Here is a 61,545-nt window from a genome sequence, read left to right as displayed (position 1 = left end):
ACGATTTGCCAAAGGCATGCTTTTGTTATTGTGCCTGAAAATCCTCTGGTTCATCATCTGGTATTAAATGATCTAATGGGTTGAGACACCTTTTTACTTGTATGCCAATAATTGTACTGTTGGACTGGATTTTACAATGCACAACTGTTTGTTCAGTGATTCAACCTCAAATTCACACCATCAAAGGGTCAGAATCAATAATTAGGCTACTGTCAGTCCATCATTGCCTCAACACACGTTCGATTATCTATAGATGTTTCATAATATAGGCTACTAATGTAACAAAGCAGTTGGGAGCTCATAGGCCTAATGTCTCGAGCACACTGACCGTGTCATTGCATTTTGTTAAACCAGTTACGTTTGACTGCAGCGGCTTTTATAGTGCGTTCTGTGTGGTCCATACATTGGATTTCTCGAACTTACGCCTTGATCACACCGACGGTGTTATGCGCAAAATGGTGAGCAGCAGCACCTGGATAAGTGTGCAATAAAAGTTCAACATTCCCCTTCTTACTACCATTTCTGTCAAGCGGTCTACAGTTTGACGCATACTTTCGATAAATCCAATGTAAGCACCACAGAGAACGCACTGCAACTGCGTTCAATTAGATCGCGTGCAGTGTTCAATTAGAAATGAATGTACTTTTGGTGCACCAAAATGCAAAAAGCTGTCTGTGATCGAGGCGTTATTCGTTACACTGTATGTGTAGATGGCTTGACAGAAATGGTAGCAGAAGGTGAATGTTGAACTTTTGTTGCACACTATCCAGATGATGCTGCGTGACCATTTTGCGCAATACACTGTAGGTGTGATCGAGGCTTGCTATTTCTTTTACATAGCACACCCACCTGTGCCAAACGCCTTGATCACACCGACAGTGTTGTTTCGCAAAATGGCACGCAGCATCATCTAGATATGTGTATAACAAAAGTTCATCAGTCACCTGCTACCAATTCTGTCAAGCCGTCTGCGCATACAGTGAGATACATCCAAAGTTTGCACTATATAGAGCGCACTGCAACTGCCTCTGCAACTCAATGCTGTAAGGCAAACGCAGCGTTCCATTGAAAATGAATGTACCTCTGGTGTACCAAAAATCAATAACCCTATCCGTGTGAACGAGGCGAAACTGGTCCAGACTTCTTGGCGGAAAATGTACTGTAGTTCGCTATAGGCTCACAGTGCATTGAAAATCAAATGTAGGAAAAATGTCCTATCGATTGCAACTGAATTTGTCCATCGCTGCTCTATTATAGCCTAGGGCACATAAATGATAAGAGAAGAACGCACATCCATATACTAGAGTAGACTGGGATAAATGGGGCAAGCCCAATGTAGACTACATCCCCGCGTTAGTCAAAGTGCCCGCAGATGACAGTTCGAGGCGGTGCTTTGCTTCTTTTTTTTAAATAGCTAGGGAGGGGGAAATCGCTGAGTCGGGCGTGGCAGTCAGCCAATCTTTCTTGTTATCTCTGGGTAAATGAAAGCTGACAGCTAGACTACCTTTCTTGCAGCGTCCACAGACAATTTCCGTCGATTTGCTGGGTGTAAAAAACGTTGAATTGCGCCTCGATCCTCGCTGAGGAAATATCTTTCCGGACGAACGGCACGACACTCCGTTTAAGGACGACAGACAGACAACGCTCATCATCGCGAAATATAGGTAGGCTAATTGATGCTCAAAACAGCCTCATTTAGTACTACTGGATGAAGTTCAACGAATCGTGTATGCTTGTTCACAACTTTGCATACAGATATTGCCTGTGAATTTCGTTGCGCCGCTGCCAAGTTTGGGTAAGATCCATATTTCATGGGAGAGACGGTGTCCCTCGCCTCGCCCAACTGATCTCAGTTGGTTCCCTGGTTGGGCAAAACAGGCTACTTTTGAGTGGGATCCTACTGATACATCCAATGATGGGTTTCTATATACATTGGCTACATCTGCAGCTTCTGTTCCCATGTTTCTCCCCTTTGAAACCTATAAGCCTAACCTTTAGACATGCTCCTCTTTAGACTATAGTTAACATAGGGCATGTTTTATAGCCTAGAAGGAGAGATAAGCTACTAAGAATACAAGTTGAATATACTGTTTAAGGTTTTACATAGTGTTAAACTGTCACCCTTATGGCTCAATATTGTAGACCAGACAGGTTGGAGACACGTTTTACAACTGCCTGCAGACAATGTTGTACCTATGGTCCTTGATACAAGGAGCTCTGTCTGGATGGAAAATGCAATTTTGGTTTATATGATTTTCATTAGCAATGTGACATCCTTGCAAATAACTTTTGACTTTGAATAATACAGTTACTTGCCATCTAACTGATTAAAACAACTGACAAAGCAACACATTGCTCAACACACAACCATAGTTGCACCATTTAAGACATGATGTTTGTCCCTTCTGATATATTTACTTCACTGTGTGCTTATTTCCCTTGGTATGTGTCTCCTTAATTAAGTTACCTATGGGTAAACTAGATCTTCTGGCCATGCATTTAGAACATGTTGGCAAGTAGCAATCAGAGTTGAACTACATTTTGGGCTTTTATCAGGTTTCCTTTAACATTTTACATTTTTCTGGGTCATGCAACCGCAAACAGTCACAGGGATGGTTCTGAAACTTTTAATTTAGTCTTTTGAGTGTATTTCTGGCTGGACATATTGCCAGCATGATGTGGCCTAAAGGAAGGGTGCCTTGATAACCTTGCAAATAACTATTCCATTATTTGAACAACAGATTACCCAGAACATTTTAGGGATTTGAAACGACATGGTCATTTTTCATTGCTAGTGTAGTTTTTGCATTTCCATTCAAGTCAAGTGAAGGTCATCAGTTCCTTTTTAAATCTATACCATTCCCTGGTTTCCCTCCCCACTGGAAAATTGGTTGCCAAAAAACAGAAATGTTATCCTCGTTCTGGGAAAGACCGTCTCTTAATGAAAAAGTCATACTTAACCTGCACAGCTAAGTAATTACAGGGAAACACCGAGAGAGGCATTCCTGGTCAGGTCAACCTGTCGGTAAGGAAACAGACTATCTCTACAGACGGATCAGGAAGCGGGTCACACTATTGCTGCAGAGAAATTAAATGTAAAATGAAATTAATCTAATAGGGATCTATAGAGCTTCTAGAGGGATTGTGTGTGTGTTTACGATCATGCAATCACACAATCTAAACATTTGATCATTTACTCCCTTTGCCCTATACACAGATTGTACATTTCAATGGTTTTACAATGACAGTACAGTAAGAGTAAACAGTTCCTCCAAACATGTGCCAACACTCAGCGTGAAAGTGGCGTGGTTACTGGAGGGAAGGGTGCACCCTCACAAGTCCAGGCGGGTTTGTGTTTTTTTCTGTATTGTACGCACCACAGTGTTCCACGGGACAAACTCAACACAGTCTGCTGAATAGTTTTTTTTTAAACATCATACACATTGTTTGGTTAATAAAAAAGGCAACAAGCTGTGCCTCGCCCACATTTGCCAGAAATGTGTGATTCATGCATAGGAGCCAAAGTCTCTCCACTCATACAAACCCTGCCTAACATCTGGTGTTTGTTGTTTACGTCTCAAATGTCATTAACCAAGTAATGGGTGAACTTCCAGTGATCCAAACTGTGTTATCAAGGAGTTGCACTCTAGCTCTGTGGTCAACTGCGGTCAACACTCCAAAAAAGTTTAAAAAAAGATTTAGCAAAACTCATGTCATAGGCTTTGTTTTATTTTGGATGAACCTTGAGAAGTGACGTTCTGAGCAAAGGGTCCATTTTAGAGCAAGGATATCAAACTCATTTAGCCCCAGGGGGCGCATTCACTCTTCAATGAGGTCTGGAGGGCCGCACTGAAAATTGGTTATATTTCCTGTGCAAATAATAGTCCTCTAACCATAGATTTTGGAATGTTCAATGCTCCCTGTCTAGCTTTCATTTGAGTGATTATTACCCAGCTGGACACAGTATGTTTGTAGGTCCATTATCATTTCTACAGTTTATTTGGTTTTAGTCATTTTGTCCCTTTAGTCTTTTTTTTCTTCTTCTCAAACCACCTGTGGGCCGGATTAGACCCTGTATGTTTAACACCCCTGATTTAGAGAGAGGGAGTATTCCCCCATTCACAGGATGAGTCACAGTGGCGTGGGAGGAGAGATGGTGGTAGTGCCGGGGAACACTCATAGCTGCTGGCTGGCTGGCTTGGCTGAGGGCTCCCCTGCCCTCCCTCCCGTTAGTCACTCGTGGCAATGCTCTGATGAAGCATAGCTGATGTAGGGAAACACTTTCCATAGCAACCAAGCATGTCCTTCCTTCTGTCTGCTAACCTACCTGATGTCATTTAGCTGGGTGCTTATATTTGTCCTATTTAAACACATGCACAAGTGTATTATAACCATGTGTGAATTGGAAATGTTTTTTTTGCATATCCCAACTCCCCCTGAGACACCCTCAGAGTGGGGTCACTCATGGTCACGGCCAGGGTCTGCCAATATCAACAGCGACGCTGGAGCAAGTAGGGTTAAGTGTCTTGATCAAGGGCACATCAGCAGATTTTTTTTCACCACCTCAGCTCTGGGATTCAAACTAGCTTCCTTTCAGTTTCTGGCCCAATGGTCTAACCGCTAGGCTACCTGCCACCCAGTATACAAGGGAGTATTAAGAATGCAGAGGCATTCCACAGGCAGATAAGAACCTGCTGAGGTTTCTGATGTGTCTGGATGGATGGTTGCCTGGATCTCCCCCTTTCAGCTATACCAATCTACTCACCGGTATAATCCTGACGTGTGTGTGTGTGTGTGTGTGTGTGTGTGTGGTTGGGATGGGGATATGAGGGGGGGGGGGGGTCATGAGGGGGGCCAGTTTGGTGCCCTTTTTTGACTTCACGTGCCTTTTTATATATAGTACACATTGTTCTGTCTGGTAGTAATTTCCAGTCTGCATGTAAAAATCCTGCATGCAAATGTCATATCTGATCAGGAAGTAGAGAATCAGATTTTACCCAGGTTGCTCGGTCTTAAATCATGGCAGAGAAGGATGGTATACCGTCTGTCCGACATGAGGGAATGAAACATGCATATGTCAGCGTGTTTCTTTGAAGGGCATGAAGAATGGCCATCTGCCATATTGCCACAGGCAAGGGTACACATCTAGAAGTAGCCTAAAACTAGATTTTACGTCTTGTTTAGAAGCACATCTTTATTATGCTCTTAGAAATGTATTTTTTATTGTTACATTAGCAGAAATGAGCAGTTCTGATTTGATTAATTATTTGAACTGTATGGTTAAGGCCCTAACAGGAATCCCAAAATGTTGCATTATGTGCAGTATAAAACTAGTCATTGGAGTTGGTAGTTATCAAGATTCTTATTTAAAAGGCACTTGCCTGCGTCCTTCTGTAGCTCAGTTGGTAGAGCATGGCGCTTGTAACGCCAGGGTAGTGGGTTCGATCCCCGGGACCACACATACGTAGAATGTATGCACACATGACTGTAAGTCGCTTTGGATAAAAGCGTCCGCTAAATGGCATATATTTATATTATATTCCACTCTTTCCATCAACAAGTGCAGGTTGACATTTGTCATGAGTTTTGTCCTAGAGACAGAACTGAGTGATTTCCCCCTTAGATAGGCCAGCTGCAAAGTAAAAATTGTCTATTAGGCAGGGTAGCCTAGTGGTTAGAGAGTTGGGCAAGTTACCGAAAGGTTGCAAGTTCAAATCCCCGAGCTGACAAGGTATAAATCTGTCGTTCTGCCCCTGAACAGGCAGTTAACCCACTGTTCCTAGGCCATCATTGAAAATAAGAATTTGTTCCTAACGGACTTAGTTAAATAAAGGTCAAATAAATTGTAAAAATGTAATGAAAACACATGCTTTTGGTCTTAATTTACAATTAGGGTTAGCAGTGTGTTTAGGGTTAGGTTTAAAATCTGATTGGACTTTGTGGCTGTGCTAGCTAGTGACCTCTGCAGAGCTGCCTCCCAGATTCATGACAAAAACAATAACCTGCTCAACAAGTGGCACTTTCCTGTAAAGTCTCTACTCCCTCAGCTGATTGGCTGCCTGAACAAAATTGCTAGGCAACGCTGTTAACCTTTTGAGGAGAATTGAGTTGGGACAGCGTGACCCTTTTGTTGGCACAGAGAGAGAGTGGTTCCGCGTCACATGTAAAGGAGTGGGCGTTTAGGAGTTTAATTAGGTTTCAGTACTAGCACTACTAGTACTACTCCATGACTGACTGTTGACTTCTGACTGCTGTAGATATATACTGACTGGTCAACCTATACTCCTGCGGTATTATTAGGGACTGGAACTATTTTTAAATGGAGATTATGGTAATAAAATTGTATAATTTGGAAAACTGGGTCAGACATTTAAAGAACAAGGCTTTGGGGAGACATACTCTTGAGTCCTATAATGTCTCTGGTGTGTCTGGCCTGATACTGCTTATTTAGAGCTTACTTTGAAGTAGAGTGGTCAGAGGTGTGAAGTGTTGCTTGAAACCGTTTGTGCTTAGAAGTTATGCTACATCGTTTTGCTCATTGTTATTTTGGAGTGGGAAGAGGGGATTCTGACACATTTTCTCACAACCCTTATCATGACTAGAGATGACTAAAGGGCATTGAGGGGTATTTGCAAGCCAGATCTGGCGTTGAACTGTGGTTCTTGCCAATTTGCAGATGTAAATCTTGTGGGTATAAACAGGCAGTTTCTAACTGGTTTGCATGGGGTTATGATCTGAAGCGTCTTGTGACATTATTTCTAAACAAAGCCTCGCGAGTTACTACCTAGGACTGTTCAGCTTACAATTCTGGTTTGATGTCTGAGCCGCCTCCATTTCACATTCACACAGAAGACTGCTGATGACTTGTTCCTCCTCTCGCCCTCTGGTGGTTTGTGCAGACGCAGGCAGCATGTCCACCCCCACTGTCACAGAGTTGAAAGAGCTGAACCCAGTTGACTTCATCCAGCTACAGCAGTACATTGACTGTGAGTACAGGCTGGCAGTTTCCTTGCACCCCTTTCCATTTACACCCACACGCTGTCATATCTGTATATTTCTTAGTATCTGCAAAACGTTGCACCCACATGATCTTTCTTGGTAGATCTCTGGATTTAGACATTTTGTGAACATCAATGTTAAGGAACATTTTAACAGAATTTCAATGCCGTAGTACACCGGCCATGTATGAATGTTGCTATGTAGAATATATGCAGTTTTCCGTCTATAGTTTGATCATTTGTGATTACGCATTCGCTGTTAGAATCATTACTTCGACAGATGTTTAGTGCATTTCTTCTCCTCCTAGACTGCAGGCTGAGGGTTAAAGATGTGCTGAGGGAATTTGATGCAGATGGCAGGCTGGCCCAGCACAGACATGGAGAGGTGAGAGGAAACAATGGCCAGGTTGATACTGACCCCACCACAACTCATGTCTGCTTCAGTCTATCTTAAATGTTCGGGGTACATATTATAGTTTGTGCTCATGTGATACCCCTGCAAACAAATCATTGGTTTCCTAATAGTAAATCCACTAACTAAAACATTTATCGTGTTTATAGATCTGACATCTATATGAAGCCAATCAAGTCTAAGAGACATGGCTTCAGGGATTGATTCATTTACAAGCAGCTGAAGTTGCTAAAAGATATGACCTCTTCAGTTGTGCCAATTCTGTAAGGTCTGTGTGATGTGTTGGCCTCATGCAGAGTAAGCCATAAGGCGATTTTAACTGGACAGTTACCAAAATTGCCGATATCGGCAGTTGGATTAGGGTAATTCCTGTCTTCTAAGAGGAATAAAAGTGGTAGACTAGCAATAATTTAAGGGCAACCATGGGTTACAGAAAAATACATTTTCCAACAAGGATAATGACAAAGCCACACCCTCAAATTACTGTAATTATCAAGGAAGTGGAAAATCTGACAAACGGCACAGAACAGTTTTGGCGTGGTTGTCTCCTTAACATTGAGGTTGGGCTGAATAGTGGTGCCATACTTTATTACTGTGGCAGTTATGTAGTGTATCACCCAGGGAAAAGCAACCGCAACCAGAAATGGGTTTGTGGTTCAGTATTCCAGAGGGAATTCTGATTTGAAGCCCTTAAGCAAATTAGTCCCCCTACATATTTCCAGAAAAAAAAGTCAGCTGGCACAATTTATTGAAATGGGGTCTTTATTGGGTATCTGACAACTTCAGGAAGTTATGCACCAAACCCCTTACTGTACAATCTAGAACATGGTTTGCCAACTGGCAGCCTTTGGCTATATTTGATTTGTCTCCACATTATAAATACGTTCTCAGTCCCTGCTGCCTTCAGAAAGGATTCACACCCCTTGAATTTTCCACATTGTTACAGCCTTAATTTAAAAATGGATCCAAGTTGTTTTGTCCCCAGCCTACACACAATACCCATAAGGTCAAAGTGGTGAAAACTGACAATCTGAAATTTCTTGAATCAATAACTATTCACCCCCTTTCATGGCAAACCTGAATAAGTTCAGGAGTAAAATGTAGCTTAACAAGTCAGACTGGACTCGGTGTGCAACAAGTGTTCAACATGATTTTACAATGACTACCTTATCTGTACTCCTCACACTATCTGTAAGGTCCCTGAATCAAACGGATTCAACAACAAAGACCAGGAAGGTTTTCCAATGCCTCAAAGGGCACCTATTGGTAGATGGGTAAAAAAAAGAGAACACTATTTACACTTTGGATGGTGCATCAATACACCCAGTAGCTACAAAGATACAGGCATCCTTCCTGAATCAATACTGGAGAGAAAGGACACTGCGCAGGGATTTCAGCATGAGGCCAATGGGGACTTTAGTTTAATGGCTGTGATAGAAAACTGAAGATGGATCAACATAGTTACTCCACAATACTAAACTATTGACAGTGAGAACAAGGCTATAGAATAAGATCCTAGAGGAAAACCTGGTTCAGTCTTTCCACCAGACACTGGGAGATTAATTAACTTTTCAGCAGGACAATAGCCTAAAACATGGCTACATCTACACAAGTTGCATACCAAGAAGATAGTGAATATTCCTCAGTGGCAGTGGCAGTTCTGATTGTCAAGCTATGATCATCCAATTTGACAGAGCTTGAAGAATTTTGAAAATGGACAAATGTTGTACAATCCAAGTGTGCAAAACTCAAACTTACCCAGAAAGCCTCAGCCGTAGTCACTGCCAAAGGGGATTCTAACGCTGTCTTGTGGGAACATGAAACTCAAAATGTCACTAAGGGAACAAAGAAAATCACTGACAACCAAACAAAAAGGGGTTCTGAAACACACATGGGTGCCCACTGAAAGTTGCCAAAGCCAATCATAAGGGGTTCTGAAACACACATGGGTGCCCACTGAAAGTTGCCAAAGCCAATCATAAGGGGTTCTGAACGACACCCACCATGGATTCCCACTAGGTTTGCCTCCAAAAAGACAAAGAAAACCCCACAAAGACTTAGGATGGCAAGTAAACAGAATATGGAGCAAACAAACAAGGGAAACCAAAAATAAGCTTCTTTCAAACTTATATAGGTTGAGCTTGGCTCACACATCAGCTGTCATAAAGTTTAGCTCACACATCAGCTGTCATAAAGTTTAGCTCTCCCAACATCTTTCAAGCTCAACTAGAGCACTGGGCCAGCTACTCCTAAAATAGCACCTGGGCCAACACAGGTGAAACACCTTCCCACTAACGAGATGGAAACCAGCACAGGTGTAACACATAACGACTGACGAGGTGACACCAATCTGTGCACCCTTTGTCTTTTGCGCTATAATGCTATACGTGCTAAAAGTCCAACCTCAAAACATAAATGGAAAAACTAAAACCTGTAACAACATGTATTGACTCAGGGGTGTGAATACTTTTCCAAAAATGTTCAATACATGTTTTCACTTTGTCATTATGAGGTATTATGTGTAAATGGGTCAGGGGGAACAATTCATTTAATCAATTTATAATTCAGGTTGTAACACAACAAACATGTGGAATAAGTCAAGGGGTATGAATACTTTCTGAAGGCACTCTATATATTTCTTATGGTTGGATATGAAAGACTGTAAAACCGCCAGCAAATTAACTCCAGGTGATTTTAATTTTGGAAATCTGTTCCAAAGTATTCCCACATATAATAAAGATACAGTGTCTTCAGAAAGTATTCATACCACTTGACTTAGTCCACATTTTGTTTTTATGGCCTGAATTCAAATGGATTAAATTGATTTTGTTCTTACCCATCTACACACCATACCCCATAATGAAAAAGTAAAAACATACATTTTTTGCAAATTTATTGAAAATTAAATACAGAAATATCTTATTTACATAAGTATTCACACCCCTGAGTCAATACATTTTAGAATCACCTTTGGCAGCGATTACAGCTGTTAGTCTTTCTGGGGAAGTCTAAGAGCTTTTCACACCTGGATTATACAATATTTGCACATTATTCTTTTTTAAATTCTTCAAGCTCTGTTAAGTTGGTTGTTGATCATTGCTAGACATCCATTTTCAAGTCTTGCCATAGATTCTGCCATATATTTTACTGCCATACAGTAAAAACTGTAACTAGGCCGCTCAGGAACATTCAATGTCGTCTTGGTAAGCAACTCCAGTGTACAGTATATTTGACCTTTTAGGTTATTGTCCTGACCTTACAGAAAATTGTACGTGTGGGTAAAGAGAGGAGGTAGTAATTCAAAAATCATGTTAAACACTATTATTGCACACAGAGTGAGTCTGTAACACAGCAACATTTTGAAAAAGTCCAGGGGTGTGAATACTTTTTGAAGGCACTATATATATGATCGAGTACAAATTTAAGCAATTCAATTATTGTTTTTGTCAAATATTATATCTGTTTGGGCATCTTGCGGTGCATTAGCAGTCTACAAATTACAGTGCCTTTTGGAAACTATTCAGACCACTAGACTTTTTCCTCATTTTGTTACCTTACAGCCTGTTTCTAAAATATATATATATTTTTAAACATGTATTCTCATTAATCTACACACAATACCTCATAATGACAAAGCAAAAACAGGTTTGTAGACATTTTTGCAAATGTATTTTAAAAAATTAAAAAACACTTTTACATGCTTATTCAGACCCTTTACTCAGTACTTTGAAGCAGTTTTGGCAGCGATTACAGCCTTGACTCTTCTTGAGTATGACGCTCCAAGCTTGGCACGCCTGTATTTGGGGAGTTTCTCCCAGTCTTCTCAAGCTCTGTCAGGTTGGATGGGGAGCATAGCTCAGCACAGCTATTTTCAGGTCTTTCCAGTTCGATCTGGTCCGCACTCTGGCTGGGCCACTCATGGACATTCAGAAACTTGTCCTGAAGCCACTCCTGTGTTGTCTTGGCTGTGTGTTTAGGGTCGTTGTCCTGTTAGAAGGTGAACCTTCGCCCCAGTCTGAGGTCCTGATCGCTCTGGAGCAGGTTTTCATCAAGGATCTCTGTGTACTTTGCTCTGTTCATCTTTCCCTCGATCCTGACCAGTCTCCCAGTCCCCGCTGCTGAAAAACATCCCCACAGCATGATGCTGCCACCACCATGCTTCACCGTAGCGATGGTGTCAGGTTTCATCCAGACGTGACGCTTGGCATTTAGTCCAAAGAGTTCAATCTTGGTTTAATCAGAACAGAGAATCTTGTTTCTCATGGTCTGAGTCCTTTTGGTGCCTTTTGGCAAACTCCAAGCGGGCTGTCATGTGCCTTCTACTGAGGAATGGCTTCCGTCTGGCCACTCTACCATGAAGGCCTGATTTGGTGGAGTTCTGCAGAGATAGTTAACCTTCTGGTCTGTTCTCCCATCTCCACAGAGGAAGAGGGACTCTGGAGCCATGTAAGTGTGACCATCAGGTTCTTGGTCCCCTCCCTGACCAAGGCCTTTCTCCCTCGATTGCTCAAATCTGTGCCTCGACACAATCCTGTCTCGGAGCTCTACGTACAATTCCTTCAACCTCATGGCTTGGTTTTTGCTCTGACATGCGCTGTCAACTGTGGGACCTTATATAGACAGGTGTCCTCCTTTTAAAATGAATGTCCAATAAATTGAATTTACCACAGGTGGACTACAATCAAGTTGTAGAAACATCTCAAGGAAGATCAATGGAAACATGATGCACCTGAGCTCCATTTCAAGTCTCATAGCAGTGGGTCTGAATACTTATGTAAATAATTCTCATAGCAGAGGGTCTGAATACTTATGTAAATAAGGTATTTCTGTTTTTTATTTGTAATAAATGTGCAAAAATGTCTAAACCTGTTTTTGCCTTGTCATTGTGGGCTATTGTGTGTAGATTGATGAGGGAAAAAATTTATTTAATCAGTTTTAGAATAAGGCTGTAACGTAACAAAATGTGGAAAAAGTCAAGGGGTCTGAATACTTTCCGAATGCACTGTATATGTAATTATGTTCCGGCCCACTGACCATCCGCTTAAGGAAATATGTAGTTGATGATCCCTGCTCTAGGAATTAGTCTTCTCACCTAAATCACTCTGCTCTGAATCAGACTGTTTTGATTACTATTTTAGAAACCATCCATCTCCCATCAATTTACTGATTGATTGATATCCCATCTTTTGTTCCAGTGTATCAATGAGGAAGGCTTCCGTCTCTTCCTGAAGACCTATTTGGAGGTTGAGGACTTCCCTAAGGATCTCTGCCAGCGCCTGTTCCGATCCTTCCAGAGCGGAACCGAACTGGACGGGCAGAACAACGCCAGTATGTTTATTTGCCCATGTGTAGAATACCTCTTGAATACCATGTGTTGGCTTATTTTGTTGTCTATAGTTTAGTCATCAGTTTCACTATCGCTATGTGTTGTTTTTTTAAATCAAAGTGCACAGACTGAACCTGAATATGTAGCTATACTGTGTATATCCACTTCACCATCCTCCTCCCCCTCCTTGTCCTCCTCCTCTCCTTTAGAAGAGGTCTTTCTGAAGGACGTTTCGTGTTACTTCTCTCTGTTGGAGGATGGCCAGCCCAGAGACAAGCTGGAGTGTGAGTCTTTATCATATTTTTTCCACTGAGTAGCAGCTTCTTGTTGCAGTCTATTTGTATAGATATTTGTTTGAGTGCCTTTTCAAGATTTTTATATGCACATTTTTCCCTCAGTTGCTTTCAAACTGTATGACAGAGATGGCAATGGAGTCCTTGACAGCTCTGTAAGTCAATTTGTAATATTTTTTGTGAACTACAAAGAATAAATACACCCCCCTAGGTATTATCCCAGTTTCCCCATTACCCATTTCAAAATAATAACAATGTAATAGCATGTAATGACTGTCTGTTGTTGCAGGAGACATCACCTCATACCCTTTCATTTTTACAGTACCAGTCAAAAGTTGATACACTTACTCATTCAAGGGTTTTTATGTATTTTTACTATTTTCTACATTGTAGAATAATCGTGACAACATCAAAGCTATGAAATAACATATGGAATCATGTAGTAACAAAAAAGTGTTAAACAAATCAAAATATATTTTATATTTGAGATTCTTCAAAGTAGGCGCCCTTTGTCTTGAAGACAGCTTTGCACATGCTTGGCATTCTCTCAACCAGCTTCACCTGGATCTCTTTTCCAACAGTCTTGAAGGAATTCCCATATATGCTGAGCACTTGTTGGCTGCTTTTCCTTCACTTTGTAGTCCAACTCATCCCAAACCATGTCAATTGGGTTGAGGTTGGGTGATTGTAGAGGCCAGGTCATCTGATGCAGCACTCCATCACTCTCCTTTTTGGTCAAATAGCCCTTATACGGCCTGGAGGTGTGTTGGGTCATTGTCTTGTTGAAAAATCAATTTTAGTCCCACTAAGCGCAAACCAGATGGGATGGCATATCGCTGTCATGTTTGTCATTTATTATCATGTCTTGTCCCTGTGCTCCCCATTCTATTCGTTTCCCTCTGCTGGTCTTATTTGGTTCTTTCCCTCCTTCTATCCCTCTCTCTCCCCCTCCCTCTCTCACTCTCTCGCTCTCTCTTCTCTCTATCGTTCCGTTCCTGCTCCCAGCTGTTCCTATTCCCCTAATCATCATTTAGTCTTCCCACACCTGTTCCCGATCCTTTCCCCTGATTAGAGTCCCTATTTATTCCTTTGTGTTCCGTTCCTGTCCCGTCGGTTCCTTGTTTAGTATTCACCATGCTGTGATTGCGTTTCGCCCTGTCCTGTCGTGTTTTTGCTGTGATTGTGTATCGCCCTGTCCTGTCGTGTTTTTGCCTTCATCAGATGCTGCGTGTGAGAAGGTGTCTCTGTCAACTACGGCCTGCGCCTACCCGAAGCGACCTGCAGTCTGTGGCCGCTTCTCCAGTTATTTCCCCTCTACAGACTAGAGGATTTCTGTTATTCCCTGTTTGGACTTAAATAAACTCTGTTTCTGTTAAGTCGCTTTTGGGTCCTCTTTCACCTGCATGACAGAAGGAACCGACCAAGGAATGGACCCAGCGACTTCAGACGCTCGTTACACTGCCGTCGAGATCCAAGGAGCCATGCTCGGCAGACACGAGCAGGAATTGTCTGCTGCTCGCCATGCCGTGGAGAACCTGGCCGCTCAGGTTTCCGACCTCTCTGGACAGTTCCAGAGTCTACGTCTCGTGCCACCTGTTACTTCCTGGCCTGCCGAGCCTCCAGAACCTAGGGTTAATAACCCACCTTGCTACTCCGGGCAGCCCACTGAGTGCCGCTCCTTTCTCACGCAGTGTGAGATTGTGTTCTCTCTCCAACCCAACACATACTCTAGAGAGAGAGCTCGGGTTGCTTACGTCATTTCACTCCTTACTGGCCGGGCTCGAGAATGGGGCACAGCTATCTGGGAGGCAAGGGCTGATTGCTCTAACAAGTTCCAGAACTTTAAAGAGGAGATGATTCGGGTTTTTGACCGTTCAGTTTTTGGTAGGGAGGCTTCTAGGGCCCTGGCTTCCTTATGCCAAGGTGAACGGTCCATAACGGATTATTCTATTGAGTTTCGCACTCTTGCTGCCTCTAGTGAGTGGAACGAGCCGGCGCTGCTCGCTCGTTTTCTGGAGGGACTCCACGCAGTGGTTAAGGATGAGATTCTCTCCCGGGAGGTTCCTTCAGATGTGGACTCTTTGATTGCTCTCGCCATCCGCATAGAACGACGGGTAGATCTTCGTCACCGGGCTCGTGGAAGAGAGCTCGCATCAACGGTGTTTCCCTGCTCCGCATCGCAACCATCTCCCTCCTCTGGCTCAGAGTCTGAGCCCATGCAGCTGGGAGGGATTCGCATCTCGACTAAGGAGAGGAACGGAGGATCACCAACCGCCTGTGCCTCTATTGCGGAGTTGCTGGACATTTTGTTATTTCATGTCCAGTAAGAGGCCAGAGCCCATCAGTAGCGGAGGGCTACTGGTGAGCGCTACTACTCAGGTCCCTTCATCTAGATCTTGTACTACTATGTCGGTCCATCTACGCTGGACCGGTTCGGGTGCTACATGCAGTGCTTTGATTGACTCTGGGGCTGAGGGTTGTTTCATGGACGAAGCATGGGCTCGGAAACATAACATTCCTTTCAGACCGTTAGACAGGCCTACGCCCATGTTTGCCTTAGATGGTAGTCATCTTCCCAGTATCAAATTTGAGACACTACCTTTAACTCTCACAGTATCTGGTAACCACAGTGAGACTATGTCTTTTTTGATTTTCCGTTCACCGTTTACACCTGTTGTTTTGGGTCACCCCTGGCTTGTATGTCATAATCCTTCTATTAATTGGTCTAGTAATTCTATCCTATCCTGGAACGTTTCTTGTCATGTGAAGTGTTTAATGTCTGCCATCCCTCCCATTTCTTCTGTCCCTACTTCTCAGGAGGAACCTGGCGATTTGACAGGAGTGCCGGAGGAATATCATGATCTGCGCACGGTCTTCAGTCGGTCCCGAGCCAACTCCCTTCCTCCTCACCGGTCGTATGATTGTAGTATTGATCTCCTTCCGGGGACCACTCCTCCTCGAGGTAGACTATACTCTCTGTCGGCTCCCGAACGTAAGGCTCTCGAGGATTATTTGTCTGTGTCTCTTGACGCCGGTACCATAGTGCCTTCTTCCTCTCCGGCCGGGGCGGGGTTCTTTTTGTTAAGAAGAAGGACGGTACTCTGCGCCCCTGCGTGGATTATCGAGGCTGAATGACATAACGGTTAAGAATCGTTATCCGCTTCCCCTTATGTCATCAGCCTTCGAGATTCTGCAGGGAGCCAGGTGCTTTACTAAGTTGGACCTTCGTAACGCTTACCATCTCGTGCGCATCAGAGAGGGGGACGAGTGGAAAACGGCGTTTAATACTCCGTTAGGGCATTTTGAGTACCGGGTTCTGCCGTTCGGTCTCGCCAATGCGCCAGCTGTTTTTCAGGCATTAGTTAATGATGTTCTGAGAGACATGCTAAACATTTTTGTTTTTGTCTATCTTGACGATATCCTGATTTTTTCTCCGTCACTCGAGATTCATGTTCAGCACGTTCGACGTGTTCTACAGCGCCTTTTAGAGAATTGTCTCTACGTAAAGGCTGAGAAGTGCTCTTTTCATGTCTCCTCCGTTACTTTTCTCGGTTCCGTTATTTCCGCTGAAGGCATTCAGATGGATTCCGCTAAGGTCCAAGCTGTCAGTGATTGGCCCGTTCCAAGGTCACGTGTCGAGTTGCAGCGCTTCTTAGGTTTCGCTAATTTCTATCGGCGTTTCATTCGTAATTTCGGTCAAGTTGCTGCCCCTCTCACAGCTCTTACTTCTGTCAAGACGTGTTTTAAGTGGTCCGGTTCCGCCCAGGGAGCTTTTGATCTTCTAAAGAACGTTTTACGTCCGCTCTATCCTCGTTACTCCTGACGTCACTAGACAATTCATTGTCGAGGTTGGCCTTCAGAGGTAGGCGTGGGAGCCATTCTATCCCAGCGCTCCCAGTCTGACGATAAGGTTCATCCTTGCGCTTATTTTTCTCATCGCCTGTCCCCATCTGAGCGCAACTATGATGTGGGTAACCGTGAACTGCTCGCCATCCGCTTAGCCCTAGGCGAATGGCGACAGTGGTTGGAGGGGCGACCGTTCCTTTTGTCGTTTGGACAGACCATAAGAACCTTGAGTACATCCGTTCTGCCAAACGACTTAATGCCCGTCAAGCTCGTTGGGCGTTGTTTTTCGCTCGTTTCGAGTTTGTGATTTCTTACCGTCCGGGTAGCAAGAACACCAAGCCTGATGCCTTATCCCGTCTGTTTAGTTCTTCTGTGGCTTCTACTGATCCCGAGGGGATTCTTCCTTATGGGCGTGTTGTCGGGTTAACAGTCTGGGGAATTGAAAGACAGGTTAAGCAAGCACTCACGCACACTGCGTCGCGCGCGCTTGTCCTAGTAACCTCCTTTTCGTTCCTGTTTCCACTCGTCTGGCTGTTCTTCAGTGGGCTCACTCTGCCAAGTTAGCGGGTCATCCCGGTGTTCGAGGCACTCTTGCGTCTATTCGCCAGCGCTTTTGGTGGCCGACTCAGGAGCGTGACACGCGCCGTTTCGTGGCTGCCTGTTCGGACTGCGCGCAGACTAAGTCGGGTAACTCTCCTCCTGCCGGTCGTCTCAGACCGCTCCCCATTCCTTCTCGACCATGGTCTCACATTGCCTTAGACTTCATTACCGGTCTGCCTTTGTCTGCGGGGAAGACTGTGATTCTGACGGTTGTCGATAGGTTCTCTAAGGCGGCACATTTCATTCCCCTCGCTAAACTTCCTTCCGCTAAGGAGACGGCACAAATCATTATTGAGAATGTATTCAGAATTCATGGCCTCCCGTTAGACGCCGTTTCAGACAGAGGTCCGCAATTCACGTCACAGTTTTGGAGGGAGTTCTGTCGTTTGATTGGTGCGTCCGTCAGTCTCTCTTCCGGGTTTCATCCCCAGTCTAACGGTCAAGCAGAGAGGGCCAATCAGACGATTGGTCGCATACTACGCAGCCTTTCTTTCAGGAACCCTGCGTCTTGGGCAGAACAGCTCCCCTGGGCAGAATACGCTCTGGTCGCTTCCTTCGTCTGCTACCGGGTTATCTCCGTTTCAGAGTAGTCTGGGTTACCAGCCTCCTCTGTTCTCATCCCAGCTTGCCGAGTCCAGCGTTCCCTCCGCTCAAGCGTTTGTCCAACGTTGTGAGCGCACCTGGAGGAGGGTGAGGTCTGCACTTTGCCGTTACAGGGCACAGACGGTGAGCCGCCAATAAACGCAGGATTAAGAGTCCAAGGTATTGTTGCGGCCAGAGAGTGTGGCTTTCCACTCGCAACCTTCCTCTTACGACAGCTTCTCGTAAGTTGACTCCGCGGTTCATTGGTCCGTTCCGTGTCTCCCAGGTCGTCAATCCTGTCGCCGTGCGACTGCTTCTTCCGCGACATCTTCGTCGCGTCCATCCTGTCTTCCATGTCTCCTGTGTTAAGCCCTTTCTTCGCACCCCCGTTCGTCTTCCCTCCCCCCCTCCCGTCCTTGTCGAGAGCGCACCTATTTACAAAGTACATAAAATTATGGACATGCGTTCTCGGGGACGGGGTCACCAATACCTAGTGGATTGGGAGGGTTACGGTCCTGAGGAGAGGAGTTGGGTTCCGTCTCGGGACGTGCTGGACCGTTCGCTCATCGATGATTTCCTCCGTTGCCGCCAGGATTCCTCCTCGAGTGCGCCAGGAGGCGCTCGGTGAGTGGGGGGGTACTGTCATGTTTGTCATTTATTGTCATGTCTTGTCCCTGTGCTCCCCATGCTATTCGTTTCCCTCTGCTGGTCTTGTTTGGTTCTATCCCTCTCTCTCCCCCTCCCCCTTTCACTCTCTCGCTCTCTCTTCTCTCTGTCGTTCCGTTCCTGCTCCCAGCTGTTCCTATTCCCCTAATCATCATTTAGCCTTCCCACACCTGTTCCCGATCCTTTCCCCTGATTAGACTCCCTATTTATTCCTTTGTGTTCCGTTCCTGTGCCGTCGGTTCCTTGTTTTGTATTCCATGCTGTAATTGCGTTTCGCCCTGTCCTGTCGTGTTTTTTGCCGTGATTGTGTATCACCCTGTCCTGTCGTGTTTTGTGCCTTCTTCAGACGCTGCGTGTGAGCAGGTGTCACAGTTGACTACGGCCTGCGCCTACCCGAAGCGACCTGCAGTCTGTGGCCGCTTCTCCAGTTGTTTTCCCCTCTACTGTCTAGAGGATTTCAGTTACTCGGTTTTTGAGCATTAATAAACTCTGTTTCTGTTAAGTCGCGTTTGGGTCCTCCTTCACCTGCATGACACTGGAGGTGTGTTGGGTCATTGTCTTGTTGAAAAATCAATTTTAGTCCCACTAAGCGCAAACCAGATGGGATGGCATATCGCTGTCATGTTTGTCATTTATTATCATGTCTTGTCCCTGTGCTCCCCATTCTATTCGTTTCCCTCTGCTGGTCTTATTTGGTTCTTTCCCTCCTTCTATCCCTCTCTCTCCCCCTCCCTCTCTCACTCTCTCGCTCTCTCTTCTCTCTATCGTTCCGTTCCTGCTCCCAGCTGTTCCTATTCCCCTAATCATCATTTAGTCTTCCCACACCTGTTCCCGATCCTTTCCCCTGATTAGAGTCCCTATTTATTCCTTTGTGTTCCGTTCCTGTCCCGTCGGTTCCTTGTTTAGTATTCACCATGCTGTGATTGCGTTTCGCCCTGTCCTGTCGTGTTTTTGCTGTGATTGTGTATCGCCCTGTCCTGTCGTGTTTTTGCCTTCATCAGATGCTGCGTGTGAGAAGGTGTCTCTGTCAACTACGGCCTGCGCCTACCCGAGCGACCTGCAGTCTGTGGCCGCTTCTCCAGTTATTTCCCCTCTACAGACTAGAGGATTTCTGTTATTCCCTGTTTGGACTTAAATAAACTCTGTTTCTGTTAAGTCGCTTTTGGGTCCTCTTTCACCTGCATGACAGAAGGAACCGACCAAGGAATGGACCCAGCGACTTCAGACGCTCGTTACACTGCCGTCGAGATCCAAGGAGCCATGCTCGGCAGACACGAGCAGGAATTGTCTGCTGCTCGCCATGCCGTGGAGAACCTGGCCGCTCAGGTTTCCGACCTCTCTGGACAGTTCCAGAGTCTACGTCTCGTGCCACCTGTTACTTCCTGGCCTGCCGAGCCTCCAGAACCTAGGGTTAATAACCCACCTTGCTACTCCGGGCAGCCCACTGAGTGCCGCTCCTTTCTCACGCAGTGTGAGATTGTGTTCTCTCTCCAACCCAACACATACTCTAGAGAGAGAGCTCGGGTTGCTTACGTCATTTCACTCCTTACTGGCCGGGCTCGAGAATGGGGCACAGCTATCTGGGAGGCAAGGGCTGATTGCTCTAACAAGTTCCAGAACTTTAAAGAGGAGATGATTCGGGTTTTTGACCGTTCAGTTTTTGGTAGGGAGGCTTCTAGGGCCCTGGCTTCCTTATGCCAAGGTGAACGGTCCATAACGGATTATTCTATTGAGTTTCGCACTCTTGCTGCCTCTAGTGAGTGGAACGAGCCGGCGCTGCTCGCTCGTTTTCTGGAGGGACTCCACGCAGTGGTTAAGGATGAGATTCTCTCCCGGGAGGTTCCTTCAGATGTGGACTCTTTGATTGCTCTCGCCATCCGCATAGAACGACGGGTAGATCTTCGTCACCGGGCTCGTGGAAGAGAGCTCGCATCAACGGTGTTTCCCTGCTCCGCATCGCAACCATCTCCCTCCTCTGGCTCAGAGTCTGAGCCCATGCAGCTGGGAGGGATTCGCATCTCGACTAAGGAGAGGGAACGGAGGATCACCAACCGCCTGTGCCTCTATTGCGGAGTTGCTGGACATTTTGTTAATTCATGTCCAGTAAAAGCCAGAGCTCATCTGTAAGCGGAGGGCTACAGGTGAGCGCAACTACTCAAGTCTCTCCATCAAAATCCTGTACTACTTTGTCGGTCCATCTACGCTGGACCGGTTCGGGTGCTACATGTAGTGCCTTGATAGACTCTGGGGCTGAGGGTTGTTTCATGGACGAAGCATGGGTTCGGAAACATGACATTCCTTTCAGAGAGTTAGATAAGCCTACGCCCATGTTCGCCTTAGATGGTAGTCATCTTCCCAGTATCAGATTTGAGACACTACCTTTAACCCTCACAGTATCTGGTAACCACAGTGAGACTATTTCTTTTTTGATTTTTCGTTCACCGTTTACACCTGTTGTTTTGGGTCATCCCTGGCTAGTATGTCATAATCCTTCTATTAATTGGTCTAGTAATTCTATCCTATCCTGGAACGTTTCTTGTCATGTGAAGTGTTTAATGTCTGCCATCCCTCCCGTTTCTTCTGTCCCTACTTCTCAGGAGGAACCTGGCGATTTGACAGGAGTGCCGGAGGAATATCATGATCTGCGCACGGTCTTCAGTCGGTCCCGAGCCAACTCCCTTCCTCCTCACCGGTCGTATGATTGTAGTATTGATCTCCTTCCGGGGACCACTCCTCCTCGAGGTAGACTATACTCTCTGTCGGCTCCCGAACGTAAGGCTCTCGAGGATTATTTGTCTGTGTCTCTTGACGCCGGTACCATAGTGCCTTCTTCTTCTCCGGCCGGGGCGGGGTTCTTTTTGTTAAGAAGAAGGACGGTACTCTGCGCCCCTGCGTGGATTATCGAGGGCTGAATGACATAACGGTTAAGAATCGTTATCCGCTTCCCCTTATGTCATCAGCCTTCGAGATTCTGCAGGGAGCCAGGTGCTTTACTAAGTTGGACCTTCGTAACGCTTACCATCTCGTGCGCATCAGAGAGGGGGACGAGTGGAAAACGGCGTTTAACACTCCGTTAGGGCATTTTGAGTACCGGGTTCTGCCGTTCGGTCTCGCCAATGCGCCAGCTGTTTTTCAGGCATTAGTTAATGATGTTCTGAGAGACATGCTGAACATTTTTGTTTTTGTCTATCTTGACGATATCCTGATTTTTTCTCCGTCACTCGAGATTCATGTTCAGCACGTTCGACGTGTTCTACAGCGCCTTTTAGAGAATTGTCTCTACGTAAAGGCTGAGAAGTGCTCTTTTCATGTCTCCTCCGTTACTTTTCTCGGTTCCGTTATTTCCGCTGAAGGCATTCAGATGGATTCCGCTAAGGTCCAAGCTGTCAGTGATTGGCCCGTTCCAAGGTCACGTGTCGAGTTGCAGCGCTTTTTAGGTTTCGCTAATTTCTATCGGCGTTTCATTCGTAATTTCGGTCAAGTTGCTGCCCCTCTCACAGCTCTTACTTCTGTCAAGACGTGTTTTAAGTGGTCCGGTTCCGCCCAGGGAGCTTTTGATCTTCTAAAAGAACGTTTTACGTCCGCTCCTATCCTCGTTACTCCTGACGTCACTAGACAATTCATTGTCGAGGTTGACGCTTCAGAGGTAGGCGTGGGAGCCATTCTATCCCAGCGCTTCCAGTCTGACGATAAGGTTCATCCTTGCGCTTATTTTTCTCATCGCCTGTCGCCATCTGAGCGCAACTATGATGTGGGTAACCGTGAACTGCTCGCCATCCGCTTAGCCCTAGGCGAATGGCGACAGTGGTTGGAGGGGGCGACCGTTCCTTTTGTCGTTTGGACAGACCATAAGAACCTTGAGTACATCCGTTCTGCCAAACGACTTAATGCCCGTCAAGCTCGTTGGGCGTTGTTTTTCGCTCGTTTCGAGTTTGTGATTTCTTACCGTCCGGGTAGCAAGAACACCAAGCCTGATGCCTTATCCCGTCTGTTTAGTTCTTCTGTGGCTTCTACTGATCCCGAGGGGATTCTTCCTTATGGGCGTGTTGTCGGGTTAACAGTCTGGGGAATTGAAAGACAGGTTAAGCAAGCACTCACGCACACTGCGTCGCCGCGCGCTTGTCCTAGTAACCTCCTTTTCGTTCCTGTTTCCACTCGTCTGGCTGTTCTTCAGTGGGCTCACTCTGCCAAGTTAGCTGGTCATCCCGGTGTTCGAGGCACTCTTGCGTCTATTCGCCAGCGCTTTTGGTGGCCGACTCAGGAGCGTGACACGCGCCGTTTCGTGGCTGCTTGTTCGGACTGCGCGCAGACTAAGTCGGGTAACTCTCCTCCTGCCGGTCGTCTCAGACCGCTCCCCATTCCTTCTCGACCATGGTCTCACATTGCCTTAGACTTCATTACCGGTCTGCCTTTGTCTGCGGGGAAGACTGTGATTCTGACGGTTGTCGATAGGTTCTCTAAGGCGGCACATTTCATTCCCCTCGCTAAACTTCCTTCCGCTAAGGAGACGGCACAAATCATTATTGAGAATGTATTCAGAATTCATGGCCTCCCGTTAGACGCCGTTTCAGACAGAGGCCCGCAATTCACGTCACAGTTTTGGAGGGAGTTCTGTCGTTTGATTGGTGCGTCCGTCAGTCTCTCTTCCGGGTTTCATCCCCAGTCTAACGGTCAAGCAGAGAGGGCCAATCAGACGATTGGTCGCATACTACGCAGCCTTTCTTTCAGAAACCCTGCGTCTTGGGCAGAACAGCTCCCCTGGGCAGAATACGCTCACAATTCGCTTCCTTCGTCTGCTACCGGGTTATCTCCGTTTCAGAGTAGTCTGGGTTACCAGCCTCCTCTGTTCTCATCCCAGCTTGCCGAGTCCAGCGTTCCCTCCGCTCAAGCGTTTGTCCAACGTTGTGAGCGCACCTGGAGGAGGGTGAGGTCTGCACTTTGCCGTTACAGGGCACAGACGGTGAGAGCCGCCAATAAACGCAGGATTAAGAGTCCAAGGTATTGTTGCGGCCAGAGAGTGTGGCTTTCCACTCGCAACCTTCCTCTTACGACAGCTTCTCGTAAGTTGACTCCGCGGTTCATTGGTCCGTTCCGTGTCTCCCAGGTCGTCAATCCTGTCGCTGTGCGACTGCTTCTTCCGCGACATCTTCGTCGCGTCCATCCTGTCTTCCATGTCTCCTGTGTTAAGCCCTTTCTTCGCACCCCCGTTCGTCTTCCCTCCCCCTCCCGTCCTTGTCGAGAGCGCACCTATTTACAAGGTACATAAGATCATGGACATGCGTTCTCGGGGACGGGGTCACCAATACTTAGTGGATTGGGAGGGTTACGGTCCTGAGGAGAGGAGTTGGGTTCCGTCTCGGGACGTGCTGGACCGTTCACTCATCGATGATTTCCTCCGTTGCCGCCAGGATTCCTCCTCGAGTGCGCCAGGAGGCGCTCGGTGAGTGGGGGGTACTGTCATGTTTGTCATTTATTATCATGTCTTGTCCCTGTGCTCCCCATTCTATTCGTTTCCCTCTGCTGGTCTTATTTGGTTCTTTCCCTCCTTCTATCCCTCTCTCTCCCCCTCCCTCTCTCACTCTCTCGCTCTCTCTTCTCTCTATCGTTCCGTTCCTGCTCCCAGCTGTTCCTATTCCCCTAATCATCATTTAGTCTTCCCACACCTGTTCCCGATCCTTTCCCCTGATTAGAGTCCCTATTTATTCCTTTGTGTTCCGTTCCTGTCCCGTCGGTTCCTTGTTTAGTATTCACCATGCTGTGATTGCGTTTCGCCCTGTCCTGTCGTGTTTTTGCTGTGATTGTGTATCGCCCTGTCCTGTCGTGTTTTTTGCCTTCATCAGATGCTGCGTGTGAGCAGGTGTCTCTGTCAACTACGGCCTGCGCCTACCCGAAGCGACCTGCAGTCTGTGGCCGCTTCTCCAGTTATTTCCCCTCTACAGACTAGAGGATTTCTGTTATTCCCTGTTTGGACTTAAATAAACTCTGTTTCTGTTAAGTCGCTTTTGGGTCCTCTTTCACCTGCATGACAATCGCTGCAGAATGCTGTGGTAGCCATGCTGGTTAAGTGTGCCTTGAATTCTAAATACATCACAGACAGTGTCACCAGCAAAGCACCCCCACACCATCGCACCTCCTCCTCCATGCTTCACGGTGGGAACCACACATGAGTAAATCATCCGTTCACCTAGTCTGCGTCTCACAAAGACACGGCGGTTGGAACCAAAAATCCCCAATTTGGACTCAAGGACAGATTTCTAACGGTCTAATGTCCATTGCTCGTGTTTCTTGGCCCAAGCAAGTCTCTTCTTCTTATTGGTGTCCTTTAGTAGTGGTTTCTTTGCAGCAATTTGACCATGAAGGCCTGATTCACGCAATTTCCTCTGAACAGTTGATGTTGAGATGTGTCTGTTCCTTGAACTCTGAAGAATTTATTTGGGCTGCAATTTCTGAGGCTGGTAACTCTAATGAACTTATCCTCTGCATCAGACGTAACTCTGGGTCTTCCTTTCCTGTGGCGGTCCTCATGAGAGCCAGTTTCATCACAGTGCTTGATGGTTTTAGCGAGAGCACTTGAAGAAACTATCAATGTTTTGGAAATTTTCCGGATTGACTGACCTTCATGTCTTAAATTAATGATGGACTGTCATTTCTCTGTTCTTGCCATAATATGGACTTGGTCTTTTACCAAATAAGGCTATCTTCTGTATACCACCCCGACCTTGTCACAACACAACTGATTGTCTCAAATGCATTAAGAAGGAAAGAAATTCCACAAATTAACTTTTAACAAGGCACACCTGTTCATTGAAATGCATTCCAGGCGACTACCTCATGAAGCTGGTTGAGATAATGCCAAGAGTGTGCAAAGCTGTCATCAAGGCATAGGGTGGCTACTTTGAAGAATCTCAAATATAAAATATATTTTGATTTGTTTAACACTTTTTTGGTTGCTACATGATTCCATGTGTGTTATTTCATAGTTTTGATATCTTCACTATTATTTAACAATGTAATAAAGAAAACCCCTTGAATGAGTAGCGGTGTCCAAACTTTTGACTGGTAATGTATATCAGGTCTTCTCATAAGAATAACTAATACTCTTCTTCCTATAGGAGGTGGACCGGATCATTGCTCAGATGATGCACGCTGCAGATTACCTGGACTGGGATGTGTCTGAGCTGAGACCAGTAAGTGTGGCCAAATGTGGGATGTCCCTTACAATTACTGATATCAGAGGAGAAAATACATATTTTAATGAATTCTACAAATATCTGCTGAACAAAACCTCCCAAAAATACTAATTTAGATGCTAAGCTAGAATGCACTTTGGTTTGTTCAGGTGCTGAAGGACATGATGACAGCCATCGACGCAGACAGCAGTAACACGGTCTCTCTGGATGAGTGGGTGGAAGGCGGAATGAACAACGTCCCTCTGCTGGTATTACTTGGGCTGAAGGTGGGTGAACCATATTCCCCTTCTGGGTTGTGTTCATTAGGAACAAAATGGAAGAAACAGGGAGGGGCTACTTGGATTTCCAATAAGAAATGCTGGTTGCTGTTGCAAAAATGGTTTGATACATTTTGCCCAATGTCACTGGGGCAGAAGGTGGAAAAGGGACCATCCATCATTCTTTCCCCTTTTATTGCGTCAACAAATGTTTCCTGTGCAGGCCGGGAGGAGTACACATGATGCATCCTCTTTGTGTTATATGCTGAGTGTACAAAACATTAAGGACACCTGCTCTTTCTATGGTATAGACTGACCAGGTGAATCCAGGTGAAAGCGCTGATCCTTTATTGATGTCACCAGTTAAATCCACTTCAATCAGTGTAGATGAAGGGGAGGAGATGGTTAAAGAAGGAGTTTTTGAGACAGTTGAGACATGGGGGATTGTGTATGTGTGCCATTCAGAGGTTGAATGGGCAAGATAAAACACTGGTTTGTGTCGAGAACTGCAATTGCTGCTCTCTCTCTCTTTCTGTTACTCTGTATGTTGCTCTCCTTCTGCTCTTACCTCTGTGCACCACCCCTTTGTTGACTCACGCATGCATGTGTGCTAATGTTACCTGTTTCACATACACATCTATCTCTGCACCACCAGAGTGAGTTAGAGGAAGTGGGGAAAAGCCTATCTATTATTCTCATTCACAACTCCATCTAACCTCACCCTCTGCATCAATTAGTAGCAACTGCAATGGAAAGGAAGAACATAAACATTAATTGTTACAGTATAAAGAGTAAGTTATTATGTTTAGAACAATGAAAGTGGGGGTGCTATTTTATTTCGAGTCATTTAGCAGACGTGCTTATCCAGAGCGACTTACAGTAGAGAGTGGATCTGTTTTAATTTGTACTGGTCCCCCGTGGGAATCAAACCCACAGTCCTGACATTGCAAGTGCCATGCTCTACCAACTGAGCCACATGGGACCACTGTCACTCTTGTCTCCCAAGTGCTGAGATCTGGAAATACTAGCGTCTGAGAAAATATCTTAGGGGGTATGCTTACTTATTGAGCATGCAATTTACTTTTGGGTCTGTTATCAGACTGCCTTACAAAGATCTGAACTGTAAACTGGTCTTTCTCATGCCCCTACTACAATGCCAGGTACTTCCCCTCAGGCTATTTCTGGCCACCAATGAGAATATCATGGAGGCCTTCATCCAGCACTCTCACATTGCTATGTGCTGATTTTAGGGGCTATGCTTCATACACATAGACTGACTGAAAGTCTGGCTCTGAGCTGAGGCACCATGAGTCATTTAAACCAATGTTTGTAAAATATTTTTTTACTGTGTATTTGTGTCTATAATCTGGAAAAGAGCATATACAATCTGTGACCATGTTACTGTATAATCTTGTGTTGCAAACATTGGTGTTACTGATGTAGTATTGCATAGAAAGGGCTTATATTTACCCAAGGAGATTCCATGGAAATATGGTAGAAATGTACATTCCATTCCTCATTTAATTATGCAGCATAGATTCCTTTCAGCGTAATTCTGATATTTTGATAGATGGGATCATGGCATGCAAAGGCCATTGTAAAGCCAACTGTAAAAGTCAACACTGTCAACACAAAGTCAACACATTCCAGGAGAGTCATCTCAGAGGCGATTTATGTTTGTTGCTAACAGCATCACTAATAGCCCCAATCTCCAACCATGAGACAATATTCAAATGAAATGTGTATCAATGTTGCATTGCTTACATAATGTTTTCCAAATATGAGATCCAACATTTACCCTTAGAGTCAGTGTTTGTTTTAGTAGTGTGCAAAAATGGTCAAAATAGTTTTTGACATATAAGATAAAAAAGCACAAGGTTTTTATATTTGGTTTATTATACCATAATATGTGTTTTCTCCCCCACCATCTACCCCCAGATGACTCAGAAGGATGGGCAGCACCTATGGAGGATGAAAAATTACAACAAGCCTGTCTACTGCAACGTGTGTCAGAGCATGCTGCTAGGACTGAGGAAACAGGGGCTTTGCTGCACCTGTGAGTGTCATTGTCTGGTCTCACCACTAGAGGGAAATACAACATAACTTCCTCAATCCACTCAAAGCAACAACAAAATATTACCAGGAAGACACCTATCCTGAACTTACAATTAAAAGCAAGTTAGTGGAATCGCATTCTCATAATCAGATGATGTTAACATGTACCATTAGATAACCATTATGACCTATGACATCCCCACATATTTCCATAGGAATAACTGTAGTGGTGTTGTTTATTGTTTACTTAATTGTCAGCCTTGTATATCTTGTCTTGATTAACATGATTCATTAAACGAGAGAATAACAATAATAGTTGAAAACACAATGGAGACACGTAACGCATTGTTTACTTGTCTTTGTTTTCAAGGTTGTAAATACACGGTCCATGGACGCTGTGCCAACAGAAACCCAGCTCCCTGTACCAGGACCTATGTCAAGTCTAAGAAAGACACGGGAGTAAGAGAGTTTTTTTTCAAACAACATTTTACAATGCCATTTGCAATTATATTAATATTTCCAATGCCTCTTCATTCTTAGTGTATGTTGTAATGTGAATTTCTAAGCCACTCTCTTTGTCCCGGTGCATGTATGCCAGTCTTGCATCTGACTCTGCCTGTGTCTCCTGCCTCAGGTTCCAACCCATGACTGGGTCAGTGGGAACTGTGACTCTGGGAAGTGTGACAAGTGTCAGAAGAAGATCAAGAGTTATCACGGGCTGACGGGCAAACACTGTGTCTGGTGCCACTCCATGGTGATGAGGGAGGGCTCCTGAGTAGCCCTGTGGTGGGGAGAGTTAGGCCCCTTTAAGTTATTAGGCCAGTCTTTTCTTCCAAGCAGAATATTTACATATAACAATCTGTTGTTCAATCTGTTCATGGAGTGGTCTTGCAAGAGCTATGTCTGGAACCAATTTGTAAGTCGCTCTGGATAAGAGCGTCTGCTAAATGACTTAAATGTAAATGTAAATGTAACTACGTCTGGATCTACAGTACCAGTCAAAAGTTTGGACACACCTACTCATTCAAGGGTTTTTCTTTATTTCTACTGTTTTCTACATTGTAGAATAATAGTGAAGACATCAAAACTATAAAATAACACATATGGAATCATGTAGTAACCAAACAAGTGTTAAACAAATCAAATTAGAGATTCTTCAAAGTAGCACCCTTTTCCTTGATGACAGCTTTGCACACTCTTGGCATTCTCTCAACCAGCTTTATGAGGTAGTTAACCAACACACCTCCAGGTTGGCTCCCGAGTGGTGCAGCGGTCTAAGGCACTGCATCTCAGTGCAAGAGGTGCACTGCAGTCACTGGTTCAAATCCAGTGACTGCAATCACATCTGGCTGTGATTGGGGGTCCCATAGGTCGGCGCACAATTGGCCCAGCATCGTCTGGGTTTGGCCGGGGTAGGCCGTCATTGTAAGTAAGAATTTGTTCTTAACTGACTTGCCTAGTTAAATTGTTGTTTTTAAAAATAATATTTTAAAAGGGCTATTTGACCAAGAAGGAGAATGATAGAGTGCTCCATCAGATTACCTGGCCTCCACTCCATAATCACCCAACCTCAACCCAGTTGAGATGGTTTGGGATGAGTTGGACTGCAGAGTAAAGCAAACCATTACAGATTACAAAGGGAAGCACAGCCGAGAGCTGCCCAGTGACTCAAGCCTACCGGACGAGCTAAACTACTTCTATGCTCGCTTCGAGGCAAATAACACTGAAACATGTATGAGAGCACAAGCTGTACCGGAAGTGTGATCACGCTCTCCGCAGCCAGTGTGAGTAAGACCTTTAGACAGGTCAAAATTCACAAGGCCGCAGGGCCGGACGGATTACCAGGACATGGACTGCGAGCATGCACTGGCCAACTAGCAAGTCTTCACTGAAATTTTCAACCTCTCCCTGTCCGAGTCTGTAATACCAACATGTTTTAAGCAGACCGCTATAGTGCCTGTGCCCAAGAACACTAAGGTAACCTGCCTAATGACTACCGACCCGTAGCACTCACGTCTGTAGCCATGAAGTGCTTTGAAAGGCTGGTCATGGCTCACATCAACACCATCATCCCAGAAACCCTAGACCCACTCCAATTTGCATACCGCCCCAACAGATCCACAGATGATGTAGTCTCTATTGCACTCCACAGTGCCCTTTCCCACCTGGGCAAAAGGAACACCTATGTGAGAAAGCTATTCATTGCATAAAGCTCGGCGTTCAATACCATAGTGCCCTCAATGCTAATAAATAAGCTAAGGACCCTGGGACAGAACACCTCTCTTTGCAACTGGATCCTGGACTTCCTGATGGGCTGCCCCCAGGTGGTAAGGGTAGGTAACAACACGTCCGCCACGCTGATCCTCAACACATGGGCCCCTCAGGGGTGTGTGCTCTGCCCCGTCCTGTACTCCCTGTTCACTCATGACTGCAAGGCCAGGCACGACTCCAACACTATCATTAAATTTGCCAATGAGACAACAGTGGTAGGCCTGATCACCGACAACAACGAGACAGCCTATATGGAGGAGGTCAGAGACCTGGCCGTGTGGTGCCAGGACAATAACTTCTCCCTCAACGTGGTCAAGACAAAGTAGATGATTGTGGACTACAGGAAAAAGAGGACTGAGCACGCCCCCATTCTCATTGACGGGGCTGCAGTGGAGCAGGTTGAGAGCTTCAAGTTCTTTGGTGTCCACATTACCAACAAACTAAAATGGTCCAAGCACACCATGACAGTCGTGAAGCAGGCACGACAAAACCTGTCCCCCCTCAGGGGACTGAAAATATTTGGCATGTGTCCTCAGATCCTCAAAAGGTTCTACAGCTGCACCATCGAGAGCATCTTGACTGGATGCATCACTGCCTGGTATGGCAACTGCTCGGCCTCTGACCGCAAGGCACAATAGAAGTTTACGTACACTTAGGTTGGAGTCATTAAAACTGGTCTGGTTCATCCTTGGGAGCAATTTCCAAATGCCTGAAGGTACCACGTTCATCTGTACAAACAATAGTACGCAAGTTTAAACACCATGGGACCGTGGGGGCATCAGGAGGAAGATACTTTCTCTCTCCTAGAGATGAATGTACTTTGGTGCGAAAAGTGCAAATAAATCCCAGAACAACAGCAAAGGACATTGTGAAGATGCTGGAGGAAACAGGTACAAAGTATCTATATTCATAGTAGAACGAGTCCTATATCGACATAACCTGAAAGGCCGCTCAGAAAGGAAGAAGCCACTGCTCCAAAACCGCCACTGCACTTTTTGGATAAATGATAAATGATAAATCCTCTGGTCTGATGAAACAAAAATAAAACTGTTTGGCCATAATGACCATCATTATGTTTGGAGGAAAAAGGGGGAGGCTTGCAAGCCGAAGGGCAATACTCCAACCGTGAAGCACGGGGGTGGCAGCATCATGTTGTGGGGGTGCTTTGCTGCAGGAGGGACTGGTTGACTTCACAAAATGGATGGAATCATGAGGAAGAATAAATTGTGTGGATATATTGAAGCAACATCTCAAGACATCATTCAGGATGTTAAAGCTTGGTCACAAATGGGTCTTCCAAATGGACAATGACCCCAAGCATACTTCTAAAGTTGTGGCAAAATGGCTTAAGGGCAACAAAGTCAAGGTATTGGAGTGGCCATCACAAATCCCTGACCTCAATCCTATAGAAAATTTGTGGGCAGAACTGAAAAAGAGTGTGCGTGCAAGGAGGCCTACAAACCTGACTCAGTTACACCAGCTCTGTCAGGAGGAGTGGGCCAAAATTCACCACAACTTATTGTGGGAGGCTTGTGGAAGGCTACCCGAAACGTTTGACCCAAGTTTAACAATTTAATGGCAATGCTACCAAATACTAATTGAGTGTATGTAAACTTCTAGGAATGTGATGAATCAATAAATCATTCTCTCTACTATTATTCTGACATTTCACATTCTTAAAAAAGAAAGTGGTGATCCTAACTGACCTAAGATGGAATTTTTACTAGGATTAAATGTCAGGAATTGTGAAACTGAGTTTAAATGTATTTGGCTAAGGTGTAAGTAAACTTCCGACTTATACTACTTCAACTAACCAGTGCCCCGCACATTGACTCTGTTACTTTTATCTCTTATTCTTATCCATATTTTTTAAAACTGCACTGTCGTTTAAGGGCTTGTAGTAAGCATCTCACTGTTGTATTCAACGCATGTGACTAATAACATTTGATTTGATTCATTATTACTCTACAATGTAGAAAATAGTCAATATAAAGAAAAACCCTTGAAGGAGTAGGTGTGTCCAGACTTTTGACTGGTCTTGTATGTCTGTGAACAATACAGCACTTTGTGACTACTTTGATATAAAAATGCTTTATAAATCAAATGTGGTTAGCTTTATAAATGAATAATTTGATAACAGATATCACTGGCTGTTACTTTATTCCAGCGCCATGATGACTGTGCCTCCCAGGAGCCCTCCGACTGTAACTGTGGAACTCTCAGAGACCATATCCTCCCCCCTTGGGCCATCTACCCTGTTATGAAGGTACAGGATAACCTACTGCCCTATGACAGGTGTCTAATACTGTAAAGCTCACATAAGGATATATTTTAAGGAACCTCAACTTAGTGAAATTACTTTTTTTATTCTCTTAACATTCACTCACATGCAATGGTAATAGTAGGATAGCTAAGATGTCTAGTTTGAGAAACAATACATCTGTATTTGACTATTATTCGGTTATTGCTTGTTGTTTTATATGATCTCTGGATTTGCTAAGTTGACTGTTCATCTCTCTCTTCACCCCATCAGGAGAAGCCTAACAGCATGAAGAATGGCTCCTCGAGCTCAGCCGGCGACAGTGACCACAACACCACTCCTGACGGAAAGGTGCTTCAGGTACGTACTAGTACCCTGTCTAGGCCTTTCCCTATTACAGGACTGCAGGTTAGTAACTGGTGTGAGTAAATAAGCAACCGTGTCTAACTATTTTACCTTGTTTAGAGTCTAGAGAACTGTCACTAAGAAGTGCCTCACAGCCATATTCCATTTAGACTACAGTGGGGCAAAAAAGTATTTAGTCAGCCACCAATTGTGCAAGTTCTCCCACTTAAAAAGATGAGAGAGGCCTGTAATTTTCATCATAGGTACTCTTCAACTATGACAGACAAAATGAGAGGAAAAGAAATCCAGAAAATCACATGGTAGGATTTTTAAATGAATTTATATGCAAATTATGGTGGAAAATAAGTATTTGGTCAATAACAAAAGTTTATCTAAATACTTTGTTATATACCCTTTGTTGGTAATGACAGAGGTCAAAAGTTTTCTGTAAGTATTCACAAGGTTTTCACACACTGTTGCTGGTATTTTGGCCCATTCCTCCATGCAGATCTCCTCTAGAGCTGTGATGTTATGGAGCTGTTGCTGGGCAACACAGACTTTGAACTCCCTCCAAAGATTTTCTATGGGTTTGAGATCTGGAGACTGGCTAGGCCACTCCAGGACCTTGAAATGCTTCTTATGAAGCGACTCCTTCGTTGCCCGGGCGGTGTGTTTGGGATCATTGTCATGCTGAAAGACCCAGCCACATTCCATCTTCAATGCCCTTGCTGATGGAGGTTTTCACTCAAAATCTCACGATACATGGCCCCATTCATTCTTTCCTATACACGGATCAGTCGTCCTGGTCCCTTTGCAGAAAAACAGCCCCAAAGCATGATGTTTCCACCCCCATGCTTCACAGTAGGTATGGTGTTCTTTGGATGCAACTCGGCATTCTTTGTTCTCCAAACACGACGAGTTGAGTTTTTACCAAAAAGTTCTATTTTGGTTTCATCTGACCATATGACATTCTCCCAATCTTCTTCTGGATCATCCAAATGCTCTCTAGCGAACTTCAGACGGGCCTGGACATGTACTGGCTTAAGCAGGGGGACACGTCTGGCACTGCAGGATTTGAGTTCCTGGTGGTGTAGTGTGTTACTGATGTAAGGCTTTGTTACTTCGGTCCCAGCTCTCTGCAGGTCATTCACTAGGTCCACCCATGTGGTTCTGGGATTTTTGCTCACCGTTCTCATTTTGACCCCACGGGGTGAGATCTTGCGTGGAGCCCCAGATTGAGGGAGATTATCAGTGGTCTTGTATGTCTTCCATTTCCTAATAATTGCTCCCACCATTGATTTCTTCAAACCAAGCTGCTTACCTATTGCAGTTTCAGTCTTCCCAGCCTGGTGCAGGTCTACAATTTTGTTTCTGGTGTCCTTTGACAGCTCTTTGGTCTTGGCCATAGTGGAGTTTGGAGTGTGACTGTTTGAGGGTGTGGACAGGTGTCTTTTACATGATGACTCCTTGCTGTCCCCAGTCCACCTGGCCATGCTGCTGCTCCAGTTTCAACTGACCTGAGCCCTAGGACCATGCCCCAGGACTACCTGACATGATGACTCCTTGCTGTCCCCAGTCCACCTGGCCATGCTGCTGCTCCAATTTCAACTGTTCTGCCTTACTATTATTCGACCATGCTGGTCATTTATGAACATTTGAACATCTTGGCCATGTTCTGTTATAATCTACACCGGCACAGCCAGAAGAGGACGGGCCACCCCACATATGCTCTCTAATTCTCTCTTTCTTTCTCTCTCTCGGAGGACCTGAGCCCTAGGACCGTGCCCCAGGACTACCTGACATGATGACTCCTTGCTGTCCCCAGTCCACCTGACTGTGCTGCTGCTCCAGTTTCAACTGTTCTGCCTTGTTATTATTCGACCATGCTGGTCATTTATGAACATTTGAACATCTTGGCCATGTTCTGTTATAATCTCCACCCGGCACAGCCAGAAGAGGACTGGCCACCCCACATAGCCTGGTTCCTCTCTAGGTTTCTTCCTAGGTTTTCGCCTTTCTAGGGAGTTTTTCCTAGCCACCGTGCTTCTACACCTGCATTGCTTGCTGTTTGGGGTTTTAGGCTGGGTTTCTGTACAGCACTTTGAGATATCAGCTGATGTACGAAGGGCTATATAAATAAATTTGATTATACTGATAACAAGTTCAAACAGGTGCCATTAATACAGGTAGCGAGTGGAGGACAGAGGAGCCTCTTAAAGAAGAAGTTACAGGTCTGTGAGAGCCAGAAATCTTGCTTGTTTGTAGGTGACCAAATACTTATTTTCCACCATAATTTGCAAATAAATTCATTAAAAATCCTACAATGTGATTTTCTGGATTTTTCCCCCTAATTTTGTCTGTCTTAGTTGAAGTGTATCTATGATGAAAATTACAGGCCTCTCTCATCTTTTTAAGTGGGAGAACTTGCACAATTGGTGGCTGACTAAATACTTTTTTGCCCCACTGTATATGTTATCTGAATATACTGACAATATAGACTGAATATACTGACAATATCATTGTATCCATTTGTGAAACTGCTGTAATCTTTGAACTATTTATCTCTGATCAGATTGATCCGGTCCCAGACACTCATCCTCTTTTAGTGTTTGTGAACCCTAAAAGTGGAGGCAAGCAGGGAGAGAGGTGATGCTACAAGTGAACACTCCTACACAAATGGGCATTTATGGTTGAATAATAAACAATGTCAATGTTTCTATTTTACCATTTCAAGTCCTATTTTATTCATTTCAGAGTTCTGCGTAAATTCCAGTATTTGCTGAATCCACTGCAGGTGTATAACCTATCCAATGGTGGACCTGGACCAGGGTAAGGTTTCCCATATGGATAACTGCATATGATGTATAGACCACTATTAGTATAAAATGAAAAACTGCACTCTGTTTTACCTGCATCACTAATTGGACAACTGGGGTGTATTTAGCAGCTTTAAATCTCGAAAATTACATTTAAGACATTTTACATTTTGAGGAGTCTGAGATTTGTTATTGTGTGTGTATCTGGGCTTTAATACAAATTCATTACCAGTTCTCTTATTTACTGCTTGAATATGCAATGGTATTGGGATAGTTGGAAATAAACCAATAAAATGGTTGCAAAGGGAGGGTATATTACTGGAAACGTTCAAAGTTTACCAGAAAACGTTCACGTTTTTAATGGGAATTTTATCAGATGATAATAATAATATAATAATATATGCAATTTAGCAGACGGACTTACAGTCATGTGTGCATACATTCATGGGTGGTCCCGGGGATGACACCCTCGTTAGCGCCATGCTCTACCAACTGAGCTACAGTGTTTTTTTTGTTGGTACTTTAGATGATCACAGGTATCTGTAATTACCTCTGGCTGTCTGTGGCCTTATCACATGTAATATATATAAATAATCAAATAAGATCATTTTAAAATAAAAAATAGAGTGACAAAGCTGTAAAACATTTTACTATGTTAATGTTTGTTTTTCCACCAAACTGGTGGCAGTTGGGAAAAAAGTAAATAGTTTTACTACAGTATCTCGCGTTAAAGTTTCACAAATAAATTCCCCAATAAATTTGATGGATTCTGGTCAAATTACGCTCAGTCGCAGGCTGTCAAAAATGCGAGGCAATGCAGCTCTGTGTGTTCAAAAGAAAGCAGACAAACACAGACGGAAAAATAATTTCAGCGAAAGGGAAAGTGATGAACAGGGAGGTCATGCGCCACAAAAATATGTTGCACATGGTAAATACAGGGAGTGGTGAAAGTAAGGCAGCACATTTTTGCCATTACACAGAAAATCAATGCAGTGGGGGGCACTAGACGAACAGTAAGCGACCATGGCCGTGGGAAGATGTTTTTGGGTTGGGGGTGCTATTGACGTGTAATAAAGGTGTAGTTCACTTTAAAGTATATATATTAGATATTTATTTTATTTACATTTATCATGGGGTGCTGCAGCACCCTCAGCACCCCTATTTCCCACGGCCATGTAAGCGGGGTGAAGCATAGATGCCCAGAGAGACTCGGAGCTAGAAAGAATAAAGGAGGATTGGCGGACAATGCTGTACTGCACTGTACTGCTGTAGGACATTCAGTTGTAGACCTTTCGAAAGATCAGATACCTCCTCCACAGATTGAGGCAGAGCAGCAACAGCCAATCATTGTGAAGACAGAAGAGGAATGCTTGCCTGGCTACTCATCCACACCGCTCCAGCCAACTGATGTTTCTTCTCCGTGATGAGTCTGGATTTGCCTCCCTCCCTGACGATTTCTAGAATGCAAACACATTCTGACCATTCTGATTGGTCCGAAAAAACGATTGGTTAGGCCAGAGCCGGCCTACATGATGGCATTATCAACTTTGATACTCGGGTTAAATTTTACGATCCAATCGCTGATGAATATGTTTTGTACAATGCCCCTCATTTTGAAGTCAAAGGACTTCTAGGTTGGCAGTTTAGACTGAATGCATGTAACGATAGAGCAGCAGAATTCAATTCAGGTTGAGTTGTCAGGCAAGAGGAATGTCCCTTTGTGACAGAAACATCAGTCCCTGTTGTGAAATCTGAGGGTGAGTTGTGTTAAAAACATGACTTTAGTTTTATTACGCTAGATATGGGATTTTGCATTGCATTAATTGTATCACTTCATCTCCCCCATCTCTTGGAGGGTCTTCGGTTACTCCTGATTTGGTGACTCCAGTCCCACTGACACTACCTGACGCTTCATCAGTTTCACCACCGTTGGGCCCCGGCATTAGTGCAACGTTCTCCCTCATTTTGGAGAATAATGACCCCCTATCAGAAACACTCACACAAAGAAAACGCAAAGTATCATCATCCACTCGCACCTTATGGGAAGCTGAAAACACTACAGTCAATGTGCCAAGGGCTGCCCAACAGCTCCAGCCTGCTCAGTGTAGTCAGTGACATGGCCTTGACTGTTAATGACATGATGCAGCGGCAGGTTTAACACAGTCAGAATATGATGATGTGTCCAGAATAGAATAGCCAAAACTGTGGAGATGAGAAATGCTGGTCTCCCTTCTACTTCCCAACAGAAGTGAAACTATGTCAGTCTCCTGAAAATCAAGGCATCGCCTTGACTGACATGGCCTTGACTTTTACTCATATTAAGCATCTCCAACCAATATTAAATCTAGAATCGGCTTCCTATTTCACAACAAAGCCTCCTTCATTCATGATGCCAAACATACCCTCGTAAAACTGACTATGCTACCAATCCTTGACTTCAGCGATGTAATTTACAAAATAGCCTCCAACACTCTACTCAGCAAACTGGATGTAGTATATCACAATGCCACCCATTTTGCCACCAAAGCCCCATATACTACCCACCACTGCGACCTGTATGCTCTCGTTGGCTGGTCCTCACTACATATTCATCGCCAAACCCACTGGCTCCAGGTCCATCTATAAAACTTTGCTAGGTAAAGCCCCGCCTTATCTCAGCTCACTGGTCACCATAGCAGCACCCACCTGTAGCATGTGCTCCAGCAGGTATATTTCACTGGCCATCCCCAAAGCCAACACTTTCTTTGGCCGCCTTTCCTTCCAGTTCTCTGCTGCCAATGTCTTGAACGAATTGCAAAAAGCACTGAAGCTGGAGTCTTATATCGCCCTCTCTAAGCATCAGAGCATCAGCATATTACCTATATTACTGTACCTATACACAGCCAATCTGTAAATAGCACACCCAACTACCTCATCCTCATATTGTTATTTATCCTCTTGCTCTTTTGCACACCAGTATCTCTACTTGCACATCGTCATCTGCACATCTGTCACTCCAGTGTTAATGCTAAATTAGAATTATTTTTCACTTCTATGGCCTATTTATTGCCTTACTTCCCTCCTCTTCTACATTTGCACACACTGTACACATATTTTCTATTGTGTTATTGACTGTACGTTTATGTGTAACTCTGTGTTGTTGGCCAGGTCGCAGTTGTAAAATTATTACATTTATACCGATATTGGCCTAAAAATAAATACTTTTCCCAAGTTAGTGATATTTCCCATTGACTGATCATTGTTTTTCAGATCAAATCAAATCAAATGTATTTATATAGCCCTTCGTACATCAGCTGATATCTCAAAGTGTTGTACAGAAACCCAGCCTAAAACCCCAAACAGCAAGCAATGCAGATCCTCTCTTCACTAATCTTTTTATGTTGAACCTTTTTGTTATAAACTTATCATCACAACCGTGGTGTTAACCATAGTTGATCTCCATGTTTGGAAGACTTTGTTCAGCATTTTTATATCTGATAGATTCCCCTACTTTTGGTTTAAAAATTATGTTTAGAAATAATAAATATAAATAGCGCCTTCTTTCTTCTTTTTTTACACTGTTGACTGACCACTTTGTACACTCATACTTCAAGTAAACTTGAACAGCTTATTTCTCTCTGAGATGTCATAACCATCTGAACGTCACTGTTAGATCTTGTACTGCACCCCCAACATAATACACACTCTGTGTTTCAGGCTGTGCTTCTTCAGAAATCTGAAGGATTACAGGATATTGGTTTGCGGAGGGGACGGCACTGTGGGCTGGATACTTGATGCCATAGGTGGGGTCCAGTCCACAATATTGGTAGACCATGTACTACACACTCAGTGGACAGTTTATTAGGTACACCTCCCCGTTCAGGAAAATGGTTCGCTCCTACAGTGAGTCACGTGGCTGTGGCTTGCAAAATAAAGCAGGCAGACAGGCCTCGAGGCATACAATTACTGTTCGATTGAACATTAGAATGGGAAAAAACGAGTGACCTAAGTGACTTTGAACGTGGTATGATTGTTGATGCCAGGCGTGCCGGTTCTAGTATCTCAGAAACGGCCACTCTTCTGGGCCTTTTCACGCACAACAGTGTCTAGGGTTTGCCGAAAATGTTGACGGACAAAATGTTGACGAACAAAAAACATCCCGTCAGCGGCAGTCCTGTGGAAGAAAACAGCTCATTGATGAGAGGTCGAAGGAGAATGGTAAGAATCGTGCAAGCTGACCGGTGGGTCACAACAGCATCTCGGAATGCACAACTCGTCGGGCCTTGTCACAGATGGGTTATTGCAGCAGATGACCACACTATGTTCCAATCCTAACCGCTAAAAACAAGAAGTGGCTGTGATCACCAACACTGAACAATTGAGTAGTGGAAAAACATTGCCAGGTCCGACGAATCCGGTTCCTGTTCCGTCATGCTGATGGCAGTCAGGATTTAGTGTAAACAGCACGGGTCCATGGCCCCATCCTGCCTGGTGTCAACGATACTGACTGTTGGCAGTAGTGTAATGGTGTGGAGAAAGTGGTCATGCCCCGAAATAAATCAGGCTGTTCTGGAGGCAAAGGGGGATCCGACCCAGGACTAGATGCTTGTACCATAAACTGGCCACTGAGTGTACATGCCAATAGACAAGTCAACTTTAGTATATGAGTAAAAACGATTAATTTTCTTACCAAACATGTTACAGAAATGGATTCCATGTAGTAACCTAGACATGAGTAATGCTGATGATCTCTCTTTCTCCCCTTCTGGTGCAATCAGAAAAAGCCAAACTTCAAGTGCGGCCACCTGTGGCTGTGTTACCCCTGGGCACAGGAAATGACCTTGCACGTTGTCTTAGATGGGGAGGAGGTGAGAAGGGTTGTCTTTTGTCTTTGTTCACATATCATGTTTCCTGTATCACGGAGTAAGTTTAGCCAAACGGGTAAGTTGAGCCACCCTTGTTTATAGGAATCCATACACAAAATGTATAATTTAACTAAACATTTAGGAAAAGGTCATCATTGTGAAGGAAGAAACCACATGGGAAAAGTGGTAAGCAAGTTAGGTAAAAAAAATGTTGTAAGAGGTTTCATGATGTTCGTATCTAAACCAAATAATATTATTTTAAGATTGTTCTATACATCAGTTTGGGTCTATGTAAGCTTCATTATGAGGTCCTAAACCTAGCATGAAAGTGCATCCATGTAAGGTTGAAGTCATTAAAACTAGTTATTCAACCATTCCACAAATGTCTTGTTATAACAAACTATAGTTTTGGCAAGTCGGTTAGGACATCTACTTTGTGCATGACACAAGTCATTTTTCCAACAATTGTTTACAGACTGATTATTTCACTTATTGCAATGTATCTGTATCACAATTCCAGTGGGTCAGAAGTTTACATACACTAAGTTGACTGAGCCTTTAAACAGCTTGAAACATTCCAGAAGGTTATGTAATGGCTTTAGAAGCATCTGATAGGCTAATTGACATCATTTGAGTCAATTGGAGGTGTACCTGTGGATGTATTTCAAGGCCTACCTTCAAACTCAGTGCCTCTTTGCTTGACATCATGGGAAAATCAAAATAAATCTGCCAAGACCTCAGAAAAAAATGTGCAGACCTCCACAAGTCTGGTTCATCCTTCGGAGCAATTTCCAAATGCCTGAAGGTACCACGTTCATCTATATGAACAATAGTACACAAGTATAAACACAATGGGACCACGCACCATCTTTACCGCTCAGGAAGGAGACGCGTTCTGTCTCCTAGAGATGAACGTACTTTGGTGCAAAAAGTGTAAATCAATCCCAGAACAACAGCAAAGGGCCTTGTGAAGATGCTGGAGGAAACAGGTACAAAAGTATATTTATCCCTAGTAAACCTAGTCCTATATCAACATAAGCCAGACTATGATTTGCAACTGCACATGGGGAAAAATGTTGTACTATTTGGAGAAATGTCCTCTGGTCTGATGAAACAAAAATAGAACTGTTTGGCCATAATGACCATCTTGATGTTTGAAGGAAAAAGGAGGAGGCTTGCAAGCCGAAGAACACCATCCCAACTGTGAAGCACGGGGTGGCAGCATCATGTTGTGGGGGTTCTTTACTGCAGGAGGGGCTGGTGCACTTCACAAAATGGATGGCATCATGAGGAAGAATAAATTGTGTGGATATATTGAAGCAACATCTCAAGTCATCAGTCAGGAAGTTAAAGCTTGGTCACAAATAGGTCTTCCAAATGGACAATGACCCCAAGCATACTTCTAAAGTTGTGACAAAATGGCTTAAGGACAACAAAGTCAAGGTATTGGAGTGGCCATCACAAAGCCCTGACCTCAATCCTATAGAAAATCTGTGGGCAGAACTGAAAAAGTGTCTGCGTGCAAGGAGGCCTACAAACCTGACTCAGTTACACCAGCTCTGTCAGGAGGAATGGGACAAAATTCACACAACTTATTGCGGGAAGCTTGTGGAAGGCTACCTAAAGCGTTTGAGCCAAGTTAAACAATTTAAAGGCAATGATACCAAATACTAATTGAGTGTATGTAAACTTCTGACCCACTGGGAATGTGATGAAAGAAATAAAAGCTGAAATAAATGATTCTCTCTACTATTATTCTGACATTTCACATTCTTAAAATAAAGTGGTGATCCTAACTGACCTAAGACAGGGAATTTTTACTAGGATTAAATCTCAGGAATTGTGAAAAACGAAGTTTAAATATATTTGGCTAAAGTGTATGTAAACTTCCGACTTCAACTGTAGCTGTGTGGGCTAATATAGTCAATGTTTGTTTAAGTTGAGCAAATTGAAGTGTTTTCTTCCCAGGTGTAATGCATTGCATTATCGCTGGAAATTAGGTAACAATAGGGCTTGGCTTGTGTTAAAAATGTTTGTTTTTTTAAGTACTAAGTGTTTGTTAGGCATGTTTTTTAGGTGTGTGTTAAAAGATGCTTCAAAATATTAAAAGACAAAAAAACAAATGTTATTGTGTTTGGGAAATAAAGATAGAAATGGTTTGAAAAATGTAGTGGTAATATTTCATTCAGTACAGAAATTTGTAGGCGGCTTAACTTACAGTCCCGCGGCTGAACTTGTCCCAAACCTGGGGTAAGTTGTGCAAAGAGACCACCGCTTTTTTTTTTACAAGTATATTTTCAAAACTATTATGTTAATATTAATTCTGATTATTTCCAGGGAAACAGAACATCCTGAAATATATGTAGATATCTTTGTGAGAAAGAATACTATAGTTCCCTTGATGGAGTGATGCTGAATATAGTTGAGCCACTCTCCCCTATAGGTTATGATGGGACGGATCTGTGTCGGATCCTGAAGGAGATTGAGGGCAGCACCCCGGTGCTGATGGACCGCTGGAATGTAGAGGTGATCCTAGAGGACCCTCAGGAGATGGGTGACCCTGTGCCTTATGAGATCATCAACAACTACTTCTCCATTGGAGTGGTGAGTGAACTTCTATCATGGTCCAAGATCTGTTTGTGCTGTCTTGCCAATTCCTATGGTCATTGTCACGTCAACATGGCAATGACCATCGGAGTTGGCAGGACAGCAAAAAATGATATGTCCAGGCTACTTAGTTATGGCACACACCAGAATGCTTTGTCAACTTTTTCATAACTTGTTCTGTGTTGACAGGATGCCTCTATTGCCCACCGGTTTCATACGCTGAGAGAGAAACACCCCCAGAAATTTAATAGCAGGTAAGAAAACTTGAATAACCGGACTGGAGTCTGGTTATTCAGAGGGGACCTTTAGGTGTAATGACTTTGTGCATGGTGTAAACGACCCTACGTTAAATGCAAGAATGTTGTTCAATATTCTAGAATGAAGAACAAGTTGTGGTATTTTGAGTTTGCCACCTCTGAGACCATCTCTGCTTCATGCAAGAAACTGAATGAATGTCTTACAATTGAGGTGAGGATTGCAAACACACAGTAACTTTATAAAAAAACATATACCCAACCAGTGTTGCGAGTAAAAGTAACACTTTACAGTACTGTTACTTTTATGAGTAACGGAGTAACATAACAAGTTACTGTCTTCAAAAAAAAATTATATTATTATTTTTTCCATTACTTTCAGAATCTCTCAGAAGGTTGTATATTTTTTAAGCCTTGTTTCCTGGAATTCATCTGTAGCTAGGCTAACTCGTTTCCTAGGCTATCGTGAAACTGAAAATCAAAGAAAGATGGCAGTTGTATTGTGTCCCCTGATTAACCTATGCACAGGCAGCAAGCATTAATATATTTGTCTAGAAACACCACATCAAACCTGAAATAGCATCTGGAGATTGTGCACAAAGGCACAGAGCTGGTAGCCAAAGTTCCAGAAATGCGTGAAAGAGGAGAAATCTATAGGCCTACATATTATGACAATAAACGAAGATCCATACGCCTAAATAATATTTCCAAGTGTTCTTACGAAATGTTCATATAAACAATCAAAAATGTCTGATAAATACAATTCAAAACGGCAATAAAAAGTGTCATCACACAACTAAATTCTATCTTGATAGGATAACGTGGTGTAACTAGCTCCCCCTAAGAACAATGTCCAATTGCTGACACAAGAAAATACAAGTTTGGTAAAAATGTGGTATTTTAATGATGGTCATGCTTAGGGAAATAAGTGGCTACAGTTGGCACTTTTTTTTCAAGCTGCCCTATTGGAGGGGGTGCCAGTTGCCTCCAACACACTTACCTTAAATCTGTATTGCTTTATTAAAAACTGATTATAATTTGTATCTCTAAACAAATGGATTATTACAGGCTCCCCTAATGGTGTTGCAGGTTTTCCTACTTAGGTCTGTGATTTTTTTATCATAGGTACACTTCAACTGTGAGAGACGGAATCTAAAACAAAAATCCAGAAAATCACATTGTATGATTTTTAAGTAATTAATTAGCATTTTATTGCATGACATAAGTATTTGATCACCTACCAACCAGTAACAATTCTGTCTCTCACAGACCTGTTAGTTTTTCTTTAATTAAAAAGCCCTCCTGTTCTCCACTCATTACCTGTATTAACTGCACCTGTTTGAACGTATTACCTGTATAAAATACACCTGTCCACACACTCAATCAAACAGACTCCAACCTCTCCACAATGGCCAAGACCAGTGAGCTGTGTAAGGACATCAGGGATAAAATTGTAGACCTGCACAAGACTGGGATGGGCTACAGGACAATAGGCAAGCAGCTTGGTGAGAAGGTGTTACTGGAATAAAATTCATACATGTTTTAATACCCAATTAAATTAAACACTCTGCCCACTTCTAAGAATATGTAAGACTCTTATTTGCATAAAATGGACAGAGACCAGTCTCAAAATCAATCAGCAGCGTTTATTCTCGAGAGTACTGAACATGAAACATTTTACCACAGGTTATAAACTGAAAATGACGTCATTAGTTTTCGAACTGTCCCGTCTCTTCCTCACCCTGGTACAAAGGCAGTATCTCAAGCTTTCCCACATCGTCCCACACCAATTTAATATAATTTATGAGCCAAGGTCTTCCTGTGTCGATAAGCATTCTAGCCAGTCTGACGAAAAGTTCATTAATTTCTACCAAGGAACAGACAGTCATTGTTCTAATTATTGATTATATTTACACACATTATATTCAGTACTAGGATAAAAAGAAAATTCATAAATCTATACAGTAACATAATAGTATTCTCATTAGTCAGTCCTGATTGAAATGTATACATAATTAGTCATTATTGATTTTAAAAATCCCTTAACAGAAGGCAACAGCTGTTGGTGCAATTATTAGAAAATGGAAGAAGTTCAAGATGACAGTCAATGACCGTCGGTCTGGGGCTCCATGCAAGATCTCACCTCGTGGGGCATCAATGATCACGAGGAAGGTGAGGGATCAGCCCAGAACTACACGGAAGGACCTGGTCAATGACCTGAAGAGAGCTGGGACCACAGTCTCAAAGAAAACCATTAGTAACACACTACGCCGTCATGGATTAAAATCCTGCAGCACATGCAAGGTCCCCCTGCTCAAGCCAGCGCATGTCCAGGCCCGTCTGAAGTTTGCCAATGACCATCTGGATGATCCAGAGGAGGAATGGGAGAAGGTCATGTGGTCTGATGAGACAAAAATAGAGCTTTTTGGTCAAAACTCCACTCGCCGTGTTTGGAGGAAGAAGAAGGATGAGAACAACCCCAAGAACACCACCCCAACCATGAAGCATGGAGGTGGAAACATCATTCTTTGGGTATGCTTTTCTGCAAAGGGGTCAGGACGACTGCACCGTATTGAGGGGAAGATGGATGGGGCCATGTATCGCGAGATCTTGGCCAACAACCTCCTTCCCTCAGTAAGAGCTTTGAAGATGGATCGTGGCTGGGTCTTCCAGCATGACAACGACCCGAAACACACAACTAGGGCAACTAAGAAGTGGCTCCATAAGAAGCATCTCAAGGTCCTGGAGTGGCCTAGCCAGTCTCCAGACCTGAACCCAATAGAAAATCTTGGGAGGGAGCTGAAAGTGCGTATTGCCCAGCGACAGCCCCGAAACCTGAAGGATCTGGAGAAGGTCTGTATGGAGGAGTGGGCCAAAATCCCTGCTGGTCAAGAACTACAGGAAATGTATGATCTCTGTAATTGCAAACAAAGGTTTCTTTACCAAATATTAAGTTCTGCTTTTCTGATGTATCAAATACTTATGTCATGCAATAAAATGCAAATTAATTACTTAAAAATCATACAATGTGATTTTCTGGATTTTTGTTTTAGATTCTGTCTCTCACCGTTGAAGTGTACCTATGATAAAAATTACAGACCTCTACATGCTTTGTAAGTAGGAAACACTGCCGATTTTGCAGAGGTGATCTCCTATGTCTTCCTTCACATAGAACTGTAATCTCTATGAACCACAATCGATCGTACCGATGCCGTACACCGCTATGTGAAAGTTCCTGCCCTGCTACTCTCCGGAGGATTTGTTGTTGCTCTTTTCAAAAAGATGCAAATGGCAGCATTTCTTCCGATTGCAGCAGGTCCATTCCCACTTTATAATCCTTTTTCCAATGACCAACAGCCCCACATCTAAAACAGAACTCTTTCTCCCTACGCTTTGATGTTTTTCTGCTACGTTTCTTTCTTACCTTGGCCATTGAAACTATAGTTAGTGACTTTCCCTGTGGCCGTATTAACCCCTCGCACGTCTGCGAAGTGAGCAGAGTTAAATTCCACTCTCATAGCATCTTGCTCTATTTCATCCACAACCCCCGCAATTGCCGTTTTGATCACAGGTTTCAAATCTGATATCAAGGCCAAAGTACAAATTCTATCAATGTACTCCCATACCCAGTCTTTCTGTAGCTGAGTACATCTACTAATTCCGGGTTTATCGGTTGGTATTTTTTGTTGAGATAATGCTGACATCAAAACGCTGGTATATTGAGCTTTGATTATGGTTTTGTCATTGTGCCAAGTCATAATTGCCTCCCTGAATTTTCTGTCAGATTGGAATTTTCCATCAACCGGGAAATGCTGACCAATCTTATCCAGTTTGCTCAATTTTCCCATAATCGAGCCGAATTGATAGAATGCTTGTACACTTCTTTCAGTGCCTCCATGGCTTTATTAAAATCCTCTAGCTCCGCTTTACCGAGAAAATCAGGGCCGTCTGTTGCCATATCAATAGTTATTATTCCGAAACCTCTCCCGACTCCCGTCTATAATACACACCTTCTATTAACTATTTTCCAAGGTAGAGATACCCACTTCGCCAGATAATAGTTATGGTATTTGTGCCTATTAATTGGTCACAGCACTTAATACCTTGTATTGGAACCTATACTATAGCATCCGCAAATGTATTGCTGGAGAATACGGATCACCTAATGTCTTATTCCAGTGTTGCGCCTCAAATATCACTGTTGTTGATAACACACATTACCAAAACTATTCAGACTTGTCATCCGATTTCCACGTAATCTTTCATGGTTCCCCCTCCCCATAGGGCATAAACCAACCTCTCTCCTTATTGCTACTGCTAATACACGTAACTCAAACAGTGTTTGAATATCTTAATGCTTTTCTTTTAGCCATGCATGTGGCTTACCTTCAGAATTTATAGGCAGCCTTCTTATCATTATCCACATACACTCTACTGCCTCACTGTCAACTGCAGCTGGGACTTTCATCCCTTTTACAGATCTCACGGGAATATACCCCCTAGGGACCTATCCTATATGGAACCTACCCTACACTGTATTGTCCCTCATGGATCTCGCGGAGGAAAACCTCCACTCGGGACCTATCCTTATGGAACCTTCCCTACACCTTATTTTTACCTGGATCTCGCAGAGGAACATCTCCACTCGGGACCTATCTTCATGGAACCTAGTCTACACCAGATATTTACGACCAGTCATTACACGGCAGGGTAGCCTAGTGGTTAGAGTGTTGGACTAGTAACTGGAATGTTGCAAGTTCAACCCCTGAGCTGACAAGGTACAAATCTGTTGTTCTGCCCCTGAACAGGCAGTTAACCCACTGTTCCTAGGCTGTCATTGAAAATAAGAATTTCTTCTTAACTGACTTGCCTAGTAAAATAAAAAATAAATAAAACACAATGGACCTACTGAATAAAGGTTTTCTAGGTCTTCTAGGTCCTATAATTGTTCTGCTTACGATTCTCATCTCCCCAAGGTGTCAGAATTAGTGATAACAGGCGTAGGAACTGTGCCTACATTATTTCTGGTGCCGGCTCCTGTTTCTCTGATTCGGAAATCTCTAGTTCAACTGCAAATCGTGGCGAATCCCTTTCGTGACGCCAACTGTTAGGTTCTAATTTTCAGAGTAAAAACTCAACGGGCAATTTGAAAGCTCAAACCAATTTGATTCTTTCTAGAGGGTCAATACAGCTGCATTAGACAAGGACATATTCACACAAGCACTGATATTTAAACCTTTCTCCCATGCTGAGTCTCCTCATACACATCTGAACAAACATTGTATCTTTATTGCTAGGCAGGAAACTTAGTGATACGAGCCATAAACTTTTCTTTCTCCCTTAACGTGACCTGAACTGACCTCGACCCCCTTCATCACTAATCCATGGCTGTCTCCACTTATCAATGCCTTCCACATGTGATCTCATACCCTACACTCAGTACATTCCAAGCTTCACTGCACCCACTATATACTTTCCTCCTACAGATAGCCATTAACCTCTGGTGTAGCCCCACGCCTATGGCACCCCTCAGGTATCTATTACAACTAATGATGAATAACATTTCAAGTTCAGAAATACAAACCTATCAATGGAAAATAATGCTACTCCATGAAAGGTGAGTTCCGTCGATAGTCAGCAAGCAAGCATATATTATTTTATTACATGAGGATTGTGGTTAACACAGCTGACCTGATAGTTATGTGGTATGTTTCGCTCATTATGGCATCTCATTAAGTTGCACTGTCTGCCTGATGTTGTACGTCCCTCAGTGCTGCGGCACCCCATTGGACCTGAGTGGCCTTTCTATGGAGGGGATCGCAGTCCTCAACATTCCCAGCATGCACGGTGGATCCAACCTGTGGGGAGAAGCCAAGAAGAGTGAATCCAAGTCCTTGATGAATCCTCAGGAAATGCCAGAGGTTATTGTCGACCCTGAAATCCTGAAAGTCAGTGGACAAGGTACAGTGAAATCCCTTGGCTTGATCCAAGGCCTCAAGATTTCAAAATGTTAAAAGTTGTGCCCATGTCTGGTATAGAATATTGTTAGAATATCATGTGAGATGTTTTAGAGTATCCATTTCAAGAGGTCTGTTCTAGGTTTGAACAGCTAGTCTCAGACTAAAAACTGTACTGCCTCTGTGTGAACTGCATGTTCAGTGTTTCCATCTTCCATGACAGACCTCAGTGACCTGCGTTTGGAAGTGGTTGGTCTAGAAGGGGCCATGGAGATGGGGCAGATATATACTGGACTTAAGAGTGCTATAAGACTAGCAAAAACCTCACAGATTACAATCAGGTGAGTGTTTGTGACATGTTGAGACATGTACAGACTAGCTGAGATATCACAGTATGATGTGGGATGATTATTTGTACACCTTACACCTTTAAAAAAACAAAATTCCATCCTCACTACTAATGCTGCCTTCATAACCAAGTGAGAAGGTGGTAATTACCCATTATAAAGTCTTAAATACAAGATGGGTGTATTCACTTTTTGAACTGATAAATTCCATCAAATGTGTAGGTCATGAGAAGGTTTAGATTATTTTGCTCTTTTTTGCCCATATAAAGTATATATACAGTGCCTTGCGAAAGTATTCGGCCCCCTTGAACTTCGCGACCTTTTGCCACATTTCAGGCTTCAAACATAAAGATATAAAACTGTATTTTTTTGTGAAGAATCAACAACAAGTGGGACACAATCATGAAGTGGAACGACATTTATTGGATATTTCAAACTTTTTTAACAGTTCAAAAACTGAAAAATTGGGCGTGCAAAATTATTCAGCCCCTTTACTTTCGGTGCAGCAAACTCTCTCCAGAAGTTCAGTGAGGATCTCTGAATTATCCAATGTTGACCTAAATGACTAATGATGATAAATACAATCCACCTGTGTGTAATCAAGTCTCCGTATAAATGCACCTGCACTGTGATAGTCTCAGAGGTCCGTTAAAAGCGCAGAGAGCATCATGAAGAACAAGGAACACACCAGGCAGGTCCGAGATACTGTTGTGAAGAAGTTTAAAGCCGGATTTGGATACAAAAATATTTCCCAAGCTTTAAACATCCCAAGGAGCACTGTGCAAGCGATAATATTGAAATGGAAGGAGTATCAGACCACTGCAAATCTACCAAGACCTGGCCGTCCCTCTAAACTTTCCGCTCATACAAGGAGAAGACTGATCAGAGATGCAGCCAAGAGGCCCATGATCACTCTGGATGAACTGCAGAGATCTACAGCTGAGGTGGGAGACTCTGTCCATAGGACAACAATCAGTCGTATATTGCACAAATCTGGCCTTTATGGAAGAGTGGCAAGAAGAAAGCCATTTCTTAAAGATATCCATAAAAAGTGTTGTTTAAAGTTTGCCACAAGCCACCTGGGAGACACACCAAACATGTGGAAGAAGGTGCTCTGGTCAGATGAAACCAAAATTGAACTTTTGGGCAACAATGCAAAACGTTATGTTTGGCGTAAAAGCAACACAGCTCATCACCCTGAACACACCATCCCCACTGTCAAACATGGTGGTGGCAGCATCATGGTTTGGGCCTGCTTTTCTTCAGCAGGGACAGGGAAGATGGTTAAAATTGATGGGAAGATGGATGGAGCCAAATACAGGACCATTCTGGAAGAAAACCTGATGGAGTCTGCAAAATACCTGAGACTGGGACGGAGATTTGTCTTCCAACAAGACAATGATCCAAAACATAAAGCAAAATCTACAATGGAATTGTCATGTTTGTCATTTATTATCATGTCTTGTCCCTGTGCTCCCCATTCTATTCGTTTCCCTCTGCTGGTCTTATTAGGTTCTTTCCCTCTTTCTATCCCTCTCTCTCCCCCTCCCTCTCTCACTCTCTCGCTCTCTCTTCTCTCTATCGTTCCGTTCCTGCTCCCAGCTGTTCCTATTCCCCTAATCATCATTTAGTCTTCCCACACCTGTTCCCGATCCTTTCCCCTGATTAGAGTCCCTATTTCTTCCTTTGTGTTCCGTCCCTGTCCTGTCGGTTCCTTGTTTAGAATTCACCGTGCTGTGATTGTGTATCGCCCTGTCCTGTCGTGTTTTTGCCTTCATCAGATGCTGCGTGTGAGCAGGTGTCTCTGTCAGCTACGGCCTGCGCCTACCCGAAGCGACCTGCAGTCTGTGGCCGCTTCTCCTGTTATTCCCCTCTACAGACTAGAGGATTTCTGTTATTCCCTGTTTGGACATTTCCTGTTAAGGATTCAGGATTTGTCGTTTTCTGTTTGGACTTGAATAAACTCTGTTTCTGTTAAGTCGCTTTTGGGTCCTCTTTCACCTGCATGACAGAAGGAACCGACCAAGGAATGGACCCAGCGACTTCAGACGCTCGTTACACTGCCGTCGAGATCCAAGGAGCCATGCTCGGCAGACACGAGCAGGAATTGTCTGCTGCTCGCCATGCCGTGGAGAACCTGGCCGCTCAGGTTTCCGACCTCTCTGGACAGTTCCAGAGTCTACGTCTCGTGCCACCTGTTACTTCCTGGCCTGCCGAGCCTCCAGAACCTAGGGTTAATAACCCACCTTGCTACTCCGGGCAGCCCACTGAGTGCCGCTCCTTTCTCACGCAGTGTGAGATTGTGTTCTCTCTCCAACCCAACACATACTCTAGAGAGAGAGCTCGGGTTGCTTACGTCATTTCACTCCTTACTGGCCGGGCTCGAGAATGGGGCACAGCTATCTGGGAGGCAAGGGCTGATTGCTCTAACAAGTTCCAGAACTTTAAAGAGGAGATGATTCGGGTTTTTGACCGTTCAGTTTTTGGTGGGGAGGCTTCTAGGGCCCTGGCTTCCTTATGCCAAGGTGAACGGTCCATAACGGATTATTCTATTGAGTTTCGCACTCTTGCTGCCTCTAGTGAGTGGAACGAGCCGGCGCTGCTCGCTCGTTTTCTGGAGGGACTCCACGCAGTGGTTAAGGATGAGATTCTCTCCCGGGAGGTTCCTTCAGATGTGGACTCTTTGATTGCTCTCGCCATCCGCATAGAACGACGGGTAGATCTTCGTCACCGGGCTCGTGGAAGAGAGCTCGCATCAACGGTGTTTCCCTGCTCCGCATCGCAACCATCTCCCTCCTCTGGCTTTGAGACTGAGCCCATGCAGCTGGGAGGGATTCGCATCTCGACTAAGGAGAGGGAACGGAGGATCACCAACCGCCTGTGCCTCTATTGCGGAGTAGCTGGACATTTTGTTAATTCATGTCCAGTAAAAGCCAGAGCTCATCTGTAAGCGGAGGGCTACAGGTGAGCGCAACTACTCAAGTCTCTCCATCAAAATCCTGTACTACTTTGTCGGTCCATCTACGCTGGACCGGTTCGGGTGCTACATGTAGTGCCTTGATAGACTCTGGGGCTGAGGGTTGTTTCATGGACGAAGCATGGGTTCGGAAACATGACATTCCTTTCAGAGAGTTAGAGAAGCCTACGCCCATGTTCGCCTTAGATGGTAGTCATCTTCCCAGTATCAGATTTGAGACACTACCTTTAACCCTCACAGTATCTGGTAACCACAGTGAGACTATTTCTTTTTTGATTTTCCGTTCACCGTTTACACCTGTTGTTTTGGGTCATCCCTGGCTAGTATGTCATAATCCTTCTATTAATTGGTCTAGTAATTCTATCCTATCCTGGAACGTTTCTTGTCATGTGAAGTGTTTAATGTCTGCCATCCCTCCCGTTTCTTCTGTCCCTACTTCTCAGGAGGAACCTGGCGATTTGACAGGAGTGCCGGAGGAATATCATGATCTGCGCACGGTCTTCAGTCGGTCCCGAGCCAACTCCCTTCCTCCTCACCGGTCGTATGATTGTAGTATTGATCTCCTTCCGGGGACCACTCCTCCTCGAGGTAGACTATACTCTCTGTCGGCTCCCGAACGTAAGGCTCTCGAGGATTATTTGTCTGTGTCTCTTGACGCCGGTACCATAGTGCCTTCTTCCTCTCCGGCCGGGGCGGGGTTCTTTTTGTTAAGAAGAAGGACGGTACTCTGCGCCCCTGCGTGGATTATCGAGGGCTGAATGACATAACGGTTAAGAATCGTTATCCGCTTCCCCTTATGTCATCAGCCTTCGAGATTCTGCAGGGAGCCAGGTGCTTTACTAAGTTGGACCTTCGTAACGCTTACCATCTCGTGCGCATCAGAGAGGGGGACGAGTGGAAAACGGCGTTTAACACTCCGTTAGGGCATTTTGAGTACCGGGTTCTGCCGTTCGGTCTCGCCAATGCGCCAGCTGTTTTTCAGGCATTAGTTAATGATGTTCTGAGAGACATGCTGAACATCTTTGTTTTTGTCTATCTTGACGATATCCTGATTTTTTTTTTCTCCGTCACTCGAGATTCATGTTCAGCACGTTCGACGTGTTCTACAGCGCCTTTTAGAGAATTGTCTCTACGTAAAGGCTGAGAAGTGCTCTTTTCATGTCTCCTCCGTTACTTTTCTCGGTTCCGTTATTTCCGCTGAAGGCATTCAGATGGATTCCGCTAAGGTCCAAGCTGTCAGTGATTGGCCCGTTCCAAGGTCACGTGTCGAGTTGCAGCGCTTTTTAGGTTTCGCTAATTTCTATCGGCGTTTCATTCGTAATTTCGGTCAAGTTGCTGCCCCTCTCACAGCTCTTACTTCTGTCAAGACGTGTTTTAAGTGGTCCGGTTCCGCCCAGGGAGCTTTTGATCTTCTAAAAGAACGTTTTACGTCCGCTCCTATCCTCGTTACTCCTGACGTCACTAGACAATTCATTGTCGAGGTTGACGCTTCAGAGGTAGGCGTGGGAGCCATTCTATCCCAGCGCTTCCAGTCTGACGATAAGGTTCATCCTTGCGCTTATTTTTCTCATCGCCTGTCGCCATCTGAGCGCAACTATGATGTGGGTAACCGTGAACTGCTCGCCATCCGCTTAGCCCTAGGCGAATGGCGACAGTGGTTGGAGGGGGCGACCGTTCCTTTTGTCGTTTGGACAGACCATAAGAACCTTGAGTACATCCGTTCTGCCAAACGACTTAATGCCCGTCAAGCTCGTTGGGCGTTGTTTTTCGCTCGTTTCGAGTTTGTGATTTCTTACCGTCCGGGTAGCAAGAACACCAAGCCTGATGCCTTATCCCGTCTGTTTAGTTCTTCTGTGGCTTCTACTGATCCCGAGGGGATTCTTCCTTATGGGCGTGTTGTCGGGTTAACAGTCTGGGGAATTGAAAGACAGGTTAAGCAAGCACTCACGCACACTGCGTCGCCGCGCGCTTGTCCTAGTAACCTCCTTTTCGTTCCTGTTTCCACTCGTCTGGCTGTTCTTCAGTGGGCTCACTCTGCCAAGTTAGCTGGTCATCCCGGTGTTCGAGGCACTCTTGCGTCTATTCGCCAGCGCTTTTGGTGGCCGACTCAGGAGCGTGACACGCGCCGTTTCGTGGCTGCTTGTTCGGACTGCGCGCAGACTAAGTCGGGTAACTCTCCTCCTGCCGGTCGTCTCAGACCGCTCCCCATTCCTTCTCGACCATGGTCTCACATCGCCTTAGACTTCATTACCGGTCTGCCTTTGTCTGCGGGGAAGACTGTGATTCTTACGGTTGTCGATAGGTTCTCTAAGGCGGCACATTTCATTCCCCTCGCTAAACTTCCTTCCGCTAAGGAGACGGCACAAATCATTATTGAGAATGTATTCAGAATTCATGGCCTCCCGTTAGACGCCGTTTCAGACAGAGGCCCGCAATTCACGTCACAGTTTTGGAGGAGTTCTGTCGTTTGATTGGTGCGTCCGTCAGTCTCTCTTCCGGGTTTCATCCCCAGTCTAACGGTCAAGCAGAGAGGGCCAATCAGACGATTGGTCGCATACTACGCAGCCTTTCTTTCAGAAACCCTGCGTCTTGGGCAGAACAGCTCCCTGGGCAGAATACGCTCACAATTCGCTTCCTTCGTCTGCTACCGGGTTATCTCCGTTTCAGAGTAGTCTGGGTTACCAGCCTCCTCTGTTCTCATCCCAGCTTGCCGAGTCCAGCGTTCCCTCCGCTCAAGCGTTTGTCCAACGTTGTGAGCGCACCTGGAGGAGGGTGAGGTCTGCACTTTGCCGTTACAGGGCACAGACGGTGAGAGCCGCCAATAAACGCAGGATTAAGAGTCCAAGGTATTGTTGCGGCCAGAGAGTGTGGCTTTCCACTCGCAACCTTCCTCTTACGACAGCTTCTCGTAAGTTGACTCCGCGGTTCATTGGTCCGTTCCGTGTCTCCCAGGTCGTCAATCCTGTCGCTGTGCGACTGCTTCTTCCGCGACATCTTCGTCGCGTCCATCCTGTCTTCCATGTCTCCTGTGTTAAGCCCTTTCTTCGCACCCCCGTTCGTCTTCCCTCCCCCCTCCCGTCCTTGTCGAGAGCGCACCTATTTACAAGGTACATAAGATCATGGACATGCGTTCTCGGGACGGGGTCACCAATACTTAGTGGATTGGGAGGGTTACGGTCCTGAGGAGAGGAGTTGGGTTCCGTCTCGGGACGTGCTGGACCGTTCACTCATCGATGATTTCCTCCGTTGCCGCCAGGATTCCTCCTCGAGTGCGCCAGGAGGCGCTCGGTGAGTGGGGGGTACTGTCATGTTTGTCATTTATTATCATGTCTTGTCCCTGTGCTCCCCATTCTATTCGTTTCCCTCTGCTGGTCTTATTAGGTTCTTTCCCTCTTTCTATCCCTCTCTCTCCCCCTCCCTCTCTCACTCTCTCGCTCTCTCTTCTCTCTATCGTTCCGTTCCTGCTCCCAGCTGTTCCTATTCCCCTAATCATCATTTAGTCTTCCCACACCTGTTCCCGATCCTTTCCCCTGATTAGAGTCCCTATTTCTTCCTTTGTGTTCCGTCCCTGTCCTGTCGGTTCCTTGTTTAGAATTCACCGTGCTGTGATTGTGTATCGCCCTGTCCTGTCGTGTTTTTGCCTTCATCAGATGCTGCGTGTGAGCAGGTGTCTCTGTCAGCTACGGCCTGCGCCTACCCGAAGCGACCTGCAGTCTGTGGCCGCTTCTCCTGTTATTCCCCTCTACAGACTAGAGGATTTCTGTTATTCCCTGTTTGGACATTTCCTGTTAAGGATTCAGGATTTGTCGTTTTCTGTTTGGACTTGAATAAACTCTGTTTCTGTTAAGTCGCTTTTGGGTCCTCTTTCACCTGCATGACAGGAATGGTTCAAAAATAAACATATCCAGGTGTTAGAATGGCCAAGTCAAAGTCCAGACCTGAATCCAATCGAGAATCTGTGGAAAGAACTGAAAACTGCTGTTCACAAATGCTCTCCATCCAACCTCACTGAGCTCGAGCTGTTTTGCAAGGAGGAATGGGAAAAAAATTCAGTCTCTCGATGTGCAAAACTGATAGAGACATACCCCAAGCGACTTACAGCTGTAATCGCAGCAAAAGGTGGCGCTACAAAGTATTAACTTAAGGGGGCTGAATAATTTTGCACGCCCAATTTTTCAGTTTTTGATTTGTTAAAAAAGTTTGAAATATCCAATAAATGTTGTTCCACTTCATGATTGTGTCCCACTTGTTGTTGATTCGTCACAAAAAAATACAGTTTTATATCTTTATGTTTGAAGCCTGAAATGTGGCAAAAGGTCGCAAAGTTCAAGGGGGCCGAATACTTTCGCAAGGCACTGTATATACACTACTGTTCAACAGTTTGGGGTCACTTAGAAATGTCCTTGTTTTTGAAAGAAAAGCACATTTTTTTGTCCATTAAAATAACAGCAAATTGATCAGAAATATAATGTAGACCTTGTTAATGTTGTAAATGACTATTGTAGCTGGAAACGTCAGTTTTTTAATGGAATATCTACATAAGGGTACAGAGGCCCGTTATCAGCCACCATCACTCCTGTGTTCCAATGGCACGTTGTGTTAGCCTTTTAAAATGATAAACTTGGATTAGCTAATTGATCATTAGAAAACCCTTTTGCAATTATGTTAGCGCAGCTAAAAACTGTGGTTCTGATTAAAGAAGCAATAAAACTGTCCTTCTTTAGACTAGTTGAGTATCTGGAGCATCAGCATTTGTGGGTTCGATTACAGGCTCAAAATGGCCATAAATTAATAGCTTTCTTCTTCATTTACAACATTAAAAACTGTATTTCTGATCAATTTGATGTTATTTTATTTTAAATGGACAAAAAAGTAGTTTTTCTTTCAAAATCAAGGAAATTTCTAAGTGACCCCTAACTGTTGAACAGCGGGTTAACTGCCCCTAACTGTTGAACAGTGGGTTAACTGCCCCTAACTGTTGAACAGTGGGTTAACTGCCCCTAACTGTTGAACAGTGGGTTAACTGCCCCTAACTGTTGAACATATTATATTGTTTTGTTTGTTATTTAACCTGTATTTAACTAGGCATGTCAGTAAAGAACATTCTTATTTAAAATGACAGCCTACCAGGATTAACTGCCTTGTTCAGGGGCAGAACGACAGATTTGTACCTTATCAGCTCTGGGATTCGATCCAACAACCTTTCAGTTACTGGCCCAACACTCTAACCACTAGGCTACCTGCCACCATTAGGCTACCTGCCCTATATCCAGAGCTGCTTTCACTTTTTAAATCAGAAGGAAGATAAACAGAATCAATTTAGTATCAATCATTTGTACAACTGCTGAAGATGCCACCATGCTTGCTGTCTTTTGTTGGTGCAAGTGGGAAACTCGGAGCATGGGGATGATAGATGAGTTTCCCCACATATAATTACCAGTTGGAAGGGCATTTAAGTATATTTTTCCCAGTTGTATGCTGGTATTTACAAAATTCTGAGATGTTGTGAACACAAAATGTTCTCCCGTATGTCTCTGTCCATCTCTCAGGACTAAGAAACCTTTACCAATGCAGATAGACGGAGAGCCCTGGATGCAGCCACCCTGTACGGTGAGTGCTAGGAACCCAGATTGAGTTCAGTGTAACAGAGCATTTTAAGAGTTTTTAAAGCAAGTTCTATTGCTAGAGACCATGGAGCTTGATGCTAATAACATGTTGTTAATATAACATGGTAACATGTTGGTAACAAGTACGTAGACATGGTAATAACATGGTCATTTGAGTAACACAACCTTTCACTCATATTCCCCCTTCAGATTCACATCACACACAAGAACCAGGCCAGTATGCTGATGGGTCCCCAGAGCCGGTCCAGCTTCTTCAGCTCAAAGTAGAAGCCTGCTCCCTGGCTACACGCAGTAACATGACCTATATGCACTTGCTTATTATTTTACATTTGTGAAATGACTGAAGCAGCTTGGTTTGTGAAACCAGTTGGTATATGCATATTTTAGAGAAATAGATTGACCAACATGTTAAGAAAGTTCAACACATATTATTTTGTTTGTTCTGCCTCAATACAAGACGATATTATGAAAACATTGCCAACTACAGCTGTATGATAGCCTTATATATGACTCTGGACAACAAGTTAAGAGCTTTTAGTGGGTTTTATGTGCCTTTTCCATCATTTTTTGCCAAATTCACTTTATGCGTTATCAAGGGGACAAAGACTGCTGGGTTGCACAGTCTAAGATATTGGTATCCGCCGCTTGAAAGGTTTGAGTTAAATGTTTATTCAACAAGATTATTTTAACTTCATTGTTATTACATTTTTGTAGGATAATTTAAATGTATACGGTACCAGTCAAAAGTTTGGACACAACTACTCATTCAAGGGTTTTTCTTTATTTTTACTATTTTCTACATTTGAATAATAGTGAAGACATCAAAAATATGAAATAACACATATGGAATCATATAGTAACCAAAAAAAGTGTTAAATCAACATACATTTTAGATTCTTCAAAGTAGCCAACCTTTGCCTTGATGACAGCTTTGAATTCTCTCAACCAGCTTCATGAGGTAGTCACCTAGAAGGCTTTTCCAACAATCTTGAAGGAGTTCCCACATATGCTGAGCACTTGTTGGCTGCTTTTCCTTCACTCTGCGGTCCAACTCATCCCAAACCATCTCAATTGGGTTGAGGTTGGGGGATTGTGGAGGGCAGGTCATCTGATGCAGCACTCTTGTTCTTGTCAAATAGCCCTTACACAACCTGAAGGTGTGTTGGGTCATTGTCCTGTTGAAAAGCAAATGATAGTCCCACTAAGCTTAAACCCGATGGGATGGTATATCGCTGCAGAATGCTGTGGTAGCCATGGTTAAGTGTACCTTGAATTCTAAATAAATCACAAACAGTGTTTTTTACTTTATATAACCAGGTAGGTATGTTGAGAACAAGTTCTCATTTACAACTGTGACCTGGCCAAGATAAAGCAGAGCAGTGTGACTGTCACAAATATTTGTAGAGACGGACCAAGGCGCAGCGGATGAGTTCCACATAATTTATTATAAAGTGAAACTTAGCAAAACAATAACACAAACAACAAACCGTGACTACAGAGATGCTACGTGCACTTACTCAAAACAATATACCATAAAATACAGGTGGGAAAAATGCTACTTAAATATGATCCCCAATTAGAGACAATGATTACCAGCTGCCTCTAATTGGGAATCATACCAATCACCAACATAGAAAACAAAACTAGAACACCACATAGAAAATATAAACTAGACTAACCCCCCAGTCACGCCCTGACCTACTCTACCATAGAAAAATAAGGACTCTCTATGGTCAGGACGTGACAGTGACACAGACAACAACAGAGTTACACATGGAGTAAACAATAAACAAGCCAGTAACACAATAAACAAGTCAATGACACAGTAGGAAAAAAATAGTCTATATACAGTGTGTGCAAAAGAGGAAAAAGAGGAGGTAGGCAATAAATAGGCCATAGGAGCGAATAATTACAATTTAGCAGATTAACACTGGAGTGATAAATGAGCAGATGATGATGTGCAAGTAGAGATACTGGTGTGCAAAATAGCAGAAAAGTAAATAAAATAAAAACAGTATGGGGATGAGGTAGGTAGATTGGGTTACCCTACTCTGCATCTCACAAAGACATGGTGGTCGGAACCAAAGATCGAAAATTTGGACTCATCAGACCAAAGGACAGATATCCACCGGTCTAATGGTTCTTGGCCCAAGCAAGTCTCTTCTTCTTATTGGTGTCCTTTAGCAGTGGTTTATTTGCAGCAATTTGACCAGGAAGAACTGATTCACACAGTCTCCTCTGAACAGTTGATGTTGAGATGTGTCTTGAACTTGAACTCTGTGGTGCAATCTGAGGTGCAGTTAATTGCCCATTTCTGAGGCTGGTAACTCAAATGAACTTATCCTCTGCAGCAGAGGTAACTCTGGGTCTTCCTTTCCTGTGGCGGTCCTCATGAGAGCCAGTTTCATTATAGAATTTTATGTTTTTTGTGACTGCACTTGAAGAAACTTCCAAAGTTCTTGAAATTTTCCGTATTGACTGACCTTCATGTCTTAAAGTAATGATGGACTGTCTTTTCTCTTTGCTTATTTGAGCTGTTCTTGTCATAATATGGACTTGGTCTTTTACCAAATAGGGCTATCTTCTGTATACCACCCCTACCTCGTCACAACACAACTGATTTGGCTCAAACAATTCCACAAATTCAGTTTTAACAAGGCACACCTGTTAATTGAAATGCATTCCAGGTGACTACCTCATGAAGCTGGTTGAGAGAATGCCAAGAGTTTGAAAAGCTGTCATCAAGGCAACGGGTGGCTACTTTGAAGAATCTCAAATATACAATATATTTAGATTTGTTTAACTTCTTGCGGCGACCCATCCCGGATCCGGGATCGTGACTACGGCTCAAGCTCATTACCATAACACAAAATGCAAAAAAATATTCTTAGAAATATTTAACCTCCACACATTAACAAGTCCAATAGCTCAAATGAAAGATAAACACCTTGTTCATCTACCCAGCAAGTCAGATTTCTAAAATGTTTTACGGCGAAAACATAGCACATATTTATA

At 44.1% G+C, this 61,545-nt stretch overlaps 1 protein-coding gene and 1 non-coding gene across 5 annotated transcripts; one reads left to right on the top strand and one right to left on the bottom strand.

Moving 5' to 3' along the window:
• The first annotated feature begins 1,409 nt into the window (after positions 1 to 1,409).
• On the top strand, positions 1,410 to 59,375 carry LOC124032151 (diacylglycerol kinase beta-like). 4 transcript variants are annotated; one of them, XM_046344296.1, is made up of 24 exons: positions 1,413 to 1,664; positions 6,900 to 6,986; positions 7,307 to 7,383; positions 12,606 to 12,738; positions 12,946 to 13,020; positions 13,135 to 13,184; positions 25,836 to 25,910; positions 26,063 to 26,179; positions 28,109 to 28,226; positions 28,596 to 28,684; positions 28,860 to 28,979; positions 32,664 to 32,762; positions 33,030 to 33,116; positions 35,674 to 35,747; positions 35,856 to 35,930; positions 39,614 to 39,699; positions 40,675 to 40,764; positions 43,205 to 43,365; positions 43,558 to 43,622; positions 43,746 to 43,836; positions 49,394 to 49,583; positions 49,803 to 49,920; positions 58,453 to 58,513; positions 58,720 to 59,375. In XM_046344296.1, exons 2-24 carry the CDS (start codon positions 6,911 to 6,913, stop codon positions 58,795 to 58,797), a joined length of 2,205 nt encoding a protein of 734 aa, XP_046200252.1. In that variant the 5' UTR covers positions 1,413 to 1,664; positions 6,900 to 6,910; the 3' UTR covers positions 58,798 to 59,375. The 4 variants fall into 4 exon arrangements, with proteins under 4 accessions (XP_046200255.1, XP_046200252.1, XP_046200254.1 ...); XM_046344298.1 differs by lacking the exon at positions 1,413 to 1,664 and adding an exon at positions 6,254 to 6,331; XM_046344299.1 differs by lacking the exons at positions 49,394 to 49,583; positions 49,803 to 49,920; positions 58,453 to 58,513; positions 58,720 to 59,375 and adding an exon at positions 48,102 to 49,383 and having other exon boundaries at positions 1,410 to 1,664.
• On the bottom strand, positions 27,079 to 27,154 carry trnaa-ugc. The gene has a single exon. It is a non-coding gene; the product is annotated as a tRNA-Ala (tRNA).
• Positions 59,376 to 61,545: the final 2,170 nt, after the last annotated feature.

This window comes from Oncorhynchus gorbuscha, linkage group LG03 (assembly GCF_021184085.1).
Source record: "Oncorhynchus gorbuscha isolate QuinsamMale2020 ecotype Even-year linkage group LG03, OgorEven_v1.0, whole genome shotgun sequence".
Classification (NCBI taxonomy): domain Eukaryota; kingdom Metazoa; phylum Chordata; class Actinopteri; order Salmoniformes; family Salmonidae; genus Oncorhynchus; species Oncorhynchus gorbuscha.
This window is presented reverse-complemented; position numbering and strand designations above follow the sequence as displayed.

Excerpts from the sequence above, each read along its gene's own strand:
- LOC124032151 (XM_046344296.1), top strand. The coding sequence starts at position 6,911 with ATGTCCACCCCCACTGTCACAGAGTTGAAAGAGCTGAACCCAGTTGAC. Across the intron at positions 49,921-58,452 it reads ACCTCACAGATTACAATCAG|GACTAAGAAACCTTTACCAA; the intron begins GTGAGTGTTTGT and ends TCCATCTCTCAG. Across the intron at positions 58,514-58,719 it reads GGATGCAGCCACCCTGTACG|ATTCACATCACACACAAGAA; the intron begins GTGAGTGCTAGG and ends TTCCCCCTTCAG.